The 72,089-nt window shown below is 42.2% G+C and overlaps 1 long non-coding RNA gene and 1 pseudogene across 1 annotated transcript; one reads left to right on the top strand and one right to left on the bottom strand.

The window, feature by feature from the left end:
- Positions 1-2,765: 2,765 nt before the first annotated feature.
- On the bottom strand, positions 2,766-5,481 carry LOC123459302. The gene is made up of 3 exons (XR_006636206.1): positions 5,411-5,481; positions 4,572-4,610; positions 2,766-2,853 (listed from the first exon to the last, which is right to left on the bottom strand). It is a non-coding gene; the product is annotated as an uncharacterized LOC123459302 (long non-coding RNA).
- A 32,319-nt stretch (positions 5,482-37,800) lies between these two features.
- On the top strand, positions 37,801-45,188 carry LOC123459407 (annotated as a pseudogene).
- The last annotated feature ends 26,901 nt before the right edge of the window (positions 45,189-72,089 follow it).

The following is a 72,089-nucleotide window of genomic DNA, read 5'->3' on the forward strand; positions in this document are numbered from 1 at the left end:
ATGTAAAGATGAAATCTGACATTGAGATCGCTGCCTTTTCAAACTAGGGAATGTCAAAGCTTGCCACAAAAGCCTCCAGCAAGCTGGAAAGAGCATGGAAGTTGCTCTCACAGCCTTCAGGAAAAGTCAACCTTGCTGGCACCTTGGTTTTGCACTGAGGCGAGAAGTTTCCATCGCTTGAGCCACTCAGTCTGGAGTAGTTCAACATGGCAAACTCGTCCAGCCTCCTGCTTACTGACTGCAGATTGAAAGACCCCTTACCAAGCCACGGAGAGCCTGGGCCCACTCTCACTGGGCACTGCCTTCTGAAGGACTCAGAGTTTAAAAGACTTGCCTCCAGTTTATTCCAAGGCATCCACAATTATATGCTGCCAGTGTCTGACACATTCTTCGTGGCATAGCAATTACATCTGACACTTCCCCTTACCTTTTGTTGCCTCCTGTGTTTGGAGTGACACTGGAACCTGGAGGGGGTGGTGGGAACCAGGACTGCCTGTTAAGAAATGACATCAGTTATAAACATGGTGTTTGAAAGTCTGATTCCCCCCACCCCCCAACACACACACATCCATGTCTGTCAGGCAAAGCTGAAAATAATTTGATGGTTTAAAAGGCAATGAAGTTACTGTTATAGAAGGCTTTGAAAATGAAATGAATACTTTTTCATAAATAAGATAGGAAGCAACCCTTCTATACCCCAGGCCATTTGCTCCCCCAAGAATATTTCTTTTTTCTCATTTCCTTTGGCTTCAAACAATGTGGAAATTTCCTGAAAAAGAAATTTGAAACTACTGGAAAGGAATAATACTTGTTAAATCTAGACGGCAGGAGAGCTGGTTTTAAGTCCCCAAGGTAGGTCTGTCTCTTGAGGTACACAGGGCTATTCTCAGGCCGGGTGGGAGTCAAGAGTTTTGCTCAGAGCAAGAGTTGATGCTCTGCTTGAGAGCCAGTCAGTGATGTAATGCAAGACGGCGAGAATCCTATTGTTGGTTTCAAGGACCCTGAATTGTGCCTAACTTGTCAGAGTAAGGATTCTTGCTCTGGGTTGAACATTGAACTGACTGACCTAAAATTTGTCTTACTGGCATAGGACCCCGTATTTAGAAGACCAGAGGATCACAGGGCTGTGAAATTTGGGTTCAAAAAAAAAAAAAAAGATGAAGCACATTTTCTGAAATCTTACAATATAATCAGAACTCTGACTACAGGGAACATGAAAACAATCAGTCAACTCTCTCTGGGGGGTGGACAGTGGCGCCATGACCAAGTCAGCCAGTCCATCAACAAACACTGAGCCTCTGCCTCACACTGAGCCTGTCTGTGGGGCAGGTGTCAACTCTCAAGCACTGGATGGGCATCCTTGTTTCCTGTTTTAATCATGATTTCCTGACACTGTGTTCTCTTTAAAATGCAACAGTCTCCCCTACCACAACTTCCTGCTCCTCTATGCCCAGAGGATAACGGAACCCAGCACCAGCAAGCCACAAAGGCAGGTTGGAGGCGGAGGGAAAGCAAAACTTACGTACACAGAGACAAGTGTCAACAGAGAGGGTCTTTGCCTTTGCTAGGAACAGGAAGCAATTAGAAGCTTGGAACTAACAGCAGAGGGAGAACGTATGGGTGCATAGCAACATGTGGCCAGATGCCAGCCATGGTTTCAAGTTAAAGCTTTTCCTGTAGTACGGCTTCATAAAATAGGTCACTTTCTCTGTTTCTCTGTCTCTCTCTCTCTGTCAAATAAATATATAAAAATAAAGTGTTTAAAAAAAAACATTAGGGGGGCTGGAGAGATGGCTTAGCGGTTAAGCGCTTGCCTGTGAAGCCAAAGAACCCCGGTTCGAGGCTCAGTTCCCCAGGTCCCACGTTAGCCAGATGCACAAGGGGGCACACACGTCTGGAGTTCGTTTGCAGAGGCTGGAAGCCCTGGCGCGCCCATTCTCTCTCTCTCCCTCTGTCTGTCTTTCTCTCTCTGTCTGTCGCTCTCAAATAAAAAAAAAAAAAAAAAAAAACATTAGGGGCTGGAGAGATGGCTTAGCAGTTAAGGCATTTGCCTGCAAAGCCTAAGGACACAGGTTTGATTCTCCAGGACCCACGTTAGCCAGATGCACAAAGGGGCTCACGCGTCTGGAGTTCATTTGCAGTGGCTGGAGGCCCTGGCACACCCATTCTCTCCCTCCCTCTGTACCTGCCTATTTTTGTATCCTTCTTTCTCTCTAATAAATAGAGATAATTTTTTTTAAAAAACATTACCAGCCAGGCGTGGTGGTGCACGCCTTTAATCCCAGCACCTGGGAGGCAGAGGTAGGAGGATCTCTGTGATTTCAAGGCCACCCTGAGACTACATAGTTAATTCCAGGTCAGCCTGGACCAAAGTGAGACCCTACCTTGAAAAAACAAAAAAAAAAAAGAGCACTACCTAGAAGAGTTGGAAGTATCAATGGTAGAATATTTGCCTAAAATGAATAAGGATCTTGGGTCCATACGTAGGATTACACAACCACAAAACCACACCACACCACCACAACAAAACGTTACCTGGAAGTTCGAGGCCCTGAAGGAACTGCAGCATTTGAAAAAGAGACTAGGGAAAGGGCTGAGGTTTGGGGGCAGCAGAACGCAGACACTAGATCTCCCCATTAGGAGACAAGGGAACAGGGAGGACACTCTGGACATACCCGGGGCGTCTTGGGTGATGATCTGACAATTAATAAAGGACACTCATGTGCCAGACATGAGCAAGAGGCAGACACCGGGAGCCCACCTTACCTCTTTTTCTTCACAGGGGCCATGGCGGAGGTGGAAGCTGTGGGGGTGGGGGTGGGGGTGTTTGCACTCATCAAGCCACCAGGCCGCCTATTTAACAATCAGAACAAGAAATCACGACATTATGTGTCTCCCCACCTTTGAAATATAGTCTTCTCATCATACTGAAGCCTACTGTCTATCTACGTAAAACATAGAAGTTGAGGACTGAAAAGTAATAAAAAATGGTTGGCCTTACTTGATCTGCCTGGCGTGCTACCAGAATTTCCAGTAACTAGTTAAAAACAGAAATGACAGAGTGAAGACGTCACTCATCAGATGATGCTCATTGAAAGTCAAGCCAAATAGCTGTGACGTTCTACAGAGCTGTGTTCTCTTAATGTCACAATTATGTTGTGACTATCAGAATTTTACAGCGATTTTTTTTTTTCATTGAAAGTATTAGGTTGAGAAAGATGTTAAAATGGGCACCATTTCAATTGCCCATTTGGCCTGCTTCAGACATTAAGAATTCTCTTCAGCATGAAAGTTATATGAAAGTACACATTTAAAAGCTAATTAAACCTGAAAGTCTTCCCGATTTGTGTTGTTTATAAACACCAGGAAAAAGGTACGTCATCTAATAGGTTACTAACAGAATCGTGGGTTCATGATTCAGGGCTCCCCGAGGGAAGTCATAGATACGACAACTACTAAGGAGGAAGATGAGGTGTAAAACAAGGAAGAGTTGAGTGTTGTGACAGCTGATCTCTGTTGTCATCTCAACTTGACACCGAATACCTCTCAAGCCAGGTCTGCGAAGGCAATTCCAGGAAGGGTTTACCAGAGGGAGGAAGACCTCCCCCAGAGCGCGTGGCTTTTCCAGTGGCACCTACACATAAAGAGGCTTCCAGAGAAAGCAATGCCTCTCATCTGGCTGTCCTCTGAAACCCGGTGGTACCTGTTCTCCCCTCTGCCAACATGGCCTGGAGCCTAGTGGCTCTCCAGGAATACTCCAGGCCTTCAGTGCTAGATGGGAATTCCGACCTCATGGACCGAGTAGCTACCAGATGTTAAGTCCAGCTTGCTGAAAGCCATTATTGAACTGCCCATCACGCGAGGCAATCTAATAAGCCCCCTTGATAGTATATGTTCATTTTCTTGGTTCTGAGCCTCTAGAGAACCTCAATTAATAAAAGGGAATAGGAGAAAAATAGCGTGGTAGGTTGGACGTGAAATGCCCTCATAGCCTCGTGTGTTTGTGATGAGCTTCATGCTCAATCCCCAGCTGGTAGCAACTTGGGAGCTGGAGCCTTGACAGAGGGAGCATGGTAGTTGGGGCAGGCCCTGGGGGTGGTATCACCCAGACCCGGCTGGCCAGGGATCACTCTTGCTGCTACTTTCCAGCTGCTATCGCAAGATGTGATGCCCACCCTCTGCTCTGCCATCATTTCCCTGGCATGATTAAGTTTCTCCTGGCGTCAGTAAGCTGAGATAGACCCTTTCCTCCCATCAGCGGCTTCTGGTCTTGTGTTTCGTCCCAACAATGAGAAGGTCACTGTTACAAACAAAGGGTGCATTTTTAAAACAGAAGGTAAAAGGGGGTGATCTGAATGTTGGTATATTTGGTTGAAGTGTTGGTTGGTAAGCTTTTTCAGTAAGTAAATATTTCAGTCTTTACATTCTGGTAACTCTCCTCTACTTATAACTGCCAAAGCCACAGGCCTATGTCTATGTTCCAATGACACTTTGGGCTAAAAGTTAAAAAAAAAAAAAGTTCTTTTTTTAAACATGTATATGAAATACACACCAATTTAAAAAGTACTTACGACTTGGTTTTTTCTGGTGATCTGAACGTGGACAAGGTTCTGATGAGAGAGAAAAAAGTGTACTTTGAGCAATTAATACTTCCTCCATTGGTACTTTTCCATGAATTTAGAGTTGTTAAAAAGTGTTAGATTTATTTGCTAGAAAGAAAAAGAAAGCACCAGTATTTCGACAATTTGAATAGTATGATTATATGATTTGATTTTTAAAATTCTTTTGTTTATTTTTATTTATTTATTTATTTATTTATTTGAAAGCAACAGACAAAGAGAGAAAGAGGCAGAGAGAGAGAGAGAATGGGCGCGCCAGGCCCTCCAGACACTACAAATGAACTCCAGATGCATGCTCTGCTTTTTGCATCCGGCTTACATGGGTCGTGGAGAATTGAGCCTTAAACCGGGGTCCTTAGGCTTCACAGGCAAGCACTTAACTGCTAAGCCATCTCTCCAGCTCTGATTTTATTATTTTTTTTAATCTCCTGTATTGGATGCCAAGAGGATTATTTTCAGAAAATGTAATATTGTTCAAGACTGTTTTTAATTCCTTGGCTTCAGTCATTTTTCTTCATAATAGGAGTATAAAATTTACCTCTGAATGTGTTTTATACTCTTAAACAGAACCCTAAACATGGTAAGAATGATGGCCTGAAGCAGCGGGTCTTCCTTTTATAGCCACAAGCGAGAGCAAAGCCTTTTACTCCAGAAACTTTATCCTAAAAATGTAAAAGATAATAATTTGCAGAAAGACAGTAAGCACGATTCAAGAACTGTTAAGTGTAAATAAGTGCCACTTAGAAAGAGATTACACTTGAGCCTTTCCCAGAGTTAGTAGTCACGGGTACCTATTGGTTAGTTGGTTATCCAAGGAGTTGGCCTTATACGTTTTAGCAGCACCGTTTCTGTCTGGGATCCTTCATAAAGAAACAACACAAACGTCTGGATTAATGTTTAGGTTACAAAAGTCCTTCCAAATCTCTTTCCTGCACGAATAACCTCACAGTATAACCACTGTCTTTAAAATAACTATTTTCAGGCATTAAAAACATCAGACATTTTAAAAACATCAAAGCCATGAAGGAGTCCATTTTGACAAAGTTTTGAATTTTAAAAGTGTGTTGACTTCTGCTATTCACCTACCTGATCCATGGAGCATTTAACTCATTCATTATTTCTCATATTTTCATTCTTCAGTAATACATCTAGTTATGACAATGCTTTCTGTGTTGCTAAGAGGCATCAGTGGAATACCTCAGTACTTCTTTTATTATTGTGACATTAACAATACTTTGTGTTTGCTAACCTCACTCTCTTTCCTCCTCAGCACACAGGAAGACCATATTTACTTTATTAATTGAAAAGAAGGGCAGGAGAGATGGCTTAGCGGTTAAGCGCTTGCCTGTGAAGCCTAAGGACCCCGATTCGAGGCTCAGTTCCCCAGGTCCCACGTTAGCCAGATGCACAAGGGGGCACACACGTCTGGAGTTTGTTTGCAGAGGCTGGAAGCCCTGGCGCGCCCATTCTCTCTCTCTCCCTCTATCTGTCTTTCTCTCTGTGTCTGTCGCTCTCAAATAAATAAATAAAAATTAAAAAAAGAAAAAAGAAAAGAAGCTGGGATTACTTGATTGAATTCTAAAGATTGTGGGCAAAAGTGGTAATTAGCACTTCCTGACCCACCGCCAAACCACTTGCATAGTTTTGTTGTTGTGGTTTGTACCCTTTTATCACCATCCATATGGTTTTTCTGTCCATGGGTTGGAAAGGGCATGACATCATAGAAGGAAGTTAAGTGCCCAAGTCACTGCCTGCATTCTAGCAAATCTCACCAGACATCCTACAGGTCAAACAGTGAGTTCTGTTGTGCTAGGGTTAGGGAACGTGAGAGTAGTGGATACTAAAACAATTATTCTACCTTGACAGAAGTAAGTTACTGAAACTTTGGTAACAGACCACAACAGGCTGTCAGATGGCTGAAACTCTGTAATCTTAGGTCTCTTTCAAGAGATTAGGGTAGGAAAAAGTGTGTTTCTCTTCCCTTTGAATCAAGAGTGACAAATGGAGAATAGCACCGTTCTGAGCCAACAGTGGAGCCTCCTGGCTTCAGTTCCTACTCCTCCCTTCCTTGCCCCACTCTTTGGAAGCATCCTACAGACCAGCAGAACAGAGAATGCATGACATTGGGCCCTGACTGTCTATAACCTTTACCATACAATTTAGAATAGAACTTGTAAGCATTCTTAAGGTGGATACTAACTTGATTGTTTTTTTTTTTAATTGATATAGGGTAAAATTTGACTTCACTGTCATAACCTAAAGAAAACTTCAATTTCTAGATATCATCTTGATTTGTGTAACTAAAATTGTGGGTTATAACCCTAACATTAAAACTTCCAGATGAATCCCAAACACAATTTCTGTTTCTGGTACACAACACCATAAGCTGATAGCTCTTATATGCAAGAAACGTCGGCTGATTAACTGCTTCCAACATGTAGAACTCCATATTTTGGATAGTACAGACTGTCCACAATAAATCCTTGACCTTTGTACAAAAACTCATGTGTAAGCTAGGCATCATGGCTCACACCTTTACTCCTAACACTTGGAAGGCAGAGGTAGGAGGATCGCTGTCAGTTTGAGGATAGCTTGAGACTACCAAGTGAATTCCAGGTCAGTCTGGGCTAGAGCAAAACCTCACCTCAAAAAAGAAAAAAGGAAACTCACGTCTAGAGTAATCATAGTATTCCTGCCCTTACAGGAGCCTCTGAAGGTCAAAGAAGTTTTAAATTCAGGAGCTTTTAGTAAATCAGTACCCCCACCATGACATCAGTTAATCAATACTCCCAAAACACAGAGGTCCCCCTGGAAATTCTATTCACTCAGATTTTGTAGGCGTTTCTGAGATCCTGATACAAGATTTAAAAATAAATAGCCTCACAAAATCACTATATCAGAAAAATACCCTTTAAAACAAATACAACCTTAATATTAAATGTCTCCAATTTGAGTTTTGCTGTTAAAATTAAACGAAGTTAAGAATTCCACAGTGTAAATCTAGGCAGACAAAAGTATATGTTGTAAAATAAAAGTAGCAAACCTAGTTTTTGATGATGCTTTCCTTAATTTTTTTTCTATTCTTTAAATAATAACTACAAGGTATGGTAATTATTTTCACTTTACAGATGAAGATAGAGGCTCTTAAAGAAGGCATGGGACTTTCCACAAATTAAATAGGAAGGAACCTACCTACCTGCCGAGTTTGCAATGGGGCCCTGTGTCATACATCTGTTGGTATATTATCAGTATTTGTTTACCATAGTCTCTCCGAGGTCATTCGGAGGACAGATCTACCAAAAGTACTAATTATAATATAAAGCAAGTATTTTAATATGAGTTTGTCTGGGAAATAATACCATTAGTAGCAAGTTAAAACAAAAATCAAGGAAAACGTTACACTTCCACAATGGAACACAAGGGGGCGCCATCACCTAGGCTTTCCAAATCAGCCAACTTCACTGATTTGGACTTTTATCATTCCAATCACAAACATCATTATTTACCTGACACTCCATGTTTCTACCCACAGTGCGTATTTCAAAAGGAAACTCTTAAAATATGCATTTTTATTCTAATGCATCAATGCGTCATTAGTAAATTGTACAAAGCGAGCACCCCAGATACATTTGATCCTTTTCTCCCAGAGGTGGGTCCACGAGTAATGTTCTGGGGTGGCCTTCATTACGGAAGTCTGACTCCTGCTTTAGGGTTTGCCGTGACTTACTGACCCTTGTGCCCTCCTCAAATCTACTTTCATACTTAGTGCCTGGGCAATGAGCTAGCAAGACTACTTGAAAGTATTCCACGGAACCTCTGTGTAGACGTCACACAGTCTAGTCCCATTTGCTAGAGCACGAGATGAAGCCCGTGGCCTCTGAGCTGAGTCTTGACTGAATAATTCGAATCTTTTTATGCGTTTGAAAGCAAGGCGACATCGGAATGATTAAATCCGAATTTGAGGATGAGGGGCAGGGAGACAAAGACATCAGCCAAGTTCCAAAGCCCTGCACACCTCACACAAGTTGCCTGGCGTGTCTACAGAGTCTAGCTTGATCCTTGGCATCCAGAGGTCGGATCTTGCCCTGACCCATTCGGCCGTATGTCCTTCCAAAGGCTTGGGCCTTCCACTGAGCAACCTTTCTGGAAGCTTTGTCCTTACACCCTAAAACTTGTCCCCAGGGAAGGGCTTTCCTTTTCAATTAACTATGTCACAATCAGGACACGCTGCAGGGGCCAGGTAGGTGACCAGAGTCATCTTTCTACCTCTTCTTAAAGCACTGTGCGTGTACATCTGCAAATCTGTCTCTGCAAGGCTGGTAAAGGAGAGAAAGGAGCCAACGCAGATGGTCTTCACTCGGGAGGCTGACTTGGAAGCGCACAGAGGGCCGAGAACTAAGTGCGTTTGCTATGTTAATCAACACTGGCCTGTTTCTGAGTCTATGCAATGCTAGAAAGTTCAGTATATCTGCCTAAAATCCAGAAGATGTCATTTTTTTTTTTTTTGTCTACAATAATGACACATTTTCATGACAAGGAGCAAATTCAAGTATGGCCATCACTGGGTAACGCTGTGCCCAAGTCTTGATCAAGACAGTATCTTTACCTTTTACTTATGCTTAGTAAGCACCTACCAAACCTAAGTGGGGGTGGGGGGAAATGTGACTTACGAACTTCAACCTACATAGAAGTGTCTCAATTTCCTGTATAGGGATGAATGGGCCTGTTCTATCTGTGCCAAGGGTACCTACCACAGGCGTGGTCTAACAATCTTGATCTTCGAGGCACACAGGAACTCAAGAGTGAGCCAGAAGCACATTTCTATCTTCCAAAGCAAATAATTAATGCCTTTATCCTAGCCTAGAGTGGTCAAAAACCACTTGGTTATTAAATATTGCCATCTCTTTCTGAGTAGTCTCTCCACCATCTGGAGGAAATGGATAGAAGAATTCAGTGTTGGAACGAGGACTGCTCACATGCACTGAAATCACTATATTCTTCATTTTTAAATTGAGCTAACGGATACCACACAGGCCTCACCACTAAATAAGGATCCTTCATATTAATCTACCATTTCTTAAAATCTAGAGCTTTAGCAAAGATGACCTATGTCATTATGATGATGTGAATTTTGAAGGAGGTAATTCAATCCATACAGGCTTCTCTCACTTGAGATAAAACAGCCCTAGAGGGAAGCTTGCTTTGGCAACATCCCAGCATGAAGAACTTCATAAGAAATAGGACTTAATGCAGTAACACGTGTTGGATGTTGTGTGTGCTCTCCACTGACAGCTCTCACCAGTACCTTACCTGTCCAAGGTGTCATCCGATCTGTATCGACTAATTGTGGCTTTGGGTTCATCTCTCTCCTTCATTTTCCTGAAGCAAAAATAATTACCAAAAGTTCAAATGACTTATAAAATAGCTTATACAACATATACATTTGGCACTTTTAAAAAATTTGGGTAGAAGAGGTACAGGCTACCAAGAAAGGACAAGTTTGGCATGTACGGATTTTTCGAGCTATTGACTTGGACAAATATAATACATAAAGTTAAGTTAAAACATGAAAAATGACTGACTAGTATGAGCTCCTGTCATATTTCATTTAGGTGCGTACGTGTTCGTATATGATGATAATGGTGATTGTGAACGGGCACACGCACACACGTGTGCATGCCATGGCACACGTGCGGAGGTCAGATGGTGACCTGGGGTTGTTGGTTCTCTCCTCCCAACTTGCTTGACACAGGGTCTCCTCTGTGATTTTGCCACTGGGAAGGCCAGGCCAGCTGGCCCTACAAGTTTCAGGATTCTCTTGTCTCCACCTGCCATTGTTGTAGACGAGCTTGGATTACAGACGCATGTGCATGTGCAGCCAGCATCACTTAGGTGCTGGGATTCACATTCCAGAGGGAATCATAGTAGTTAGCAGGCTTGTGGACCAAGCGCCTTAAGCCACTTTAGCCGTCTCTTCAGCCCGCTTTTGTTGTTTCTTTAGATTTCTACAAAATCGGAACTCACTTCCTATTGCCGTGTTTGATTTGGCATGGTCTTAGTAGTTCCTAAAACCGTACAATGGGCTAAATCTAAACTGCTTATGTTTCGTTCAGCACCGTGGACAGGGATGGAAGCTCTTGGCTGGCAGAAGGGGGAAGGAACAGCGAACAGGGAACAGAAGGAAACACGAAGAGCCACCAAGAGACTGAGAAACGAAAGTGGCAGGTTAAAGAAAGAATCGCTAGAGGAGGATTATAAGAAAGAGTCTGGGATGGAAGGAATGAGAAGAGAGAAAAACAGACACACAACAACAACAACAGACAAAGACTCTTAAGAGTAAAATCAGGCCAGGCGTGGTGGCGCATGCCTTTAATCCCAGCACTTGGGAGGCAGAGGTAGGTGGATCTCCGTGAGTTTGAGGCCACCCTGAGACTCCATAGTGAATTCCAAGTCAACCTGGAGTAGAGTGAGACCCTACCTCGAAAAACAAAACAAAACAAAAAACAGTAAAACCATAAAATAGTGAAAACATCTTGACCTAACTGACCAAACAGAAGAAAGCCTGTAGAATACTTGCTAGAGCCCTGTGATATAGGCCGAGCAAGATTTGGGAAGGATTATACCATGATTCGCTGTGCTCCTATGTTGCAACAATTAAAGCCAACACACCTAAGATTTTGAACCAGAATAAGTACTAAGACTGCATTCTTAAATTTTAAACATGAGGTAGTATATTTACTTTTGCTGCACAAATATTTCAAGATAATACAAAGTACTTTGCCAAAATTACTGAAGATGTTACCTATTTTGAGGGACAAATTAGATATATATGCAAAGGCAGAAAATATTCAAGTCACAAAAGGAAGCCATTCAAAATTCAGGAAGTCAAGAGCTTTTATTTTCACATGTAAGAATTGCAGAAGATTGAAAGATGAGGTGCAGTCTGACGTAGACTTTGGTGGATAGACATGAACATTTACAAACATAAGGAGAATGAAGTCTTAGGGACTGCAAGAGAGAAGTAAAGAAAGATTGTCTACTGGGTTGGAGGGATGGCTTAGCGGATAAGGTGCTTGTCTGCAAAGCCAAAGGACCCATGTTCAATTCCTGAGGACCCATGTAAGACAAATTCACAAGGTAGTATAGTACATAATACTGGAGTTTGTTTGCAGTGGCTGGAGGCCCTGGTATGCCCACTATCACTCTCTCTCTCTCTTTTTCTTTCCTTCTCTCTCTCTCTCTCTCACACACACACACACATACACACACACACAAATAAATATATAAAATTTTTAAAAAGTTGTCTACTATAGATTTCTATCTGAAATCATGCTATGGTTCTGCCTTGAGTATTGTGTGAATATGAAAGCAAAATTGGGGGTGAGGCTGGAGAGATGGCTTAGCAGTTAAGGTACTTGCCTGCAAAGCCAAAGGACCCCGGATTGATTCCCCAGGACCCACATAAGCCAGTTGCACAAGGTGGCACATGCACCTGAAGGATATTTGCAGTGGCTGGAGAGCCTAGTGCATTCTCTCTCTCTCTCTTTCTCCATACACACACACACACACACACACACACACACACACACACACACACACACATATATCCATTTTTCTATCTCTCTCAAATAAATAAATAAAAATATTTTTAAATACAATTGTGGCATCTGACCCCTTCCATAAAAATAGCTCCTGTACAGGTTAGGTTTTAGCTCAATCATACAGTGCTTTTCTACTGTGCAGAGCCCTGGATTCCCTTCTCAACATCACACACAGAAAGCCCCTCCACAGATCTTAAGCTAGATCTTAACTGGCTTTATTATTCTCAGAACTGCCACTACACAGAGCACACAGTGTTCATTAGTTTTCATTCTCCCCTCTCCTATATCTTCAGCTAGAATGCAGGCTGTCTGGCTACCGGCACTCTGTTCTGGACCCAGCCCTCAACTCAGTGTCTGGCTCCCAGGGATATTCCCAATACACAGTGTATGCCATCCAAGGAACTACGCAGTAAAATTTCCCAGTTTGTAGACAGTATGAAGATGTTGTCTAAGGGGGTGAGAGTATGCTAGTCCAGTTCCTGCTCCACCAGATCATTTCACACACTGTCGCTTCTGTAGGAAGTACCTCTTCCCCTGCCCCACGCCCACCAGCCAGCCTTGCCCACTTGGAAACTTCCCCCTTAGCCTTCAAACAGCAGTATCGCCCCAACGAACACTTCCTAGGTGGCGTCTCCAGTTGTACAGTCCAAGGTAGTCTGTCTCTCTTCTCCATTTGCACACTGCTCTCACACACACGTATCTATAGCAGCATTTCCCTTGGCAAAGTGTAGTATTGTTGCTAATAGATCTTTCCCCATGATGGAGAGCTCCCTAGTGCCCATGGTTGTACAATGCATCTCTGTGTTCCCAGCGAACAGCCACTGCTCCAAAGTGGCTGTGTGAGCATCCCTGCTCGAGGAAGAAAGCCTCCGGGTGTGGGCAGAAGAGTGACAAGTGGTATCATCTCAGCCAGTGCCCTCTACTTTAGAGATTTATTTTGTGATATGCTTTTGGTACTGGTATGCTGCTATTGACAGAATTCCAGCCACCAAGAGGAAGAGCTCAGGCCACCAAAATAACATAATATAAAATTAGTGTAGAAGACATTAAGCTCATATTACATTGAAACACAATTGTGGTGGCACACGCCTTTAATCCTAGCACTTGGGAGGCAGAGGTCGGAGGATCACTATGAGTCTGAGGCCAGCCTGGAATGACAGAGTGAGATCCAGATCACCCTGAGCTAGTGTGAGACCCTACCTTGAAAAGAAAACAAAATAATAATAATAATAATAAACCTTTTACTTAGGCTGGGGAGATTGCTCAGTGGTTAAAGGCGCTTGCTTGTAAAGCCTGTTAGTCGAGATTCAATTCCCCAGTACCTACATAAACTCAGATTCACAAAGTGATTCATGTATCTGGAGTTTACTTACAGCCACAAAGGGCCTGGTACACTCATACATTCTCTGTGCCTCCGTCTCTCTCTCTCTTCACAAATAAATGAAAACATTTTTTAAAACATGTTATTGAAAATTTGATCGATCATATTGATGAACCAATATTTCAACTTTAAAAAGTAGCATTGTTTAAAAAGTACTTTCAAAGATAGTAGTGGGGATGAGGATAAATTAGGAAAAAGTGTAATGACACACATATATATGAAAAGGTCACAGTAAAGCTCATTACTTTATATACCAATTTAAAAATTAATTTCTTAGCCTGGCACATGCCTTTATTCCCAGCACTCAGGAGGCAGAAGTAGGAGGACCACCATGAGTTTGAGGCCACCAGGAGACTGCATAGTGAATTACAGGTCAACCTGGACTAGAGTGAAACCCTACCTCAAAAAAACTTTTTTAAAATTTCTTAAATAATAATAAATTTAAAACCTAGTAAATCAAATGAGCTAAAAACTGGCATTAGGAACACAAAATGGCCATTCTGTTTAGCAAATAATGAATTTGGCATCTTTAGAACAGGGCAAAATTATTTAAAATGTTTACAGTGATTGACAGAAATTCCCAGATAAAAGTCTCAGAAGTAGAGATATATATTAAAGGTGTCTGCTTAACTTCTTTACTCATTTATTTATAAAAGAGATAAAGAGGGAAACAGAGAGAGAGAGAGAGAGAGAGAGAGAGAGAGAATGGGCATGCTGGGCACCTCCAGCCACTGCAAATGAACTCCAGACACATGCACCACCTTGTGCATCTGGTTTTACGTGAGTACTGGGGAATTGAACCCTGGTCCTTGGGCTTTTCAAGCAAGTGCCTTCACTGCTGAACCATCTCTCTAACCTCACTTTCAAGATCCACATTCTTTTACTAAGTAGGCTCACTTTTAAACAAATAAAAGCTTCTGGACGAGATGAAACTTGATTCTGATAAGCATTTGGTTCTTCCGATGGGTGTGGCTGCTAGTGAGCCTGTGAGTACAAAGTGTGTAAGGAGAATACAACCTATTTGATCATTCTGAGATTATTTTGCATCACCATAATTTCTAGTTTTGTTCAAATTTTCCTACTGATTTGTTTATGTCAGTCTATTTAATACCAAGGATGTTAGTTGTTGTTTTGTTTTTCTTTTTTTAACCACAAACTCGGGAGCTCCTAAAAGTAATGTAGTATCCCATATAGCAAGTGAACTCTAGAGTTATTATTTCGATATTTTACAGCTCGCTCCTATAAGGCTCCAAGATGTCTTCTCTGCTCATGTTCCTTAGAGAGCTCTTTCTCTGCCTAGCGGGATGAGTGGAGGTTGATTATGTGTTGTCTCCTCTGAGCTGTGGCTTTAGAAGCATCTGAACTTTCCCCTACAGCAGCCCTGTTACTATCCCAGGGTCTCCTCTGTATACACGGAAAATGAGAGAAAGCCTGAGGCTAGCCACAGAGAGCCAGATGGCTGGAATACTTCTCCTCTCAGAACCACCATTTTTGTGTTTCTGCTAATAATATGACACGTCTGAAACACCCACCTGTCCAACGCATCGTGGGAGTTATGCCGGTTGAGCACCACTCTGCCGTAATTTTCATCTCTGGGGAGAAAGACCAAAATCGAGTCACGGTGTTTGCAGAGCATTGTAGGGAAATGGGACCAGGAGGTGTGGGGCAGGGGAGTTTACAACTTTTGGAAAGGCTCATTTGCATCCCTGCAGGCATAAGAACACCACTACGAATCTGTGTTAACCAGTCACTACTTGCAGAAGCACACAGTGGAATGAGACAAGCTTGCCAGCACAGACGAACATTCACCCGTGTGATTTCCACATGGCAACAATGAGCGAGTGTTCTGTGCTGCTCTGCTTAGCTGTTGCCGGTTTGTTTTCATTAGCTAGAGTATGGGACCGTGAGATCATCTGCTTTGGAAGTCTCAGTCCTTTCTTACAGGAAGACAAAGGGCAGGTTTCCTACAAATAGTCCCTAAATTTAATCAAGACAAATATGCCTGGATATTTGTGATAGATTTGACCATGTGCATTGGATAAAAAAAATATAGGAAAAGAAATACCAATATTTTTATGAGAGACAGAGAGCAAGGGAGAAAGAGAGGGAGGGAGGAAGAGAGAGACAGAAAATTGGTGGTGCACCAAGGCCTCCAGCTACTGCAGTCGAACTCCAGACATGTGTGCCACGTTGTGCACATGGGCAACCTTGGGCAGGTGTCACATGTACGTCTGGCTTACCGTGGAATCCGGGGAGTCAAACACAGGTGCTTAGGCTTCACAGGCAAGTGTCTTAACCATTAAGCTATCTCTCCAGCCCAAATGCCAATATTTTTGATGGAAGAGAGTGATCATTCACAGGAGATATAGCCCATTTTTGAACAATGAGAATACATGTGCTTAAAATAAGCCTATGGATTAGGCAAGGAAGTCACTATTTATCCAATTTACAGAAAAGGAAATCTTTTGATCTGGGATTATCAAGAGTGGTGGTTTGAATCAAATGTCCCCCCCCCCCGCTCCCCATAAACTCGTGTGTTTTGAATGCTTGGTCCCCATCTGGTGGCAGTTTGGGAGGTGGAGCCCTGCTGGAGATGATGTGTTTCTGGGGCATAGGATTAGGGTGTCATAGCGAGCTTCCCTTTGCCAGAACTTGACTCACTCTCTTGCTACTGTTTTCCACCTGCTGTGGCAGAGATGATGTCCACACTGTGCTCATGCCAAGCCTTCCTCTGCCAGCATGAAACATCTTATCAAAACTTGTAAACTGGGGCTGGAGAGATGGCTTAGCAGTTAAGCACTTGCCTGTGAAGCCTAAGGACCCAGGTTCGAGGCCCGATTCCCCAGGAACCACGTTAGCCAGATGCACAAGGGAACACATGCATCTGGAGTTCGTTTGCAGTGGCTGGAAGCCCTGGTGCACCCATTCTCTCTCTGTGTCTCTCTCTGCCTCTTTCTCTCTGTCTGTCACTCTCAAATAAATAAAAAATAGAGCAAAAAAATTAAAGAAAAAACTTTTAATCTGAAATAAAAACTTTCCTCCCATCAGCTGCTTTCTGTTTGGTGCATTGTCTCCATTACCAGAAGGTAACTACAACATCAAGTGATTAAGGAGGAACTAGGACCCAGATCATTGTATTTTAAACCTCTGCTCTCCTACCTAGTCAACCCTGTGACATAAGTCCCCAAAGCTATGTCTTTCTTATTTTGAACCAGTGGACTTGAAATGATAGGCAATTTTAAGAAATGTTAAAACACCTAGTACAGCCTTGGACCTGAGCCACTGCAGAGTAATTGCCTGGACTCTTCCTCTCAAACTGGCCAAACCTGAAACACTACATTTTTTTTTTTTTTACTGGTTTGGCTCCACTAACATTACTCAACACTTTGAAACCTTGTTTAATGAAGCTATAAAAGAACTGGAATAGATGATTAAAAAGAAAGGCAAGCATTGAAACCGAAGCAATCCTAGCAAGCATGCGCTCTCCAAGACCCCCAAGAGAAAGCTTCCCATCTTCCTTGGTAGCCTTGCCTACAGCTTATGGGAGTGGGACAGGCACCAGGCATGTTTTTATCTGACAACAAATTATAAGACAGCCAAGAACCAGTGGAAACTGGAGAAGAATCCAAGCCAACACCGTCACTCAGCAGCTCCCATGCTATCCAAGCTGGCTTCCCTGGCTGTCTTGTGGAGGCTGGCACAGAACCAGTTTTCCTACCAACTCTGGCTTATCTGAAGCATCTCTACCTTCGCCATTCTGTGTAGATATCTGAAATCCAAAATTTTATTATGTACATTTGACATCAAAAGAAGAGAAATGCCATACTATGCTTGGGCAGAAGTGCTAAGGGCTGTTTTATAGGGGAGAAAAGATGTCCAATAGTGGTTGATCCTCTATACATTGCTATGTCCATAAAATGAATAAGATTCAATGATGGAAATTAATAGATGCTTCAATGTGTTATTGATAAGTATGCTTCTTAAATAAATATATAGTTTATAGAAGGTTTAGAGTAAGTAGCCCATAGTGCTGGCTTCTTAGCCTAGGGTCATTGATATTATGGGCCTAACAATGTTGTGTTGTGGAAGATATCTTGCACAATGCAGCATGTTTGCTCACATTTTGGGCCTCTATTTACTAAATGTCAGGAATACTTCTCAATTTTGGCAACCAAAATTATCCGCCAACATTACCAAATGTCACCTGGAGGTTAACTTGTCCCTGCCTGTAAAACAATGGTATAGTGGAAAGACTATGTGGTCTTATTAAGATCTTAGCTCTACTACTCAGTAGCTGGGCTTCTCTCCAGCCACTGCAAACAAACTCCAGATGTGTGCATCATCACCTTCTGCATCTGGCTAACATGGGTCCTGGGGAATGGAGCCTTGAACCAGGGTCCTTAGGCTTCACAGGCAAGTGCTTAACCGCTAAGCCATCTCTCCAGCCCATAATGATGCTTTATAAACTAAGTATCTAACATCAAGCTTGACACATAAGGAAATCAGAAAATTTATACATATGTATACATAATCTATGATGTACAACTAAATGGTAATAAAGTTCTATGTGGGATAGAACAGCATTTATCATGTATTGTTGAAAATAAAGCTATAAGCCTGTGGTATAGTTTTCATATCTTTAGGCAAATAGTTAGCAGAAGCAATGTTCAAAGAAAATGAAATGTTACTGGGTTTTAAGTGATTTCACTTACAAACTAATGTGTCATTTTCCAGGCTCTAATATGCAGAGGTAGATGGCTTGGGACTCAAATGAGTGGAGAATTTCTTCATTTTACTTGTGCATGTAGAAATGTTTAATTCATTATTATTGCATTTGTACATTTGGAATTAAATCATTATAAGTTTGTTTCAAGTAGCATGATCAATTCAAGCCAAGAATGCCTGTGTCATAGAATAGATTAATGACTGTGTTTTGTGAAACTGAAAAGTTGTTTTCTTTTTGGGTTACCAAGGAAGCACAGTATCAGTAGTAGGTAACAGTCATGCTATCTCTCAGTAACAAGTTACATTCTCTCATGTATATATATATTTAAACAGGACAATTTTATGGAAAATCTGGTATCATTAATTTAAACTTACTAAATCTTACCAAAAATTAGACCACACTATGAAGAAAATATCTGCTTTTCAGATGGGCATGTCTCCCAAACAGAGACATCCCTCCCCATCCATCCACCGAAACATCCATCCATCTTCCTCTCTCCACACTTACTTTTCCTCCTCAGGACGTTTCTTTATCCAGCTGTTATCCTGTAAGAAAGCCCTTCTTTTGTTCATCTCTTGAAAACCCTGTTGTCTCTGTGCAGCTGTGTGGGTAGAGGTCTTCATGTCTATCAACAACAACAAAAACAAAAAAACTGTAAAACTTGGAGATTTTGTATGGCAAAGTTGAGCGTGAGATGTTAACCAGAAAGTGTTGAAAGGTCCATCTCATTGGCCAGGCTCATCTACACTGGAAAGTTGAGCAGTGTTTCAAAGCAGGACGCTCCAGCAAGAAAGAACAGATCCCGTCACCAAAGATAATATATACCACTGTCAGCTGCCAAGTGAAACTGTCAGTGCAGCTCAGGAGGCCTCATCTGGGTCCAGGGAATGTGGAATCACCAGCCTGGGACAGACCCAGCAGGGATCCGGTGAGCTGGCCATTCTGCTCAATAACAAACGTGCCTTAAGGGCACTCACCCTTTTCTTTTTGGTGCTTAGTAAACAGGAATGAATAAGTCTGGCACATTTGATTACAAGTAACTTAATTTATTGATCTCATAGGCACCAGAGCACAGAAAGTGAAGCCGTTAAGAAGGGACATTGCTATTGATCTTTTAAAACATCTTTAAACAACAATTATGTAACTGAAAGCTATAGAATTCTACTTTTTCTTAAGCCTAACTTAAGCAAGACTACTGAAAGAAGGTTATTGTTTTTAAGCAATCAACATCTATATTGAAAATTATTATCTGTCAGTAACTTTCCAAGATTTAGAGTATCTTTAAAGTATATTTAAAGTACAGGAAACATTGTCAACATTACCACTTTCAGCAGGAGACTTTTTTGTCGAGGGAAAATTAGACATGCTGCCTTCTGGTGAAGATCTAAAAGAAAAATGGGGGAGGGAGACAATATGGCAATGACATCCAGACAGTTTCATTGCTGAGAAATGTTTTCCAGCGACATTAAAAGCCACGTGATATGGTATAACAGATACTATATAAAGTGTCCTTAAGAACCTGTGAGCATTTCTATTCCGATGAATTGATTTTACAGACAAAGGAAAGGAGTCCCAGAGTGTTTAGCATCCATGGGGTTACTTAACAAGCAAATAAGTCAGGTTATAGATGCATTCATTTATTCAGCTAGCAACTATACATGGGGTGCTTGCATTGTGCCTGGCCCTGAGCCGGGAGTGGAGGCCAGCAAGAGGAGTTAGCCTAGTGTTTGTTCAATGGAGAGAAAACGACATTGTGCTGGGACTCAGCACAGGGGGAAAGATCCTAGGATGGGCACTCAGCCCCGACTCTGGGAAATCCAGAGTAAACTCGGGTAACTGATAAGTCAGGACGAAGGGAAGCAGTCAGGTCCACAGAAATCACAGATCTGGGGAAACCCTGTAAATTTCGGTTAATAACTCCAGAGGGAAGCCCAAAGCTCCTTATCCATGATCAGCTGCCACTATCAAGGTGCACAGGGGTTAATATAACCCTCCATGCCAGTTCTCTTGGGACTGACCCCATTCTCCAAAGTGGGGGTTTCTAGCACATTAACACTCATAGCTTCTTACACACACATTAAAAATTATGGAAAAAAAAAAAAAGACAGGCATGGTGCCACTCACCTTTAATCCCAGCACTTGGGAAGCAGACGTAGGTGGATTGCTGTGAGTACAAGGCCACCCTGAGACTACATAGTGAATTCTAAGTCAGCCTGGGCTAGAGTGAGACCCTACCTTGAAAAAAAAAATTATGGACATCGAGGCTGGTAAAATGGCTTAGCAGTTAAGGTGTTTGCCTGCAAAACCTAAGGACCCCAGTTCGATTCCCCAGGACCCACATAAGCCAGATACACAAGGGGTTGCACATGTCAGGAGTTCATTTGCAATAGCTAGAGGCCCTGGTGCACCCATTCATTCTCTCTATATATCTGCCTGTCTTTCTTTCCCTCTCTCTCTCTCTCTCTCTCTCTCTCTCTCTCTCTCTCTCAAATAAATAAATAAAACATTAATATTTTTTTAAAATTACAGACATGGAAGTATAAATAAAATTAGGTTTAGCTGTGTTATTTGTGATCATTCTTGTATTTTCTTTCTGTGGCTAGAAGCAATTAAAAGGAGAACACTTTAGTGAACCTTGGAATTATTGTGGGCCTTGGGCCTGTGCCTCGTTAGCCTTGGGTATCCCGGAAGACAGGACTTGCGGTTTTGAAACCAGAAAAATCTTGGGCAAATGGGGATGAAGGATCACTCCTGGTGGGGCACTGTATCCTGGGTCGTGTCTATCCTACCAGAGGGTGTGAAGAACATGTAAGCCAGATCCAACCTCAAGTGAGAAGCAAGTTTCGGGTCCAGTTTTATCAATTTTCATTCAAGTTCAAGTACCACTCAACTTCCCCATACATGGGGCTAATGAAACCTGCCATCTGCTTGACGAAGTTATTGAGATGATCCGATAAATAATATACACAGAGATTACTTTGCCAAACAAAAATGCTATTTAACACCATACTGACAACTATGTATATGTATGACTTGGAGGTTCTAAATACCACCACTTCCCTCCTCTATACAAAAGCAACACTGGCAGCACCTGAACCCTGGAACTAACTAGCCCGAGATTTAGGGAAAAACTGCCAGTCACTTGTCTCAAAGCAGATCCACGGCTGTGGGGACAATCTCAGCTTTGGAGTTCAGGGTGGGATCTGACTGAACCCCAAACAGCACTAAGCACAACATTGCTCAGCTCCTTCTGCCACCCTTCTCTTCCTTTGTTCTCCCAAGGACATACCGGCCATGACAGGCACCAACTCTCCTCTCAGGCGCCTCTTCTATAGAACCAGATCTAAGACAAAGATAGTAAACTGGGCGTGGTGGCGCACGCCTTTAATCCCACCACTCAGGAGGCAGAAATAGGAGGATTTTCAAGAGTTCAAGGCCACCCTAAGACTACATAGTGAATTCCAGGTCAGCCTGAGCTAGACTGAGACCTTATTTCACTAAACAAACAAAAGGAAAAAAAAAATAGTAACCATGACAATTGCCCTTCCCAGAGTGTCAAGTCTAATGGAATTAGAAAATAGACTGAGAGTAGGAAAGGGAGAGAACAGATTTGAACTTGGGCAGGTGGACATAGGAGGGTCAGCCCTGTGGGGTGGTTTGAATTAGGTGTGCTACGAAAACTCGTGTGTTGGAATGCTGAGTTTCCAGCTGATGGCAATTGAGGAGGTGAAGCCTTGTTGCAGGAGGTGTGTCACTGGGGGTGGGCCTTGACATCGATTAACCCACCTTTTGCAGGTGTTAGTTGGTACAGTCCTGCTGCTTTATCCACCTGATGTTGGCCAGGAGTGATACCTCTGCTCATGCCACATTTCCCCCTGGCTTCATGGAGTTTCCCCTCAAGTTTGAAAGCCAAACTAAATCCTTTCCTCCCACAAGCTGCTTTTGGCTGAGAACTTTGTGCCAGCAACAAGGAGGTAACTTGGCTGTGTTTCTAGGTTGATTTAAAAAAACAAAATTGGCAAGAAAGGTAAAGAAAGACCCAAGACAAACATATCTCAACTACTTGTCAATTTTGCCTGAATCTCATCCTGTTTCTTGAGATTCTTGGCTCACCCATTTCTTGTTTCCAAATAAGCTCTTAGACTTTTTTTATTTATTTATTTATTTTTTACACTCTTAGCTGATGCATTTTCATCTGATTCTGACATAGTCACATATTGAGTGCGAATTTGCTGATACACTTGCTGAAAACTTAATTGTGAGCTAAGGGACAGGGCAGTTGGAGAAAAGGCAATCTATAATTCTCTGCTGATTTGTGTTTCCTAAAGATCTCAGTTTCCAGATGGCAAGTCTTTCTTTGCTACTCCAAAGTCTGGAACAATGTAAGTACTGCCTATTGGCTGAATGTCCCCCCAAATTCACATGTTAAAGTCTGAACTCCCAAATACCTCAGACTGTAACTGTAATGTCTTTGAATTGGGTAATTGAAAATTAGGCTCTCCTATGGCTGGAGAGATGGCTTAGCAGTTCAGGTGCTTGCCTGTGAAGCTTAACCCATGTTCGACTCTCCAGATCTCACCTTAGCCAGATGCACAAAGGTAAGGCAAGAGCAAGGTCGCACATGCCCACTAGGTGGTGGAAGTGTCTGGAGTTTGCCTGCAGTGGCTGAGGCCCTGGCACACCAATTCTCTCTCACTTTCAAATGAAATAAAATGAAAAGAATTAAGCTCTTCTAGTGATAAGGACACAGCAAGGACTAGCCACTCACAAGCCAAGGAGAAAAGACTCAGGTGAAGCTGTGCATCTCAGCATCCCTGCAGAACTGTGACACAATAAATTTCTGTTGCTTAGCTCACACAGCCGGTATGTGGTGCTTTGTTGCCACAGCCCTAGCACCTCAGTCCTTGTGGAAGAAGTGTTCAAAACTGTTCCAAAGTAATGAAGTCACTCAAAGAGCTGTGGATCCCACTGTCCCTGTCCTGCGTCTTTTGTTTCTTCAACTTTTCTAGGGCACAGAGCAGTTCCCAATAGAGTAAGCATGGTTTAGCTGAGCCCTGCTTTGAACAGGGTACCTCACAGCCATTATCTCTCACTCTGTCGTACACAATGTCAGGTGGCTGTTATTACCTCCAACTCCAAGATAAGACCAGTGAAACTCAGGGACAATATAACTTGTCCAAGGTGCTAAGAGGCTGAGCCAGGCTTCTCAACCAAAGCCAACTCTTTCCTCAGCAACCATCAGACTAGACAGGTGCCCTGTCGTTAGAGTAAAAAAGATGCTACTCATCAGGGGCTGCCTGACCCATGAAATGTCACTCTTTGAACTCTACACAACCCATGTACTCTATGCACAATAATTGGCACTGGGACAGGCTTTCATGGAATCATGATAGCAGACAATCCTTCATAGTATCACCATCTTTATATTTTTGGAATATTCCCTTTTGTTATAAAACACATATCCACCACATAAAAATGTGTGCATGAATAGTCAGTTCAGCATTATTCATAATAGAAAAAAAAAAGCAGAAACAACCCAAATGCTCACCAAGCAATGAGTGGTAACACTATTTGGTATCGCTGCCCAATGGAAGAACACTCAAGAGCAAACAGAAACGCAGTGCTAAGTCATGCTACAATGTGGATGAAGCTTGAACATGAAATTAAATGGCAGAAGTCAGACACAGCAGATGACATATTGTATGATTTCATCATTTGAAACATACCTCATAGTCCTATCCTTGGAAAACAAAATGATTTGTGTTTTTTTTTCGGGAGGGAGTTTGGGGAGGTAGTAACGACTACTCGTGGGAATGAGGTTTCCTTGGGGAGTAAAAAAATGTTCTAGTGTTAGTGGTGATAATTGTACAATCTTGTGACATCAAATTTTATTCCACAAATTACCTCACATCCATGAGGAAGTATAAGCATGCATCTACTGGAAACACACATACTGTATTGAGAAACATCCTGTCTTTAAAGGTTTGTTCTTGCTTATGTTTTTTGCTGGGGAGATGGTCCATTGGTTAAAGGTGCTTGTTGGCAAAGCCTGCGTTCTAGGCTGTACACCCATGTCAAGCCAGGTGATCATTCGCTTGGAATAGCAAGAGACTCTGGCATGCCACTCACCTACATACACAAATAAGTAAATAAATAATGTCTTTTAAAGTTTCTGCCAGGCCTGGGAGATACTCAGTGGTTAAATGTGCTTGTTTGCAAAGCCAGATGACCCAGGTTCAATTCCCCAGTACCCATGTAAAGGTTCACAATGTGGTGAATTAGCCTGGAGCTGGTTTGCAGTAGCAAGTGGCACACTAATACTCTCCCCCCATCTCTGTCTCTGTCTCTCTCTCTCAAGTAAATAATAAACACTTAAAAAAAATTACATAAGACATAAAGGTTTTCAACATAAAGTTTTTAAAAAGAGTTTCTTTCTTCTACTCAGACCCCATTTTCCATTTTGGTTTAAAACAGAGTCACCCTTTGGTACAGGAAAGTACAAACAAGAATTGAAAAGAACATATTGAACCCATTCAAGATCACATTCCTGTGCATTCACTGTTTGATAGAGCAGGTTATGTGATAGTAAGAGAATAAAATTGTAAGATGTTTTTACTGCTGAAGCTAACTTCCTGTTGCTGGCACAAAGCACCTGACCAAAAGAAACTTGTGGGAGAAAAGGCTTTATATTGGCTTACAGACTCGAGAGAAAACTCCAGGACAGCAGGAAGAAACATGGCATTGGCAGAGACTAGAAATCACCTTATGGGCATCAGGTGGACAACAGCAGCAGGAAAGTGTGCCTAAACCTTGCAGGGGGAAGCTAGGTAGAATGCTCATAATCTGTCTCCAATGACTCACCTCCTCCAGCAAGTCTCCAATTCCAAAATCACCATCAGCTGGGGATCAAGCATTCAGATCACATGAGCTTATGGGACACACCTAGTTCAAACCACCACACTCCACTAGCGCCCATAAACTCATGACCATCCATGATGTAAAATGTGATGTAAGCAGTGCAATTTTAGAAGTGCCCATTGTTTTTATCAATCCCAATACTGCTCAAACATACCCAAAGTCCAAGGTCTCATAACTGTCAGCTATAAAGCCAAAAAAAAAAAACCATAATGTCACAGAATAAACATTCACACTGCAAAAGAAGGCATTTAGCATAGCAAAGAAAGACTGAACAAATAAGAGATTAAAAACAACAAGGTAAACATCAAATTCGGTAGCTCTACATCTGACAACTCTAACCAGTGACAAGTCTCTTTGAGTTTCCAGTTCTACTCCACCAGCTCTGCTGCTCCAAGCCCAGGGAAAATGCCATCCCAAGCCAGCAGCTCTACTTGGCAGCTGTCCAACAACCCTGGCATGTCAAAAAGCTCTGAAGGTCCTCCACTGGAACCCATAATTCATTTTCATGGCTCTATTGGGTCACCATGCAGGGACTTCCAACAACCCTGCCACACATAGCCCAAGGCCATTTCCAAAAAAATAAAACTGTGCTGCAGATCCAATAATCCTCTCTTCCCTGCATCTGTTATACCCCATAGTACCAGGTGAGCTACCAGATTTGTTAATTCAGGTGGGGGATAGAGTTGACTTCGAAGAGCAGGAAAACTTCAGCATTAAGTCTCCTTACTGTCCAAAGAGTCCACATTCCTTATTCTGCCCTAATGTAGAACAGCTGTTCCAATATCAAATGATAGTAATCTCTCATACAATTATGGCTAAACTGAGATGATGCCTTTAGCCTGAAGTTTTCATTTCTTTCTGTTCCAATTCCATCTACTCACACCACTACATTTTTACACAATGCAACCCCTCACAAGCAAGCCTCTCACACAGACTGCTTCTAGACCCGCCCCTACAGAGTTCTTTTTTCCCTTCATAAGCCAAACCTCATGTTCCATAGTTCTTACTGCATTCTGGTCCTTCAACTCTGACCATAATGGTCCAGGAAACTCTGCCTTCAGCACTTCAAGGCACCTCTTAGGCCAGTGTTTTAAATCCTTCTACATTCCTCCCTCAAATCAGCCCCAAATGGCCAAAAGTCACACAGTCAGGTTCTAGCAGCAATGACCCCATGTTTCAGTACCAAATTTCTTCCCATTGCTGTCACAAAGCATCTGACCAAATGTAGCTTGTGGGAGAAAAGGGTTTATTTTGGCTTACAGCCCCAAGATGGCAGGGGGAGACACAGCACAAGCAGATGCTGGAAACCACCTCCTGGCCAACATCAGATGGACAACAGCAGCAAGAGAGTGTGCCCAGCAATGGTAAGGGGGATCTGGTTATAATACCCACAAGCCTACCCATAAAACACACATCCTCCAGCAAGGCTCCAATTCCCACATTGCCAGCAGCTGGGAACCAAGTATTCAGAGCACATGAGTTTATGAGGGGCACCCAATACAAACCACACAGGAGACATCTAAGATCTAAGGTGTATTATAAAACATCTGCAGTCAATGTTCCTACCAAAAAGGGCCACTTGTTTAATCCTCATCATGTTCTGCTTACCGTGCCGTGTGCTCTATGCACATGATCTTATTTAATCCTTCCAAATGAGTACTATTATCTCTGATTATAGGAGTACAAAACGTAACCTGCACAAATTACACCGTAAGTGGAAGAACCAGGAACTGTAATTAAGTCTATGTGACTATAATGCCAGGGTTCTTTATAGTAAGTTATCCTATAGGGAACTCAAAGTTCCAGGTCATATGGCCAATACCAGGCCTGCAGAAAAAATGCTCTGGTATGCCAGGAGATGAGCAGTGAGAGAGGAATGGCTGGGGGGAGCAGCAGCAGTGAATGGCAGCTCCCACATCCTCCAGCAACTTATTCTGGAGCCTCCCATGTACCATCACCATACTGAAGCCAGGAGTGGCCTGACACTATTCCTGACCACACTCCCTCCCTGGTCCATCTCACTACAGGACAGCTGGACAGTAACTCATTCATTTGTTCCTAGACTCTTGCTTCCCATTGACACAAGCTAGATGATAAAGGAAATAAACATTGTCTGCTGCTTTTGGGTGATAATAATTAATTATGGATGCTGGACTTTTTTCTTCTCAATTATAAAAATGAGTGATATTGCAGAAATTAAATTTTCCTTATCAACTTTACATGCTGCCCAAAACAGTGGTGGCACCTGCCTGATGGTGTAAGGCGGGCATGGTCTTCTGTGTGGACTTCTCTAGCTCTCTTTTGGTGTCTCTCCTAGTCTCCTGCAGAACTCCCCTCATCTCGACCTGCTCCTTTCCCCCTCACAACTCACTGGACACATGTACCTATCTTCTGTATCAGTCCATTTAGTGTCCCCTTAGCCACTTCTAGAAGCCCCAGTCTAAATCCTCTGCGCTTCCAGGCTTTGTCTTCCACTCCCACTTCCCAGATATGTTACTGCAAAGGAACTTGGTCCATCAGTCCAGGATAGAAAGCAGTATCTTCTTAAATACACAGATATTTCTTACACTGTTGTTATGAAAGGATGAGCAGCAATTGTCTGTGTGAAGACTACGACTATTAAAAATGTCCTTTGGGATTATACTAAGTGAGGTAACCCAGGCCCAGAAAGCCAAGCGCCACATGTTCTCCCTCATATGTGGATCCTAGCTACAGATGACTGGGCTTCTGCATGAGAAGGAAAATACTTAGTAGCAGAGGCCAGTAAGTTAAAAAGGAGACATAAAGGGAAGAGAAAGGAAGGGAGGAGGGCACTTAATAGGTTGGTATTGTATATATGTAAGTACAATGATTGAGATGGGAGGTAATATGATGGAGAATGGAATTTCAAAGGGGAAAGTGCAGGGGGGGGGCATTACCATGGGATATTTTTTATAATCATGGAAAATGTTAATAAAAATTGTGAAAAGAAAAAAAAATGTCCTTTGGGGGCTGGAGAGATGGCTTAGTGGTTAAGGTGCTTGCCTGTGAGGCCTAAGGATTCATGTTCAACTCTCCAGGTCCCATGTAAACCAAACACACAGTGACATAAGTGCACAATGTCACATAGGTACGCAAGGGGCGCACATGTCTGGAGTTTGATTGCAGTGGGCTGGAGGCCCTGGTGCATCAATCAATTCTCTCTCTCTCTCTCATAAAAAGGCCAATCTGTTGGGCTTGCCTCAAAAAAAAAAAATGTCCTTTTGGGGCTTGAGAGATTGCTTAGTGGTTCAGGTGCTTGTCTGCAAAGCCTAAGGACCCAGGTTCAATTCCCCAGACCCAAGTAAGCCAGACACATATGATGGTGCATGCATCTGGAATTCATCTGCAGTGGTTAGAGGCCCTGGTATGCCCATTCTCTCTGTGTCTGTACCTCCCTCTTTCTACTTTCAAATAAATAATAAATTTTTTAATGTCCTTTGTAGAGTAGGTTATAGATTACTAGTCTCTCAAACTGATAGTGTTAAAAATTAAATGCATAGCTGAAAATGGTGGTGCAAACCTTTTAATCCCAGCACTTGGGATGCAGAGGCAACTCACTGTGAGTTCAAGTCCAGCCTGAGACTACAGAGTGAGTGTCAGGTCAGCCTGAGCTAGACTGAGACCCTTCCTTGAAAAAAAGATGCCTCAAAATCTTATGTTTATGGAATTCTTCAAAGAAATGACTTATTTTGTGGACCGCATGAAATTAAATTAAATCTATTTAACCTCCAACTGGGTCAAGACCAAGGGACCTTGTTCACCAGGCTTACTTCTAGTTGTCATCCTCCAGTCTCATTCCAGCACAGTTTCTAGCCTCTCATGAGAAAGAGAAAACTCTCCTCTTGGCTTCTCAAAAAGTTATTGGCTGGTCCTATGTGTAACAATGACAATATCAGCCAGGGCTTCCTGGTTTGGGAGACAGGCTCTTACCTTGTGGCCCAGGCTAGACTTCAATTCCTGGTCCTCTGCCTCAACCTCCCAGGGCTGCAGGGGCACATTCAGTGGGAGACACTACGAAGTTCTAGGCCTTCTGTTGTTGTTGTTGTTGTCGAGGTAGGGTCTCACTCTAGCCCAGGCTGACCTGGAATTCACTATGTAGTCTCAGGCTGGCCTCAAACTCATGGCGATCCTCCTACCTCTGCCTCACAAGTGCTGGGATTAAAGATGTGTGCCACCACGCCCGGCTCACACAGTATGTTTTTTAAATATTTATTTATTTATTTGCACATTTGTGTGTATACAGGTATGTGAATGCCAGGGTCTCTTGTCCCTGCAAGCAAATGCCAGACACTTGTGCCACTTTTTGTGTCCATCTTTACATGGGTGGCTGGGGACTTGAGCTCCGGCCAGCAAGCTTTGCAAGCAAGAGACTTTAACTCCTGAGCTATGTCCCCAGACCCTTCACACAATATTTTTAGATGTCGATAGTTGCTATCCTCCCTCCATAACTACATGAAACTTCATGATGAGTGGCTGCTGTGATTACAGTAATGTCAGTCATTCATTCAGTCATTTTATAGAAAACTAGGACAGGAGTTAGAGATGTAGGCATTAGAAAAAATAAATTATTTTTTTCTGGGTAGGAGACTCAGAGTGCATAGTTTGCCAATGAACTGCACAGTGGAGATTCTAGCTCAAATCAGCCTGACACCAAAGTACCCATCTCGGAAGGCTGAAAAACCAAGGGGTGCCATGGTGGACAGTTATTGGACTAAAAGAAGTGGGGAAAAGAATAACAACAGCCCCTGTGTAGTTTCAGTCAGAGAAGATTGTGGTTGTTGTTGTTGTTTTAAACATTATACCAAAGTGTCATGAGCTGAGTATAAATAACCACTGGATGATTTAACTGCTCCAGAATCTTCCAATGTATCAAATTCTTAATGTGCTTAGTTAAATTGCCAACTTTATGAAATGCAATGTGAACAGTTGTCTGGTACAAATTTCTACAGGGTGTAAAGTAGAAGAAGAAATAAAATACAATAAACGTCTAAAAAATGGTATTGATGGCCCAAGTGGAATTCATGGTTATCTATAAAAATGTATTTTCTTCAGAAACCAGCAACACAGGTAAGATCCCTAGGAACCAAAAGAGGACAGATGCTATAGAGTATTTTTAATATGGGAGTGAGGGGGATCACTACACACCTGTGAACAGAAACACTGTCTCCAAGACCATAAAACAAAACATCAAGAACTAAGAAGTATCACCTGAAAGAGCTTGAATTATTATGTAAGGAGAAAATAGAGATTTTATAGTATCAGTGTGAAATAAATCTAGTCGACATAAAGCAACCATCAGAAGCCTGAGTACACTGAATGAAGAAAATCCAAAAGTATTTGGCTGGTAAAGAACAGATTTTCTTAGCCTGCTGCGATGCTCAGAAATGAACTGATTCTTTCCTCTTGGCAGCATCCCAGGCTCAGGTTAGCACTGGGAATCTTGCTTACTGGTGGGAAAAAAAAATCCAAAGTGCAGTGTCCATGAGATCATCTTGTTAGCCAGATGTCCAAGTGCTACCAATTTTCTATCTTTATGAAACCTCCGCTATAAAATTGCCTCTCTCTTGATGCCTGGTTTAACTAGGTGCTGATATTTTAATAGTCTATGCTCTTTTCTACAGAATAATGTCAAATCTCAGCATGAATAAGGTCCTGCTTTCTGGGACAATTATTTATCTCATTTGACAAAAAGACACTAGTTGAATATTCATTAATCAAAATTCAGTCCAATAATCTATGACCTAGACCCCATCATGGACTGTGGATGTCTCGTTTCAGTTGATTCTGTGTCAAGCGTGCGTGGCATCTGGTCCCCCAGATTGTTTTGTATACATACAGATGTCTTCTAAACTTTTTCACACAGCAGCCCTAGCAATGAAATGAAGGAGAACAGGATTATGGGGATAGTTTCCTTCAGACCTTCTGACTAAAATCAGTTATCTGTGCATAGATGCACTCTGCTTATGCTATAACTTTTATAAACCTAGTAGAACCTTGGCATAGTCTCCTGGATGTATATATCCCAATTTTAAAAGTACTGTATGTAGAGTTCACGTCTCCTCCAGGATATTGCAAATAAAGGAGACTCACCACTATTTTAGAATCAAGGAGCTTGGATGTCAAGATAAATAATAATTTATTTAGACTCCAGAGCTCCCAGATGTGCAATTACAATGAAGATTCAGGACTACGAATTATTTTTATAGACGTGAGCTAGTTGGCATATAACAGGTAGCTATAAAATTCATTCTTCCAATTAACGATAGCAATAAAAGGATGATTAATGTCTTTAAAGAATTTAGCAACTGACATAAAATGAAAGTCTAATAAATGAAATGGTCATTTGGCAAAGCACACACTCGAGGAAGAGCCTCTCCTAAACCCTAAAATCACATAGGTTTGTAGCCTGGCAAATGAGGGTCTCTGGGCAGTTGTGGGCATGCGCAAGGCTATTAATCCATAAAACTGCACTTCAGAGTTTTTAGGAAGAGAAAACAGAACCTCAACAAATGGCTAACAAGCAAGATGATTCCAGAAGAGAAGCCAGATGAGACCAAGTAAGATTTCGCTTAGACTGTTGGGCTAAGGATTTTCTACCCTTGCTCTTAAGGAATATTCGAAGTTAGCGCCTGTACCATATTAGATGTTATCAGGAAAATCAAGTTTTATCAAGTGAACAGCTTGGTGGAGTACACACAGTTCACTCCACAGTATGCATTAGCTCAGTGGTTTCAAGCCATACCTCTGTTTTGTTTACAAGTTCCCATGGATGGGAATCTCTCGGGTACGACAATCAAAATTCTTACAGTTAACGAAGGTAGCAGGTAAACAGAACCGACAGAGTGGAATCTGAGCTGTGGATGTCTCTGACAGTGTGAGCCACTCCCTATACATGTATCACAGATCATCCCCCTGTTAAAGGTTCATTGGCTTCTAAGATTAGGCCCCCAAATATAATAAATATAAAGACTAAGTACAAAACCCACAAATCAGAAATGTCTCCCATTGTGTCATTAACACACACACTATAATAACATTTCCACATATTCTGGGCAAGGACAGTCTCATTCACACATCATTTGTAGTCCTTTTATGAAGATGAAGCATGGCTCATTTATTGCTACTACATATTTTATGTGAAAGAAATTTGAAAAATAATTGAGAAAATCCAATAAGACCAAGGAAGGAGGCTCTAACTTCACACTCTGCCTCTGCTGCTCTGGGCCTGGTGAATTGCTTAACATTTGCATTTTATTATCCTTATGTAGAAAATAACAAGTCAGACTGGATAAGATTATCATCTATTCCAGTTGAAAAAAATGCATCAATTATATTTAAGATTTACATGCAGTTAGAATAATTTTTCTTAAAAAGTTCCAAAACCAGATTTTCAGGACGAGGATAGAAATAGAAGTTGACAATGGTCTCTGCATACCCCAATCAACTCTCAGAGTGAGCCCATTGTGAAGTTATGCACATCTACACAAATTCCTGTGGAGAACCACACACCTCCGTATCACCCCACCCATCCTTTATTCCTTGATACACTCCTGTAAGAAAGGGTAATTTTCTTAATGGGGGGTATATGGTAGAAGGATTATGGGTTTAGCATACCACAGGCCAGCATCTTGCAATATCTTTAGCACTTGGTGGAAAATAATATGACATCATCCATAAAATAATACTTTAAAATTTCACTACAGGCAGGGCGTGGTGGTGCACTCTTTTAATCCTAGCACTTCGGAGGCAGAGGTAAGTGGATCACCCTAAGAACACACAGTGAATTCCAGGTCAGCCTGGGCTAGAGTGAAACCCTACCTCGAAAAGCTAAAAAATAAAATAAAATAAAATTTCAATACTAGGAAGATGTCTCAGTAGATAAAGCACTTGCCATGTAAGTATGAGTACTTGAATTTGAATCCCCAGAACACACTAAAAGCCGGATGATGTGTGTGTCTGCAATCCCAGTGCCTACAGCAAGATGAGAGGAGAGACAGGCGAATCCCAGAGCTTGTGCAGTGGTGAACGAGTGATCCTGTTTCAGACAAGGTGGGAAGTGAGGACCAACTTCAGAGGGTGTCCTCTGACCTCCACCCATACATAGTGGCACATACCTGCACTCCCCACACATATGCAGGTATGTGCACACGCACACATGCATGCGTGCACACACAAGTGTCATACATGCACATATATGGCTATGGTTTTAAAATGTTTTCACAATCACTTAGACACCAGACAAGTGAGTGCTGATTCCTTGATTCAAAGGCTTCCCTCTCCACAGTCGGAGGAGAGAATTCCCCGATTCACATCTCCCACAGGATAACTCCAAAGCCTTGTCCTTTTCTGGAATGCCGATAATGTGTATAATGGCCAAGTGACAAGCCACACAAACTAAAACACAACCAGGAAGAGCAGACTGTTGGCATGCCGAAGACTCATCAGAGGCTGTCTAAATTCAACTGGAAACAGGTCAAAGATAACGCTGACAGTCCTGGCTTGAATCATTTGGGAGAAACACAGAGAAGAGTATACTCATAAAGTTTTGACATTTGCCAATATACTCAACTTACGTTTCCTGCTCAGAAAGTCAGGGCTCTTGGACGGCCAGCCTGCAAGATTCCTCCGGTGGATCCAGCTAAAAGAGATGGGCACCTGGAGCTTCCTGTCTGCGGTTCCCACCTCCACCTGACCGTGTTCATGAAGAGCTCAGAGGCTCCTCGCTCAGCACTGAGTCACCAGGAAGGAGGTGGGACGTGTAAAATTGGGTGTCACCTTGTACAAATACTAATTCAGTGAAAACAGTCTCGCTCAGGGGCCTGCCGTGTCTGGTAAGTTCTTCATATAACTCACGGCCTTGTTATGCCAAAAAGTGCTCTTGTTATCACCCTCTTAACTGGCATGCACATTACACACGCCTACTGGCAGCCTGGCATGGGATCCAACCTCTCCTCTCAAAAGCTAAACACAACCTGGAGGTGGAGGAATCCTTTTCTCTCAGCAGGACTTGGAATGTAGACACAGGGCTCCATTAGGAAAGGAAAGTTCTCTAGCACACAAGAACTCTGGAACCAAAAAAAATACAGCAAGGATCTTATAGAAACCTCATACAGGAATTATCCACATGGAACACTTTATAGAACTATCAGAGGAAAACAATACCCCAGCTATAAAAAGTCTCATCCTCATGTCATCATATGTAAATAATGTGACAAGGACAGTTGAAACTTCTGTTACAACTGATGGTGCTGTAGACTCCAGAAGAGCCATCCTGGGTGGGGGCTCTGTTTGCAAGTGCTGAAATGCACCTTTCATAATGGCCAAGGAGGGTTGAAAGAAGCTTAACAAATCTAGAACATCGCTAAATGGGGAGCCAGATCATCACCATTTCCTGGGTCATCATAGTTGATCGGTCATACCAACAATTAACCTCCTTAAGACTGCCTCCGAAAACCAGTCCTGCTGAACTATGTTGTGACAATGACCATAACAAGAAGTAGGAAAGTCCAGCTAGGAGCGCAAGATACTTGGAGTATGGGCTGCAACTGGGAGATGACTTCCCAAATGTTCCCTTATCCCAGGCTGAGGAATAGGGAAAATCTAAGGAAATCAATTTTCAAGATGAAATATATATATATCAAGATGAAATATATATGACTACATAAGATACTTTTAAACTAAACTTTACATTTCTGTGATGTTCATAAATATCAATCTGATTAACTTGAATATTAATACTGCAAATCAGAAAAGTTGAAAAGCAAGAATGTGACTTGACTCGATTTAAAAAAAATAAACTAGGGCGGTAGATATGGCTTTTGGTCAAAACGCTTGTCTGTGAAGCCTAAGGAAGTGAGTTTGACTTCCTGATCCCACTTAAACCAAATGCACATGGTGATGCATGCATCTGGAGTTGTTTGCAGTGGCAGGAGGTCCTCATGCACCCATTCATTTTCATTCTCTCTCTCTCTCTCTCTCTCTCTCTCTCTCTCTCTCTCTCTCTCAATAAATAAATAAATATAAAATATTGTAAAAATAAAAAATAAACTGAAGTTTAGTCCTGCATTTTAACTTGATTACAATTGTAGGACTAAACAGTTTAAAAGCTATCTTGTAATAGACAAGTAGTAAATTATATTATAAGATGCTTAACTATGTTTTGTCCTTTATAAAACATATAACAAGAAAAATATGTCTCTACTTCATGGTGAAGTTAAAAAGTATGGCTATGCGAGCTACATTAAAGGTGTTTGGGCTTATAAGCAATGCCTTCTGCATATAATTAAGGGTTTTTCTTCCTTTACAATACAGGACACTGTGACCACTCAGCCAGTGTCTTTTCATTTTACAATATCTGATTCAACAACAACAACAAAAAAAGATCTCATTTTAAGCACTGGAGTAAAATTTAGACTTCCTCATACTACAAAAAAGCAGTCTTCAAAACAACTGCCTAAGAATCACTAATTTCAAATGTGAAGTGGTCAAATCAAAAAGCGTTTGGGTATAAAGATGGCCATATAGGCGTGGTAGCCTAAGTTTCACTCCAGCCTGAACTGGGACACTCTGAACATGCTTTGAATAACTTAGCTTGACCACACCCATTTCACTATAGAATCAATTCCAGTCTCCTAAGAAAGTCAGCTCAGAAACTGGGATGGAAAAAGGTCATACGTCAGGTGTCTGGACTAGTTGATAGGTAGTATCCATCTTGAGAAATAGGATGGGGCTCCTCAAATCTGGACTCACAGGAGGACACCAGAACAACGTCCATCACAGGCTTTGGATCTGAATCACTCATAAAATTAGGCATTATAGGGCTACAGGGATGGCTTAGCGGTTAAGGTGTTTGCCTGCAAAGCCAAAGGACACAGGTTCAGTTCCCCAGGTCCCACATTAGCCAGGTGCACAAGGGGGCACATGCATCTGGAATTCATTTGCAGTGGCTGGAGGCCCTGGTGCATCCATTCTCTTCCCCCTTCCTCTTTCTCTGCCAAAAAAATAAATAGATAGATAGATAAATAAAAATATTTTACAATTTTTTTTAAAGTTAGACATTATAATTATAATTGCTTTGTCTATATGTATCCAATGGAACAACTAGCTAAAAAGAGCATTTATTTTACACAATAATGAGAGAAAACACCACTTAGGTGCTGAATATTGTTCTAGGAAGTTTTCATGTAATTATTTAGTAATTGTTACTAAGTGATTGTTACCTCATCACCTCACAGATGTTCCCAAAGTGATACTGAAAGTCCAAACAATGAAGAACTCAAATCAGCATCTTATAGGTTTCTGATTGAGTATTCTGGGACTTGGAAGGATTGAGAAAAAAAAAAAAAAATAGAAGGCTCCACATTTTCCTTCCAGCCAGAAGAAATAAATGTTATATGCCTGTTAAAACAAGAGGCATCATTAGTGTGGCAATTACAGAAACAACTCCTCTTTTCCTGGGAGTAGATAGATGTCACAATTAAACAATTGCTGCCGGCATCACTGAGAGAGCTAGTGCATTCCTGAATGTACCTTTGATGCATACTTGTAGTGTGACTTGGATGAGGGCGGGGCCCACGTGTATGTGTGAGTGCAGATGTGTAAAGGACAGAGGTCAACTTGGAGTATCTTCCTCAATCATTCTCCATCTCTCTCTCTCTGTGTGTGTGTGTGTGTGTGTGTGTGTGTGTGTATGATCACGTGTTCGACAGCACTCACATGGAGGTCAGAAGACCACTTTCAGGCGTCAGTCTTTGCTTTCCACCATCAGGCAGGGTCCGTTGTTCAAAAGCTTCTGACAATGCTTTCTCTCTGCTTCCCATCTCACTGCTGGCATGCTGGGATTCTGGTTTAATATTTGTTTATTTATTATTTATGAGAGAGAGAGAGAGCACACCAGGGCCTCCAGCCACTGCCAACAAACTCCAGAAGCGTGCACCACCATGTGAGCATCTGGCTCACATGGCTTCTGGGGAAGAGAACCTGGGTCCTCAGACTTCACAGGCAAGTGCCTTAACCACCAAGCCATCTCTCCAGCCCAGCTTCTGTCTTTTTATGTGGAGTCTGGGAGTCTGATCTCAGGTGCTCATGCTTCCATGACAAGCACTTTGTCCTCCAGAGCCATCACCCCAGCCCTGCTTCAGGCACTTTGTAGCACCAGCATGATGTAGGCCAACAGAGAAGACAGCACAGACCTATGCCACCCTGGGTTCAATTTCCTGTAGAAACTCGGTAATCACTATGGGCAAATCACAACAAGTTGTGCCCACGTCCTTTTGGGGGCAATGTGACTCATGATATCCACATATTTCCTACACAGATCCTGATGGGATTTATTTTTAACTAAGACCCCAAACCTGTCTTGTAAGCATCAGGGAGGACTGGAAGAACTCAGACTTGAGTTCCTGCTGCTTGAAAGTTCAAAACAAGTAATAGATTTCGCTTTTTGTTGTGAGTATAGTTCTGGCTTGTGCAATCTGAGAGAGGGTTGGTCCAGTCGATGACAGAAGGAGGAGAAGATACTATTGGGCAGGCGAGATGTGCAGCCAGGCTCTCGTCAACAGTTCTGAAGTTGACAAATCCTGCTTGAGAGTTTTATTTCCTCCCTCTGTTTTCTGTGTCCGCCCAGACCAGGTACTCGGAGGTGCTGTTGCTCCGCGTGTGCGCTTGCTCACACGCGTTCTAGTCCCCTGACGTTTCTGTAGGCAGTCGTGAGCTGTGCCGCAAATGCAATGCAACCCTCCTGGTTGTAGGCTGGTTTAGACAATCACAACAGAATTACTCTTTCTCCTGCTTGGAAAAAAAAATATATCGAATGGTAAATTAATTTTTACAATTCCAAACTGACTTTTAAGCCAGGGTTGTGACTCATAATTTCATTACTTTCAATTTTCAGTTCATGGTAAACTCTTCCACTTTACACCATTTTCGCCTTTGCCAAATATCAAATGGTCCTACAGGATAAGCTCCCTGCGATCAGGACCATTATATTTACCACATTTATGTTTCTTGAATCATAAGCACACTTTGTATTTGTTGGCTGAATGAAGGAACAATTACCATGAACAGTAAGTGGTAATCATTGCTACCCAACAAAGGGTATTCTTTGTAAATAGAAGTCTAGTAGCATAGGTTTGGTTGTTTTTTGTTTTTGTTTTTTTTTTCAAGGTAAGGTTTCCCTCTAGCCCATGCTGACCTGGAATTCACAATATAGTCTCAGGCTGGCCTCAAAATCATGGTGATTCTATTTCTGCCTCCCAAGTGCTGGGATTAAAGGTGTGAGCCACCATGCCTGACCTATTTCTTTTTAAACAAACCAGTTTCCTTATTATGCTTTTCTATCTATTCTATGGATGCTATAAAACTGGTTCTTCAGTTCACCTGTAAACTTCACTACTCTCTTCCAACCAAGAAAGACTTCGTTGCATTTTCTAGAGATTGCTCAAGTACTAATTGTCATAGCTGGATTTGTTGTCCCAGGATGAACTCTCCATCCTCATCGCCTCCTCCTCCTCAAAGACTCTCTCTACTCTTACCACATCCAATTACTTGGTCAATAATCCATCACTGTCAGCTGCCCCTCCCATTTCAGCAGAACCTCTCCTTCCACTTGGTCCCCTCTGCCTACCTCCTTCAGATTCTCCTGAGAGAGCACGACTTCTGTCACAAGCTAACTGGCCTCCTCCCAATGTAAACCCAGCCCCTACTGAGTCTGTTGGGCTCTTTGGCTGGGCTTTTTCAAATCAGAAGAGTTAGAGATAAGCTTTGGAAATCTCAGCTCATGGGAACACATCATCAGCAGTTGTTAAGGGGAGACCTACAGAATCCAAAAGTGATGATGCTTAGAAATGGAGATGGCTCAGCTGGCAACGTACTTTTCACAAGCATGAGGACAAGATTTTGGGTCCCTGAGACCCACCTGAATACTGGACAGGCACTGGTGGCACATCTGTAATCCCAGCACTCCAGAGTGAAGATGTGGGCACGGCAAGCTGGCTCACTAAACTAGTCAAACAGATGAACTCAAGTAGGTTCAAAGAGAGGGCCTGACTCAGTAAGTAAGGTGCAGAACAATCAAGGGAGACATTGGACATTGATCCTTGACCTCCATGCAAACATGAATACTCATACATGCATACCACATGCACACACACACAAATAAGCATTATAGCTAAAGGCTGTCTCACCGGAAAGGATCAGAGAAGCTAAGCATGTACTAAAATTATCTTCTCAGGATTGATTTATGAATGGAACACCCACCACTAGTCTGGTGCTCACATAGACATACTCTGCTATGCAACCAGGCCTCTGGAAGCCTTACCAGATACAAAGAATCAGTTTCATCCATTAATAATGCTGACTAGCTGGTACAAGCCATCTCAAAAAAAAAAGAAAAAAGCAATCTTATCAGTCAGAATGTTTCAGATTAGTGCTATGCAGGCTCAGCTCTTTTTCTGTCTTATTCTGAATTTTAATTAACATATATGTGTTGCACAAAATAATAGATTTTCATTGTGATATTTTTATATATGCATTCTCATTACCCTGTCTTATTGGTAGAGCAATCTATGCTGATTTCAGATCTGTTGCAATGAACCTTCTCAGCCCTGGAGGTTTAATATAAAGATCCATGAGATATTTTTTTAAAAAAGGATGTAGTTTCAGCCTTTATTACATGTTAAGCATGATTTCCTACTGATTTCTTTGTAAAACCCACACTAGTTACCCATCAGAAAGCTGGGGACCCAAAAGCAACTCCGTGAGCCCCCCATGCCCAATGACTCAGTTCTCTAACTTTGATATTATACCTGCTGCTTATTTCTATCAGGCTTATTTCTTATCATCATCTCTGTGTGTCTCAGCTCAGCTCCATAGTTTATGACTAAGCTTTCTATTTAGTCGCTTTCTGCTTAGTCCCTAGTCTGTAGAACCTCTGGAAGAATCCAAAAGTGATGATACTTGGAAATGGAGATGGCTCAGCTGGTAAGGCACTTTTTGCAAGCATGAGGACAAGGGTTTGGATCCCTGGGACCCACCTGAATACTGGACAGGCATTGGTGGCACATCTGTAATCCCAGCACTCCAGAGTGGAGACGTGGGATATATAACCCACGGCAAGCTGGCTCACTAAACTATTTGGAAGGTGTGTCACTGGATGGTGGGCCTTGAGGCCTAGTTATCCAGTCCTGCTCAGCTATGGATATATGAAGATGAGAGTCAACTGTCTGCTTTTACGTGCTTTCCCTGCCAAGAAGAACTTTCCCCTCAAAGCTATCAGCTGAAATAAACTGTTTCCTGCCACCGACTGCTTCTGGTCAGGTGTTTTGCCTCAGCAACAACAAGGTAGCTTCTACTGTGCTTCTTGGGAGGGTGTGGGGTCTTTAAAAGGTGGGGCCGGCCTAGCAGGAGAATGCCACTAGGGTGGGCTCTTAAGGGCTATAGAGAAGCCCCTAGGCCTGACCCCTATCTTGTCACATGTCCCTGCCCCTGTGAAAGGCACCATGCCTTTCCTCCCATGACTAACCGAAACTTCTGAAACCAGGAGCCAAAACAAGCATTTTCTGCTTTATGCTGTTTTGGTTAGACATCGTGATCACAGCAATTCAAAAGAAGCCCAAACAGAAAAAACAACCACTTGCAGCTCTTCATGTTTTATAACAGTGCTTAACTGTACTCCATGCCAACCTACCGGAGAACAGGTTAATAGCAGAGACAGGGCAACTAGGACTTAAGGGCCCCTCGGATGCCAGTTAGCCTCTGGAAATGACTTCTTGAGTTAATGTATACTCGCTATTAACTGCTCTGTTTCCTCGTCTGCAAAAGGGCTACTGACTGAAGTGCTACCTCCCTTTCAGGGTCATTGTGGGGATGAACTGCGTTCCTGTAGAAAACCCGTTTTTGAACGTGCTGCCTCTTAGTAAATTATCAATGTCTTTTGCTGATTCACACACGGCGTACATCGGAACACAAGCACACGCGCTTCGTGTCCAACAGTCAGAGTCTAATTGCTCGTGCGTGGGATAGGTTGTCTATGGCTTGATGCGGGTTTAAAGGGTACATGAGAATCATCTCAATAGTCAACTTAGGGTGCAAAAGGCTAATTGTGATCTTTTGGCTGAGAATGGATTGCGGGGCTGGAGAGCTGGCTCTGAGATTAAAGGCACTTGCTTTCCTGACTGGGGTTCAATTCCCCACTATTCACGTAAAGCCAGATGCACAAAGTGGCACATACATTTGGAATGTGTCGGCAGTGGCAAGAGGCCCTGGAACACCCATTCTCATTCATTCTCTCTCTCTCTCTCTCTCTCTCTCTCTGTCACACACACACACACACACACACACACACACACACACACACACACACACTCATTGACAGCCTGCTCTATATCTGTCTTCACTATCAATGTACGCAACTTGAAGGTAGAAGTCTGGGCTTATTCATCCTTAATGGCCCCAACCTAACCATTTTCCAGAAATTGTTTTCTTGGCAGGACATATTAGCATCACCCTGTCATATGTGAGGAAACAGAGCAGAAGCCACCCACAGGAAACGGAAGACACCACACTCTCCTGCTGCTTTCATAGGGTCTTGGGCCTCAACTGCCTACAGAATTGTGGCTCCCACAGCCTGCCCCGCGCGCTTGTGTCCCTTCCTATTGCTACTTACTTTGCACATGTTGACTGACTCTAACCTGTGACCTGGCTCCCTGCTCACACATGATATCTGAAATGGTCCCTGTTGCAGTCAGGTTCGAATTGCTGGTAGAAATCACTCAACCAAGAGCAGCTTCTGGGAAAAGAGGTTTATTTTGGCTCACAGGCTCGAGGGGAAGCTCCACGAAGGCAGGGGAAAACGATGGCATGAGCAGAGGGTGGACATCACCCCTGGGCCAACATAAGGCGGACAATAGGAACAGGAGAGTGTGCCAAATACTGGCAAGGGGCCACTGGCTATAACACCCATAAGCTCGCCCCCAACAATACACTCCCTCCAGGAGGCATTAATCCCCAATCCTCCATCAGCTGGGGACCTAGCATTCAGAACACCTGAGTTTATGGGGGACAGTTGAATCAAACCACCACAGTCCCACTTACCAGACCTGCTGCTTCTCTGGCCTACTTCCACCTCCTTTCACACTTCCCACAATTCATCCTCAATGTCCTTTGTTTTATATAATGAAAGGATACATTTGGTTGAACTTTATTATTCCTAGATACTTCTGGAATTTTTTATTTCCAAGAAATAAAAGCCCAAACAAAATCTGTACTGATTATTTTAATTTCTCTATGATTTCTCAATGATATCTGTAGAAAACTGTGATTTTTAGCTATTTTGGAATTGGCACCTCTTCCTATTATTTCAATTTTACATTTCCCCTACCAACACCACATTTCTCTCCTAACCAAGTAATTGTAATTAAAATCATTAATAATGGTTGGATGCAATGATTTTGTAGTGTGTGTTTTGTGTTCATGTACATGTGTGTATGTAAGAGTAAAGAAGATAGGGAGAAACCTTGCTCTTTAGAATATTAATGTAATTTTTATTTTATGTATCCTAAGCTCTTTTTAGATTTTGATATATTTTCAATTATTTTACTATCGGTTTCTATTTTGTTTTTCATTTCTCTACTTAATATTATAGTCATTTAGGAAGGATAACTGCATATGTTTATGCATTTATATAACTGGTAGAGACTAACTAAATTCCCAAACAGACTAATAAAATGTGAGAACCTTAAGTGAGTTTATCTACATGCATATGATGCTCAACAACATCCTGAAATGTGAAATCCATTATCTGTTTAAATATACCATTTATCCTAAAAAAATACATTGGATAGAGTAATTCCTCCACATTAGAGTAAATGTCCCCTCAAAATTTTGGAAGCATTCAAATCCAAGATTAATGATTCAAATATGACACACTTTGCTTTTCAACACAAATGAGACAATGGTTGATAAGAAAACATCAATGAAAACATCAGGACACTTTTCACCTTTCATGTAAGTCACGCAACTCGAAATCAACCCATTTATTTATTTATTTATTTATTTATTTATTTATTTATTTATTTTTGGTTTTTCAAGGTAAGGTCCCACTTTTAGCTCAGGCTGACCTGGAATTCTCTGTGTAGTCTCTGGGTGGCCTCGAACTCACAGTGAACCCTTTTATCTTTTTCATCCAGATATCAGCAAACTTTTCCTTAAAGAGATAAATGGGATATTTGTTCTTTAGGCTTTGTGGCCCACGTGCAAAAATGTCAACTCTGCCATCCCAGCAGAACGCAGCACGGACCATCTAGTGAAGTCAGGGCAGTGAGAGCGGCTGCCATGACCAGGGCTGGCAATACGTGGCCAGCTCCCAGTCTGCGTTAACCAACCCCGCCGGGAAAACTTGACTCTTCCTTTTCTCTCCCTCCTTGGTTAGGAGGAATGTCAGATGTGGAAGGGAACAAAAACAAATGTTTAGCAAAAAATTATTTTCTAAATCACAATGCTGAGCTCCTGAGGGGTCTAGGTGACCTGCACAAGACTCATTAACTTAGCTTGTGTGGAAGTGAGATGACAGCTCACTCGCCAACATGGGCTTTATCCTGCCAATGTATTCCTTACCTGACTCATCCGCACAACTTCCTTCTTTCTTTCTTTCCTTCTTTTCTTCCTTCCTTCTTTTTTTTTTTTGACCCAAACTTGCTATTTTCCTGTCTCAGGCTCCTAAGTGCTAAGATTACAGGCTCAGCCCATCTCACCACAGTTTCACCAAGTGCCATCATCATTGTCAATTCATAGAGAAATACACTGGGATTCAGGGAGGTTAAGCAACACAGAGAGGGTTGATCTGTAAGCAAAGGGCACAGGGAAGGGCTCTCTCTCCTCAGTATTTCTAATCCTATTCCTGCCACTGCTCTAACACGTCCGCCATGCCACTTTCCGGAATGCGTAATCCCATGATGAGAAACAGCCTTTTCGGTTAAGCACACTCTTCTCTGTGCTGGGATCCCACCTGGAATTCTCACCAGCATATGGATATTTTTCCCCCACACAGGTAACCGCACTGCCTGACTTGTCAATCCAGTCTAACTATAATTCCGCAACATAGAAACAGGGAGTGGATCCTGACTTTACACGCCCACGGCCAGCCCCATGTACAAAGGCTGGGAAACGGGTATGTTTGATCTCTGCTTAGGTAAGAATGCAAACCTGAAGAGACTCACAGCCACGACCACGACCACAAGGCCTGAGAGAAGTCATGTGTGTGTGTGATTCTTATAGAAGTTGGACTTCCCTTCACGCCCCAGTGTTGCACGACCTGAGCACACACCCACTTTATTCACTCTTTTCCCATCATCCCTGATCGACAAATAGGTGTAGACACAAAGGGAGGAACAAAGACACATTCAACCCATGGTTCTTTCCTCACAGATGTACTTCCCTCCAACAAGTGTGAGAACTAAGGCCTCCATTATTAAAAGAAAGAGCCATCACAGGGTAAATGACAGATCATAAGCTGAAAATAAAAAGTTTAAGGAGAGGCTCGCAATGCTTTCCCACAAAGCTCTGTGGGTGGTGGCCATGAGCCAAAGCTGGAATGAACCACGCTTCCAAAGGGACAGTGGAGCTGGGCCAGAGCCGTGGCTATTACAGTGGTAGCAATTGGACTGACCATAACTGCGGCAGGATTTGCAAGTTGTTGGTTTACACCTCAGGAAGCATTTAGAGCCTCACATAAACCAAATTTTTCAAAGTCTGCCAAAAATCTGCCTTCAGTGGAAGATATTGCAGAGGTAACACAACAAAACGGGAAGCAGCATTAATACTAGGTATAAGGTGGATCTCCATATAAAGCAGCCAAAATCAATGAACTTAAAGATTTACTAGAAGGTCTAGCTAAAAAAAAAAAAAAAAATGAAGTAAACGTATGATGGATTTTAAATTCACATTACGTTGTGTACATGAGCACCAACTGTTTTGTAATAAAATGCCTCAAGCGACAATTTATAAAAATGGTTTAGCATAAATTAAAAGGAAAAGTTTAAGTTAATGGACTCATATTGCAAACTCAAACACAATTCCCGCATTCTGTGCAGGAGTCTATCACTCATCTATTTCCTTACGGGGACCTTTGTGTTATGCACACTCAGTCTGCTTTTCATCTCAGACTAGTCTAGAAGTAGGCAGATACAAAATGTGTTATCCTCAGATTACTTAAACCTAAAAGCATGTATTCTGTATCTGCCTTTCCTTTCCCAGCCACACTCCATCTTACACCTAGAAATAAAATTGATTAATTAGATGAAATGAAAGCAATAAGAGAAAACTTCTGTCTTAAGGCAAAAGTAATTCCCACTAGGTCCCGAAGAAGCCACTTATTAAGGTCTATTGTCCTTTGCTCTTCCTTCTGAATCTTTATGACTCCCGACATTAAAAATTAATAAATTAAGGCTGAAGAGATAGCTTAGCAGATAAGGCACTTGCATACAAAGCCAAAGGACCCAGGTTTAATTCCCCAGGTCCCAAGTAAGCCAGACACACAAGGTGGTGCATGTGTTTAGAGTTCGTTTGAAACAGCTGGAGGCTCTGGCGAATTCATTCTCTCTCTCTCTCTCTCCCTCTCCATCTCCCTCAAATAAATAAAATAAAATAAATTAATTTAATAAAAAGTAATCTAGTCAAATTGAGGCTAATCATAGTGAAATAAGACAAGACTTGATAGTGATGAAACAAAGTCATGAAATCAAGAGAGAAGGTCTGTGCACACTTCTCCCCTTGACTCCTCATCAGAGCCCTCAGAGGAAAGTGTGTTCTTGCAAGTGCTGCCTGTGTTAACTTGGAGAGCAGAGAGAAAGAGTACCCACATATTTCACATGACTGTGGTTTTCCAGTAGAGCAGAGACAAATCAAGAACTGCAACAAATTGAGTCAATTACGACAAGTGAAATAAATCAGGCACAGAAAGAAAAGTATTGCATGTTCTCACTTATGTGTAAAAGCTAAAATGTCCTTCTCAGGAACTGAGACCTCATGTTCCTAGGGTCTGGAAAAGGGAGAGGTTGTGATAGCATTAGGACAGAATGGCTAAGAAGCAAATCACTCTGTGTGCCTACAAACATACATTTATGATATGTGAGTTAGAAATAAAAAATGGCACCATAAAATCAGTAAACATAGATGAGGACTATTAGATACAAGAAGGAAAAATTAACAACCAAAAAGTCCCATCAGGAGACCCTTGTTAAGCACTCTGGATACCTGCAGGCAAATTCCTCACCCCAGTAAACAAGCCCTGCTGCCCGTCACTTCACTGGACAGCTTCCTGGGTCTCCCCAGAAAGGTATGCCTACCCACCCTCCACAGCCAAACCTGACCCGGCCCAGCCAAACACTCACAAAGCAAAGACATTCTCTGGGGAGTGCAAAGGAATTTGTCAAGAGTGTCTTCCCTATGAGGTGTGGCTTCAAGAACAAGTTTCTGGGCCAGAGGTGCAGGATCAGGACTAAGAGTTTCTCAAAAAGAAATCACTCTTCCATTGTATTTATCTAGAAATCCAGATGCCTGCACACTTCCTCTGCTACTGCTACCTGTAAGATAGATAGGAAGAAAGGAAGGAAGGAAGGAAGGAAGGAAGGAAGGAAGGAAGGGGGGAGGGGGGAGAAGAAACCTTACCCTGGCAATGTTTCTTGAACTAAGCGAAAGAGCCAAGTCAAGGGCACACCTAGCCCCTGACACTTTGCAGGCCCGTGCTGTGTGCGGCCTCTTTTCTCCAGTGCTTCCCTGCATGGACCACAAAAGTAGTTGTTGACATCCACAGTATAGGCCAGAGCTCAGGAAGGAAGACTCAATTTTTCTCTTTTTTTTTTTTTATTTTTATTTATTTTTTTTTATTTTTTTAAATTTTTTTAAATTTTTTTATTTATTTATTTGAGAGCGACAGACACAGTTTATTTGAGAGCGACAGACACAGAGAGAAAGAGAGAAAGACAGATAGAGGGAGAGAGAGAGAATGGGCACGCCAGGGCTTCCAGCCTCTGCAAACGAACTCCAGACGCGTGCGCCCCCTTGTGCATCTGGCTAACGTGGGACCTGGGGAACTGAGCCTCGAACCGGGGTCCTTAGGCTTCACAGGCAAGCGCTTAACCGCTAAGCCATCTCTCCAGCCCTCAATTTTTCTCTTTTAAAAATATTTTATTTATTTGAGAGAGAAAGGGAGAGAGAAACAGAGAGAAAGAATGAGGGCGGACAGGAAGAGAGAGAGAGAGAACATGTCAGGGCTTCCAGCTGCTGCAAACGAACTTCAGACACATGCACCACCTTGGGCATCTGGCTTACATGGGTCCTGGGGAATAGAACCTGGGTCCTTAGGCTTTTCAGGCAAGCGTCTTAACCACTAAGCAATCTCTCCATCCCTGTCACTTTGTCTTACATGCCAGGAGTCAGTGGTAGGTTTTCCAGCATCTCTTTCCAGCCCAGCGATGTAAAAACAAGATACCACAGCCCTTTCCCTAGGCTGAAACATCTATAGGAAAAGACAAGGGCTATTGGTTCCAGCCTCAACTTTTATCACCAGAATACCTGCCACATCCAACCTGAGCTTGCTACCTTTCCAGGTTTGACCTAAGGTCTGTTCATTGCTCTGGCCACTGCTCTGCTGGCCTTGCTGTAGGAGCTGAGGGTCCTCATGCTATGTGAGTGAATCATGGGTGATGCAGAGGTGAGCTGCACTGTCATCCTGGGCCTTGCTGACTCTCAATAGGAGTCAACTGTTGTGGTCCAGTGAATCATTTGTGAACTAAACATGACCCTCTTAGAAGCCAGAATGCAGAGGGTGGAGTGTTTAAGGATTTTTTTCTCTCTTTCTTTCTTTCTTTTCTTTTGTTGTTGTTATTTTGGGTTTTTAATAAGGAAGACTGACTTGTTCACAGGGAGGAGCGAATAAAATAAGTTGGCCAGTTCCTGAACACAAGAAAGACTAGCTGAAAAAATTAAAAGAAAAAACAAACAGGAAGGAAATAGAGAAAGCAGACATATCAAGTAACCATGGGACATTAGTTCTGGTGAAATGGAGTTCTTAGAGTTCAGGAAAAGTTCATGAACTCCATCCAAACCCTTGGAGTTTTTGTTTTGTTTTTTGTTTTTTATTTTATTATTATTATCATCATTATTATTATTATTATTGTTATTATTATTATTTTGGTTTTTCAAGGCAGGGTCTCATTCTAGCCCAGGTTGACCTGGAATTCACTATGTAGTCTCAGGGCGGCCTCGAACTCACAACAATCCTACCTCTGCCTCCCAAGTGCTGGGATTAAAGGCGTGCACCACCGCACCTGGCTTCAAACATTTGGAGTTTTAAAGAAAGAATTGAAATACACAGACTCAAAGGGACAGCTTACAAATCATTACATTAATTCAGGGGAGGGGGCTGGTTATACTCACGTGGCCTGGGAGTCTATGTAGGAAGATGATGGTGGCAATGGAAGCAGTAAGAAAGCAAAGAAAAAATCAACTCTCCCCCATGCTGCAGCCACAGGGGAGGCGGGATCTCACAGGCACTGGGGCCCCTAGGTTCAGGGGAGGAAAGATGAGTAGCCAGGATGAAGTAGAGACCCCAACTGTAAGCTTCCATTTATAATCTATTGTAGTGGGCTGCACGCTCAGGCTCAGGTGAGTTCTAAGAAAGAGCTGATCTCTGCACTCAAGAAAAGACCAGCACATCCGAGCAGGGGCCCTGTTAAAGGATGAGTGAGACTAGACTGAATCTTCCTTGAGCTGGTTCTTCACTGACTGCCTAAAAATGCCGCCTGGGGCTGGAGAGATGGCTTAGTGGTTAAGCACTTGCCTGTGAAGCCTAAGGACCCCGGTTCGAGGCTCGGTTCCCCAGGTCCCACGTTAGCCAGATGCACAAGGGGGCGCACGCGTCTGGAGTTCCTTTGCAGAGGCTGGAAGCCCTGGCGCCCATTCTCTCTCTCTCTCCCTCTATCTGTCTTTCTCTCTGTGTCTGTCACTCTCAAATAAATAAATAAAAAATTTAAAAAAAAAAACAATAAAAATGCCCCCTGGCTAATTCCCCCTCCTTGGGACTACACTCACGTTTTGTGGAGGGCAGATTATGTCTGTAATCACTTCTGCTTGTACGGTAAAGCAGATTTGTGAATCATGCCTGGCACCCTGACCCTCTGTCCAGGCCCACTGCAGTGCATAGGAGGAGCCTCTGCCCGGCCTCTTCATTTCACTCTCTACTGACGGCACTTCCCAAGTGGAGGCTCGGGAAGAAAGTTTTCATAAGCAAAGATCAGCAACACACCATGGGACCCGCACAAGTGGAAAGAAGTCCAGGCACTGGGCCCGGATACTTTTTTTTTTTAAATTTTATTTATTTATTTATTTATTTGAGAGCAACAGACACAGAGAGAAAGACAGATAGAGGGATAGAGAGAGAATGGGCGCGCCAGGGCTTCCAGCCTCTGCAAACGAACTCCAGACGCCTGCGCCCTCTTGTGCATCTGGCTAACGTGGGACCTGGGGAACCGAGCCTCGAACCAGGATCCTTAGGCTTCACAGGCAAGCGCTTAACCACTAAGCCATCTCTCCAGCCCCCCCACCCCAATACTCTTGAAGGAGAAATGTAGACTCCAAACCATTCCTCTCTCCCTCCCTCTTCTCCCTCCCTCTCTCTCTCTCTCTCTCTCTCTCTCTCTCTCTCTCTCTCTCTCTCTCTCTCTTTCTCTGTTTCTTGGCTATCATGAAGTGAACAGTCCTCCCCCACCATGGGCTCCTACATGAGGCACTGCGCTGGGGTAGTCATGAAGCAGCAGCATCAAGCAACTATGGAATGAAGCCCCTTGAAGCTGTGAGGAAGTGATGAGTCTGAAAAGTCTACTGAATGGCGAGGAAGGAGGAGATAGCAGGTAGAAAGTGTACACGTTGCAGACAGCACCGGAAAGACAAGAGAATGATAAGATAATAATAAGAAAATATGTCTTGGTCTACCTGGACACAAAGTAAGCACATTTAAAAAAATAAAATAAAAGTATATTTCTGTGCTGAAGAGTTGGCATAGCTGTTAAGGCACTTGCCAGTGAAGGCTAAGGACCCAGGTTCAATTCCTCCAGGACCCACATAAAACCAGATACACAAACTGGTACATGCACCTGGAGTTCATTTGCAGTGGCTAGAGGCCCTGGCGCACCCATTCTCTCTCCCTAAAAAAATGTATATTTCTGACAGCATAAAAAAGTTCAGGGGGCTGGAGAGATGGCTTAGCGGTTAAGCGCTCGCCTGTGAAGCCTATGGACCCCGGTTCGAGGCTTGGTTCCCCAGGTCCCACGTTAGCCAGATGCACAAGGGGGCGCACCCGTCTGGAGTTCGTTTGCAGAGGCTGGAAGCCCTGGCGCGCCCATTCTCTCTCTCTCCCTCTATCTGTCTTTCTCTCTGTGTCTGTCGCTCTCAAATAAATAAATTAAAAATAAAATTTAAAAAAAAAATAATAAAAAAATTAAAAAAAAAAAAGTTCAGGGATCAAGCCACCTACATGTATATTTTCCTATACTCATATCTGAGATGTACACTTTTGTGTGTTTTGAATTGTGTAGATGACATAAGCATCACCCACTACACACATTCCTTTAAATGCCTGACAGTGGAGTCTAGGTTGTATTCTGCTGGGGAGAGACTCACACAGCCTTGGAAGGTGAGAGAAGCAGAAACCATGGATGTTTCCCTAAGCCTCAGGAAACAAGTTGCTCTTGTGGGCAGACAGTAAATGTAAGGTGTTTCTAGAAGCTTCCCAGAAGCCTCCTGTGAATTATTTCATTTCATTTGTGAACAGGCAGCTGAATCATTGTCAGCCATTTACTGAAACTCCCTAGTTTCTGGAAGCTTTTAGCTGCTATATGTAACCTATATTTCCCCAGCCTTCCTGGTTCCCTGCCACAAGTCTCAGGTTGTTTTAGAAAATAGAATGTACAGAAAAGAAATGTCAAAATGATGAGATGAATACTTTGGGGTTTTTTTTTTGGTTGGTTTTGTTTTTGTTGTTATTTCTTTGAGATAGGGTCCCACTGTAGGCCAGGCTGACCTGGAATTCACTATTGTAGTCTTGGATGGGCCACATGCCCATCCAACCTATGTACCAAGAAATGATATAAAGGTTTTAAAAACAAATATATGGGGGGCTGGGGAGATGGCTTAGTGGTTAAGTGCTTGCCTGTGAAGCCTAAGGACCCCAGTTTGAGGCTCGATTCCCCAGGACTCACGTTAGCCAGATGCACAAGGGGGCACATGTGTCTGGGGTTCATTTGCAGTGGCTGAGGCCCTGGCATGCCCATTCTCTCTCTCTCTCTTTCTGCCTCTTTCTCTGTCTGTCACTTTCAAATAAATAAATAAACATAAAACAAAATATTTTTTAAAAAAGAAATATACTGGGCTGGAGAGATTGCTTAATGGTTAAGGTGCTTGCCTGCAAGGCCTAAGGACCCACCTTCAATTCCCCAGTACCCACGTGAGCCAGATGCACAAGGTAGCACATGTGTCTGGAATTCATTTGCAGTGCCTGGAGACCCTGGTATACACATTGTCTTTCTATCTGCTCTCTCTCTCTCTCTCTCTCTCTCTCTCTCTCTCTCTCAAATTAAATAAATTAAATATGTTTTATAAAGAAGTAAATATATAAAGAAAATACACAAAACTAAATTGCATTTCTCTATTTGAGCCATAACAAAAAATGAAATAAATGTGATGCTCCAAGAGATGAATCTAACAAAAGACAGGCAAGAGCTCCATGCAGAAAATTATTTAACTTTATTGGATGAATTGAAGAAGTGAGATATAAAATATTTTATGGGTTAAAAAAAAATCAAATGGTAATAACATTGTGGCACACGGACAGGTTGCTAGATACCCATCACAATCTATTTTCCCGTTCTTCGGCGGTTGTAGAGTTGTGAATGGGCCAATGGCTACCAGCTAGAACTACACCCTTCTAAGTGGGCGCGCAGGTGTAATTAACTTCCCTCCCACAGCAGGTAGAGTGAGACACTACTGCCTGACTTTATCAGGCACTTTCCCATCCCACTGGCCACAGCCAGAGTATTGCGGCAGGACCACACAGGAAGTTTCTGGGTTGTTGGAGGCCTTCTCTGTGATCTAGATGGTGATTATAGAAATACATGCATATAAAATCTGACTGAGTTGAGCAATTAAATTCTGACCATTTTACTATGTTTATGCTTTACCTCAATTAGAGCCTTTTTCAAGCAAATGACCAAGCTAGCTGGGGAGGCCCAAGTTCTGGTAAAATCATTTAGGTAGGTGGTGCCACATTTGAGCCAAGAGATACCACTACCCTGAAGGAGAGTGCTGGCGGAGGGAATGAAGGATGAGGGCTGAAGAGGTAGTTTACTGGTTAAGGCACTTTCCTGTGAATCCAAAGGAGCCAGGTTCAATTTTCCAGGTCCCATGTAAGCCACATGCACATGGTGGCACATGCATCTGGAGTTCGTTTGCAGTGGCTGGAGGCCCTGACGTGCCCATTCTCTTTCTCTGTCTCTGTCTCTGTCTATCTCTCTCTCTCTCTCTCTCTCTCTCTATCTATGTATCTAATAAATAAATAAATAAATCTTTAAACAAACATAGCAGAGCATGGAACACATGAGAAGCATTACAAAATTTCTAAGTAGCTTTTTGGCATTGTTACAGAGAAAAAAAAAAAAAGAAATGGATAAACATTCGATTCTAAATTCTCCTCATTTCATTACCAGGCAGTTAAAAAAGTTTCGTATAACTGCTAAAAATGTGAATGTCAGTACAACACTTTCCTCCTTTTCGGCGATTATTGCATACTAGCATTTTTATATTGATGGTCACCTTCACGCTTGTCATTATTAAGAGCTAAATAGCATGCCTGTGCACCCACGATATCCATAAGAATGCCTGGTGCAAAGAGATCTTGCTGCTTTTAGCAGAAATGGTTCCTAGGGAGATGGTGTGAGTCAGGACTCAACCTGGACCCCTAGGTCCATCACTCCTTCCACTGGGAGGAGCAGTACCCAAAGCCAAGCAGAACCCTGAGGGGGTAAAGTTACAAGGGCCTGTAGACTGAGGTCACAGCTACCCCAGTACTGTCCTCAGGGGAAAGGAGGCTGGAATACTCAGGAGCTGCATTGAGAATTTTGCTGAGGAGCTTGAAGGAGATGAGTTTTGATTTCATGTGTGGGACGGAGGTCTCTATGGAACCGCTGTTTGAATTTGATGTAAGAACATCCCTATAAACTCACTGTTAAGCTGAAAAGGCACTTGTACACCTGCTTTTTTTTCCCCCAGCACACTTGGCAGATCTGTCCAAACCTGTAACCCACACTCCACATGTGGCCAGGGAGAGCAATGATGACAGCCTAACATAAAACCGTAAACTTAAAACAATATGAGAATTCTTGGTAACTTGAATGTGCAGTTCTCAAGGACGGTCTTTGTAGGCGGCAGTGTTGAGTCGCTGTGGCAAACGGCTGGACTTAGCTGATAGACGACTCGGTGTCTCCCTTTCGTGATGGGAGCTTCAATTCACGACTGCTACCCACCATTGGGACCATTGCGTATCCTTATAACTAGCCCAGGACGGCATCAGTGTTCAAAATTCAAAGCATGCTTTCTACTGAAGGACTTTTTTTTTTTTTTAATCACTTTTAGGCCACCACAAAAATTGAAGAACCACTAATTGGAACCATTCTCAAGTTAGGACCCCATCTGGATAGAAAAAGTGACCCATTTGTCAGAGCCACAGGAATGGGTCCCTTGAGCATTGATTATTTTGTTGTTGTCGTTGTTGCTGCTGTGGCAAACTAAAAACGCTGTCTTCCTCAGCCGAGTCCAGGGAGCATTGCTATTGCCCAAAGTACCACCAGGAAAGCACAGCCTCCTGGTCACAGGCAGCCTCCAAGCAAAATCCAGGAATCTCTTCGGCACTGTGGCTGCCACGGGCTAATGGTTAGTTCTAAGTGGATTGGCTACCCCATAGGACTGCATGGGAAAGAGAACTCCAAGACTGCCCATTAAAAGGCAAATGAAGTATTTTCATCTATCATCTGTAAAAATCTCCACACCTGTCATAACTCCTAAAACCAATCAATCAGCCAAAATAATCACAAGAGAAAAGCCTTTGTCAATACCTAGGTCAACTCCACAGGTGATACACACATTAAGTAATGTTGTGCTGGGTGTGTTTTTAAATATCCCCAGTATTATAAGGATTGCTTCCCTAACTTGGTTTTTCTGGAATCACAACTTGCTAACTTGTTTTAGTTAACAGACTTTATTTTTAGTGCAGTGTTAGGTTTACATAGAGTTTCCAATCCTCATCAATTACCAACTTCTTGTTTGAACATGCTTTATTGGTTACAGTCGAGAAGCCAATATGGACACATTATTATTAAAAAATATAGTTGATGTTAGTGTTGGTGTTTTGCGTTGTATGATTCTGTAGCTTTTAACATGCATAATATCAAGTATACACCATTCTAATATCATACAGAATACTTTCATTGCTCTAAACATCCCTGTGTACAACTTAGTCATTTCTCTCCTCTCCCTCCCTGTGACCTGGAAACTATTGATGTATTTTACTATCTCTATAGTTTTGCCTTCTCCCAAAGGTTATATTGTTGGAATCACTCAATATATAGCCTTTCTAGACTGCCTTCTTTCACTCAATAATATGCATTTATGGTTCAACTTGCTATTTTTGACATGTGGTAAAAGAAAAATATAAAGATAACATAATCAATTTTACTAATTTTAATAAACCAATGCACTTTCTTTACAAAGAACTATCATGCACACACACCTCAGAAGTTTACACTCAGCAATATAAATGCCACAAATGTAAGAAACATTGAACTTTGGATAAGCTATCACCAGTCATTCTTATTCTCAATTAGTAGTCTTAGCAATGGAATGGATAGGATACACAGCTGACTTTGAAACCTGTTCTCCCACTAAAACAGCATTCATGGAGCACAAATGTGAAGGAGGTAGATGGAGAATTAGACATAAATGCCGAAGTCCTTTTGGTAGAGTTACTCATCATAGTGGTATGGGTGAAGAGATTATGAAATAATTATTATAGGATTGAGAAGTGGTTAATAGGTTTATATTTTTGAAAGCCAGAGTTTCACTAAAAAAGAAGGCTCATAAAACTATATGACTGTGGTGTAAAAAAAAAAAAAAAAAAGACTCCCATGGGACTTGACTGGAACTAGAGGTCCTGATGTGGACTCCTAATTTCTAAACAATGTTGGTATGCGTGTGTCACCTCTGCTGTTTGTAAAGGTATATATATATATATATATATATATATATATATATATATATACACACACACACACACACACATGTGTATTTTCATGTGTTTTCTAGCTCTGTTCATGGGAAGGACCAAGAAACAGACACCCAATAGTTAGTAAATGTGGAGGGAGGAATTGTGCTTAAAATCACCATTTTACAATATTGTGTTAAAGACAGGGTCAATCAAGAAAGATCGATGGACGCCAAATCTAGAGGGAAATTTTGTAGAAGACTCAACTTGGCCTGGACTTAAAGTGTCTTACCACCTGTTGTTAATTAGTTTCAAGTTAAAAACAAAGCAATTATGCAGCAGGTTTCGGGTGGGGTGGGGACTAGGCAACACTTTCAGGGGGTCACTAAAATTTAACACACAGGCAAGGAGCACATGGCCTTTTTGTGAGTCTTCAGGGAATGCCATGAGAACACCTGGGCAGTGTTTGTTTGCGAATGTACCCACCCTGACTCAAATCAGGAGCAAACGCAAGACCGACGGGCCATAGTCTAGTACCAAAGAGGAAGTTTACAGACTTCAAAAAAGGTTATTGGCATAAAAGACAGGTAAAGTTGTAGAAATGGTCCAAAGTAAGGGAAATTAAAGACGTGATAAATAAAGTCATTGTCTGACCACAGATCAGATCCTAAATTGGAGGGAGAAATACAGCACAAAAATGGCATTACTGGGCAATTACATAAGGATAATAGCTTTGATTAAATTAGTGTCACTGTCAGCATTACTGAGCTGCTGACTGAATTCTGGTGGTGAAAGAGAATGTTGAGAGGACAAGGGACACAGGGGCAAAGAATTATGATGTCCATCAATATCATAATGGTAAATGTGTAGTCAAGGTAGCAAATTATAAGATGTATGGGGTAAAATGATAGCAACAGATGAATCGGATGAAAAGGTTTAGGATGTGTTCCTAGAACTATTCATAGATATATATTTATTTACAATGTTTATATGTGAAATTCTTGCACAATAAATTTTTTAAAATTTTTTTGTTCATTTTTATTTATTTATTTGAGTGTGACAGAGAGAGAAAGAGACAGAGAGAGAGAGAGAGAGAGAGAGAGAGAATGGGCATGCCAGGGCTTCCAGCCACAGCTGACAAACTCCAGACGGGTGTGCCCCCTTGTGCATCTGGCTAATGTGGGTCCTGGGGAATTGAGCCTCGAACTGGAGTCCTTAGGCTTCACAGGCAAGCACTTAACCACTAAGCCATCTCTCCAGCCCGCACAATAATTTTTTTTTTTATTGCTGGAGAGATGGCTTAGCCGTCAAGGCACTTGTCTGAGAGGCCTAAGGACCCAGGTTTGATTCTTCAGTTCCCATGTAACCCAGATGCCCAGATGCACAAGGTGGCACATGCATCTGGAGTTTGTTTGCAGTGGCTAGAGGGTGTGCCTATTCTCTCCCTCTCTCTTTCTCAAATAAATAAATTATTTTTAATTGTATTAAAGGTAGTAAGAAACATCTTTCCATGTATTCCTTATCTCCTCTAACCTGGACAATTTGTCCTATGTAGCCTTTAAAATCACCTGTCAAGACATGACCCTCTCTGTGATACTGTCCTCCAGTATTTTCCTTCCAAAAGGAACCACACCTCTAGAATCATCTGAAATTGCATTTGGACTCTCGTGACAGGGTGAGAATATCAGGAACTTAAGACAGAAATGCATTTCTTCCTGCAAATTAAGAGAGCATCAGTCAGGATCTTGGTGGGTTATCAGTGCCCCAGTTCACTCTGTGTTCGTGCCCTGATATTCTGTACACAACTTCCATCCTCCAAGTCACAGAACTTCCACATTTTATTCTGTCGAGGCTGCTGCTGGAGCTCCATCCATCACATGCACAGTCAAGCCCAGCTATTTATTCCTTGTGCTAAGAAGACATCCCAGAAGTCTAACCCAAAACCTTCCACTTCTCCTTAGCTAGATGTAGTTTGATGGCTACATCAAGACAGGAGGGTGGAAAATGGACCGGGACATTTTATCACTTGCTATACATGTGGTTTAAATTTCTTCTAAAAGGAAAAGAGAACTAGGCCAGGTGACACAAGCCTAAACTCCCAGCTACTCAATAGGCTGAGGCAGGAGGAACACAGATTCAAATCCAGCCTGGAAAATTTAGCAAGAATGTGTCTCAAAGTAAAAAGTTAAAAAGGGGCCAGGCATGGAGGCACAGGCCTTTAACCCTAGCACTCAACAGGCAAAGGTAGGAAGATCACCATGCGTTCAAGGCCTTCCTGAGATTACATGGTGAATTCCAGGTCAGCCAGGACTGGAGTGATACCCTACCTCAAAAAAAACAAAAAAAAAAGTTTAAAAGGGCTCAATGGTAGAGCACTTGCCTGGCGTGTGTAAGGCCCTAGGTTCAGTTCCCATACCATTAAAAAAGAAGTGAGAGGGACTGGAGAGATGGCTTACCAGTTAAAGCACTTGCCTGTGAAGCCTAAGGACCCACGCTCAATCTTTCTCCAGATCCCACATAAGCCAGATGCACAAGATGAGGCAAGTGCAAGTTCACATACCCACTAGGTGGCACAAGCATCTAGGGTTTGATTTCAGTGGCTGAGGCCCTGGCACACCAGTTCTCCCTTTCTCTCTCTCTCTCTCTTTCTCTCTCTAAAACAAAATAAAATAAAATTTTACAAAGGTAGAGAGTGAGGACATATGAATGCCAGGTTGGGAATTAGCAAACCCTCAGCAAACCTTGTGATGTTTGCTGTTATTTTATTCATATCCCATTACTGTATCATGTTTTACTTATTTTTATGATAATATTATAAACTGTAATGAGATTTTTGGATATGAAATATGTATTCACTTCTGAGCCCTTAAAACTGGCTCGGGGACAGTTGCATGGTAATTATTCATGAAGGCTGAAGAAATTAAGCACCATCAATATCCAATGACAGACAGCCACTTGAGATGGTACAGATACCACGTCTTTTTCCACACAGGCACCCTTCAATTATGGAAAGACCTTGAGAACTGATTGATCAAAATTTAATGAGCTTATAAAATTCAACTTTAATTTTGGTACGGATGAAATTCATTGGTGGCTACAGGTCGTAAAATATGAACGAAATTATTAAACTGAAATCTTCAACAGCAAAAATTATTTCCCTTTAGCCTTAATGACTTGCCTTTTCAACTCTGAATGCTGAGAATTCCTTCATTTCAATATTAAACATTTGAAAACAGGTATATGCCTGACCTCATTTAGCCACTCAATAAGGAAGTAAGTTCAGAAATCACTTCAGTGCTGACAGTGAGCAACGTAATAGACACAGGCAGCAATGGGTGTCAGACTTCTAAGGAATGTTTCATCTTTTCCAGCATGTGTCACCTTGCAGAGCCTAGTTGTTCTTCAGAAAAGAGCCGACTGGCCAAACACAAGGTGGAAAAGAGTTTTCATGCACAGGAAGAAAAATCCATACCATGCTGATAGCAGAGCTCTAACAACGTACCAATTTGTAGCCACTGCAGGCACAATGGCATAGAACAAAGAAAAGATGATCTCATGGAGTCTTCCGTTTTAGAGCAGGGCCCTTGAGGAGAACCTCAAGGCTGGCTAGTCTAGCTGACTTGGTGGCTCTACATTCAAAAAACATAATAATAATAAGGTGGGATACAAGTGTAGTGACTCACGCCTTTAATCCCAGCACTCAGGAGGATGACATGGGAGGATTGCCATGAGTTCTAGGTTAGCCTGGGCTAGGGTGAGTCCCTGCCTGAAAAGAAAACGAAACAAAAAGTCACTGAGGATACCCAGTGTCAACTTCTGTCTTCCACATGGATGCATGAGCAACCACTTACACACAAGCGCCCACATACATATGCTATAAAAAAACTCAAGAATTAGTCCTTCTCAAACATTTCTCTCTTAAGATTTAGGTTTCAAACCAAATGATAGTTGAAGATCCTAAATCACAACCTCTCATATTTGTGAATGCTATTAAAAAGTGAAGCTCTGCTAATGACTAGTAAAAGCAGGATAATGTCTTTGTAAAATATGATGTTAGTTGATATGTTATGTTTACATTCTATATAAATAAATTATCAAAATTGTAAAATGCTCAGATTGTTCAATATTTGCCTCAGTATAACATGCTAGTTCTGAACTCAGCCATTTAGATATATTCCTTTACTTGGTGGAAACGAAAAAACAACTTTTGGGCTGGGGAAACAGCCGAGTGGTTAAGGCATTTGCCTATGAAGCCTAAGGACCCTGGTTTGATTCCCCAGGAGCCACATAAGCCAGATGCACAAGGAGGCACATGCATCTGGAGATTGTTTGCAGTGGCTAGAGGCCCTGGCATGCCCATTCTCTCTATATATTTGCCTCTCTCTCTCTCTCTCTCTCTCTCTCTCTCTCTCTCTCTCTCTCTCTCTCTCTTTCTCATAAACAAAGAAAATATTTTTAAAAGAAAAAGCAACTTTTTTTCTAATGTGACCAGAGAGTTTGGCACTGTGGGAAGTTTCAGCACAGCAGCCTGGGATACTGGAGAAAATATTACCCAAAATAAAGGGTAGGGCTTCAGAAAGAGTAAACAAAAGCCCTGCCAAGAAAGATAAATACAAAATACACACCCTCCTTTGAAGGTCACTGCCAAGTGTCTTTAAAATAATGCCAAAGGAAACATTTCATCCTAGCTTACTTCATCTCAATCTCGCCCCGTTAAAATCTAAATGAAATAGCCACGATGTCATTTGCAGCCCAACAATTCTGAGTTTTAAAAGGACATTCGGGAACTGAACGTCTGAAATCAGAGTGGCACTGTTTGTGCCACTGATTATATCTGATGGAGGAGAGGCAAAGAGATGGCATACGAGGTTTCCCTCCATGTATCTGAGGCCACAAAAAATTGGGGTCCCAATGCAACTGCAGGTTTCCCAGATGGCTTATTCGGTACCCTTTTTCTTCGAGACAACAGAAGCAGCCCTAGATTCTCTGCTTAAGAGATGTGCTGTCGTAGGAAGTCATCCAACTCGAAAGGTGAGATCATCAAACCCTAGAAATTCCATAAGAATGCTGTCTGGTTACACATATCCCCACTTTCTGCCAAAGGTAAGTCTTAGGGTTGGCATCAAAGTTCCAGAGCTCTAGCCCACAGTGACCCCAGAGCACATGGACACATGGAGCCTCCTTCAGAGCATGATCAGGAGGCCATTGCTGTGGTTTGTCCCAATGATGTCCTTATGATCTGTACTACAACTAAGCTAGAAAACTCAGGACCAGGCATAGGCTATGGAACATTGTGTGATCATGTGTTTAGTGTCTAGGAATCCAAGTGTTCCCAGGAAGAGATAATCAGTGGGGTTGGTGAGTTAGGGAAAGTGCGGGGGTTGGGGGAGTCAACCCTGAAAGGAACAGGAATGCTGAGCTTCTTAAAAAAAGACAAGAAAAAATTTTTTCAACTTTATTTTTTCTATGTTTGACATTTGACATTTTCCTACATGACACATAATGTATTTGATCTTATCTCCCTAGCAATTACCAATTACTCTCTCTTATTCCTCCTCCCATTAAAGCCCTTCTCCTCCATGAATCCCATCTTGTTTTCATGCCTTATTTTTTTTAAAACCCATTGAGTTAAATTGGGGTTGCTTGTATGATGAGGGACAGGAAGTAATTTACTGCCGAATAGCAACTTACCATGAGCTTACAATGAGCTACACCGCTGATGAACCTGACTCCCTCTCCCTCAGCAACCATTAGGTAGTCTGGGAGTTGTGGGGTCTCCTGTATCCTTCCTGCATCAGTCTAAGTGGAACGAAGGCCCACGCCATTGGAGGGTATTCATGTCTGGTACTGGAAACCTAGCCAAAAGCCTGTGGCTAAAGACATAGATTCTAGGGGAAACCTACTACTGTTATGCAAAATGGACAGCAGGTCAAATTTCCTTCTAAATATCTATACTTGTTCCCATAGATTAGGGATGAGTGCTGCTTGAAAACTCAATCACAAAATCTTCCTACTACAATGGGCAATGGTTAAGCTAATTTCTTGATTTATTTATTTATTTTATTTTATTTATTTGAGAGAGAGAGAGAGATACAAAAATAGGCAGGTAAAGAGATTGAGAGAGAGAATGGATGCTCCAGGGCCTCCAACCACTGCAAATGAACTCCAGACGCATACACCCCCTTGTGCATCTGGCTTACATGGGCCCTGGGGAGTCAAACCTGGGTCCTTGGGGGCTTTACGGGCAAGTGCCTTAACTACCAATCCATCTCTCCAGCCCTTATATTTTATTTTTTTTTAAACTTTTAGTTATTTATTTGCATGCAGAGAGAGAGAGAGAGAAAAGAGACAGATATATGGCCACAGTGGGTCCTCCAGCCACTGCAAACAAACTTCAGACACACTTGCCCCTTTGTGCATCTGGCTTTACATGAGTACTAGGGAATCAAACCTGGGTCATTAGATTTTGCAGGCAAGTGCTTTAACCATTGAGCCAGCTCGCTAGCCCCCCACCCTTTTTATTTTTATTTGTGTATGTGCATGTGCAATCACATGCATGCATAATACATGTGTATGGTGGTGGTAGTGTGTATGGCATGTGCACATGTATGTGCCCTTTCCATTCCCCATACACTTGCCTGCACTGGGAGCTCCTCACCTGTGGAGGCCACAGTGGAAGGACCAGCAAAGTGCTCCATCACACTGCTCTTTGATCAGGTTTTTTTTTTTTTTAATTTTATTTATTTGAGAGTGACAGACAGAGAGAGAAAGAGGCAGATAGAGAGAGAGAATGGGCGCGCCAAGGCCTCCAGCCACTGCAAACGAACTCCAGACGCATGCACCCCCTTGTGCATCTGGCTAACATGGATCCTGGGGAATCAAGCCTTGAACCAGGGTCCTTAGGCTTCATAGGCAAGCACTTAACCGCTAAGCCATCTCTCCAGCCCCAGGTTTTGTTTTTGAGCAGGGTTCTCCAGTCACTGCTTCCCTGTAGGACTGAGGTCGCTGGAGCATGTGGCCACGCCCATCTATTGCATATGGGATATGGAGATTTGAACTCAGGCCACCTCAGGCCCTCCTGTTTGTGCAGGAAGCTCACTTAACTGGTGAACCATCTCTGAGTTGCACTTATCTCCATGGAAAATATCCATGCACTTTTCACTTAGGACACTAGAGGGAAACAAAGTAGGAAAAATAATGAAGACCAACTTAGGAGCAGATAAAACAATGCTTTCTTTCCAACCTATTGTACTACCTTGTTGGAAAGTATGTAAATAGAAGCCAGCTTGCAAAATATGCAAAGCTGCATTTGATTTCTCAATGTATCAAGACCACTTTTTGTGAGCAAATCTACAACTACAAGCTCAGAAGAGCCATCCATTAACTCTGGCTGTGTCAGAAAAACAGTAAAGCAGAAAATCTGGTATGAGAAGGGCCTGGGTTACTCAAGGAAAAGGGTTATTCAAATTATCTTTAAGAAATTACTCTCTTGAGTGCACACGGGCATAACTATTTCTGACTTCGTTTTATTTTGTTAGCTCATCAGTGGGGTCGTCACTGTTTTCAGAAATAAAAGAAAAAGAGGTATTGTGATTTAGTGCACACTTCATTGTCATTCTTCTGTAAACAAAAATATATTTTCATTTTTCTTTCTTCCTGATGATAACAAGCTATTTGGAGTTCCCACTTGAGAATAGCCACACAAACAGCCCTAGAAAATGTCACTGTTTTATACCTGAGAAACTGATTTCCTCTAGTTTTCACAGAGGTAACAGGAAGAGATAGAAATTAATAACTTTCCCCTCTCTCTGCACCCAAAATTTGTTGGCTTAACTACTCTTCTAGTTCAAGAGCATTTATAGCACAGACGAGTAGAAAGTCTGGGTTAGGGCCTTGGGAACATAAGCAGTGATGGCCTATTATCTTTTCTCACTAGAGCCAAGAACAAGGAAAACATTCAGTTTTTACCAAATTGATTCAAACAGTGAGATCCATCACTCCAAGTTAAGTAGCTCTGAAAGGCGAATGAAGCACCCCAAGCCAAAGCTTTGGTCATCTCAATGTTTCTCTGGGCATCTTGTCCTAAGCACAATCTGATTCATCAAGAACTCACGGATGCCACCAACCTACCGCTCTGCACTGATCTCTGCCATGCAGGTTAGTCTTGTCCCTCTCCAGTTTATCAAGTGAAGGTTTGACACCCAAACCTTTTGGGTGTCACCAAGTTAGAACAGGTACAATAGTACCCAACCGGTTGTACCAGAAGTAAGATGCTTCACAACAGGCCTAAAGTGAGATTTTTGCAGATTCAAATGGGGTTTAGGTGGAGTAATATTACGTTAATATTCCAGCACTCCCCTCCTTTGACTTCCTTGTTGAACCTGTTATACTTCCTAAACTTTTTAATCACTAAATTGAAAACACCATAAAAACAGGGATTGTTGCAGTGCATCAAGTTTATTGCTTTCCTATTTTGCTTTGGTACATATGTGATTTTTTTTTTTAAATCTGATCTGTGATTGCCTGTTTAATTTTAAACACCCCATGAAATTGTAGTTACATTCAAATCTTCCTCTTTTTTAACGTGGCCTTTCAAGGCATATAATGCATTAGACAGTACAGTAAGTATGCAAATGAAATTGACCTTGATTCTTGTCAACAGCCATATGAGATGAGTTCTACACCTATCCCCAGTCTAAAGGCGAGAACTGCGTGTTGTGATGTAGCAACTTTCCCAGGGCAACAGCGGGTGAAGCTGCAGACCCCTGTGCTCCTTTCCTTGGCACCTGTCCTGCTAGACCGTCTTCTGAAAGCAAAGAATTTCTCATTTTAATTTTGAATTGTATTTTGTAAGGTCAAAGTTCCTTTCTGTAATGCATTTTCAAAACCAATAAGACAGTTCCAGCTTGGTATAGAAAATGATGCTCTGATAATTACACTATATGTGGGCCAAGGAGATGGCTCAGCAGTCAAAGCTGCTTGTATGCAGTCTGTAGGCCCAGATGCGATTTACCAGCACCCATGCTAAGCCAGATGCACAAAGTTGTGTATGCATCTACAGTTCATTTACAGTGGCAAGGGGCTCTGGTGCTCCCTTCCGCTCTCTCTATCATCTATCTATTATCTATCTATCTGATCACAAATAAATAAGTAATTTTTAAAAAATAAAGTAAAATTATACTGTATCTGACTTCAATTCCTTTCATCATGGGCTGAGCTTCTGTAACTAGTAGGTAAGTATATTGGGTCATTGTTTGCATCATGCAGCTGAGACGTAGCACGCGTCACAAAACCTCTCCTTTTCCTTTTGGACCATTAGGCATTATGAAGGTGTAACCTATCATTACAGGTCTTCTAGACAGGTCTGGAATCGGGAAAGGCAGGGCCAGAGGACTCACCCCAAGGCAGTCCAGAAAGAGCAGACGATGCTCAGAAGCCCAGAACATCTTAAACATAGGAATAAACAGTTTGGGGAAGATGGACTTCAAGCTCAGAAATGTAAGATCAGGTCAAGCAAGTGAATGTGAAAGCTATATGTGGGGCTGGGGAGATGGCTGCACAAGCCAGAGTATCTGAGTTTAGATCCCCAGAATCCAGGCCAAGCCAGATGCAGTGGGCATCTGTAATCCCAACGTGCCACAATCAGGATAGGAGGTGGAGACAGGAGAATCCCCCAGAAGCTCATATTCTAGTTAGCCTGAAGAATTGGTGATTAAAGAAAGACCTTGCCTCCAGCAAGGTGGAAGACAAGACCGACACTTGAGGTTGTCCTCTGACCTCCATGCATGGACACAAAGCTGGATTTGGGTGCAATTACAGACAGTGATGGGACTTCAGGAAAGGGATTAGGGCACATGTCTCCTGGATGCCTGATGAGAATTTGGGTCCTGATAAACATATTCTGTGAACTTCAAAGGAAACCCTTACTTTACAGAAACAAGAAGGAATCAACTAAATCAATTAAAATCAATTTAAGGGGCTGGAGAGATGGCTTAGTGGTTAAGCGCTTGCCTGTGAAGCCTAAGGACCCCGGTTCAAGGCTCAATTCCCCAGGACGCACGTTAGCCAGATGCACAAAGGGGTGCACGTGTCTGGAATTCGTTTGCAGTGGCTGGAGGCCCTGGCACTCCCATTCTCTCTCTATTTGTCTCTTTCCCTCTCTCGCTGTCACTCTCAAATAAATAAATAAAAATGAACAAAAAATATTTTTAAAAAAATCAATTAAAGCACCTTACAGAGAATCTCACTGTTGTCCTGATGCTGAGCCTTCAAGCTCTGCACATCTAGTTCCCTAGAATTCTCCCACCTTACAAGAGAGTTAATCCTCCAGCCAGACATGCGCCTCACCCTGAAAAGAACCCACTAATGGAATTTAACGATTAGATATTTAGGTAACCAAGTGGGTCGCTAAAATTGTACCTTCCTGGCCTACATTTCTAAGTTGCTGATGAAGGCAAACAGACTCCTTTGGTGTTATGGTGAGGCACATTTTTCAGATGGTTCCAAAGTTTCTGAGCAAGCTGGGCGTGGTGGCGCACACCTTTAATCCCAGCACTCGGGAGGCAGAGGTAGGAGGATTGCCATGAGTTCGAGGCAACCCTGAGACTACACAGTGAATTCCTAGTCAGCCTGAGCTAGAGTGAGACCCCAGCTCAAAACATCAAACAACAACAAAAAAAGTTTCTGAGCAGATGGCTGCATGGGGTAAGAGTTCAAGCCTCTGTTTCTTTTAAAGAGAGGCATAGCCTTGTGATGCTCTGGCGAATGTTTGGTTCAATCACAGGAAGTGTTTTTAAATGGTGCAACATGCTCTTGTAATTTTTCTAATTTGAAATGTCTGCCATGGGCATCTGGGGAAGAGAGACTCTGACTAGGGAACCCTAAGGTAGAAGCTTAGATTACCTCAAAATGCAGAAATGCCTGCCTGCTAGAGGCATCGAGTACCTATAGCAAGGAGACAAAAATGAGCTTCTTTTTTGGTTATTTTTGTTTTACTGATTGACACACTAAACTCTTTACTTTTTTTTTCTTTGCAAACCATGTGTCATTATATATCCCAGGCTGGCTTCAATATCTTGTTTTTTGTTTTGTTTTTGTTGTTTTGTCTCAGCTTCCTTAGTGCTAGGATTGCAAACATGTGCCAACACTCCTACCAATGAAATCCAACTCTAAATGATTCACTGAGCCATCACTTTGGAAAGAAATAAAACATCAAAGCTACTTCATTAAAGCTAAGCCTTCATAGAGGCTCTTTAATGTATTGATTTATGGGGGCTAGAGAGATGGCTTAGCAGTTAAGGTGCTTGCCTGGGAAGCCTAAGGATCCACATATGATTTCCCAGGACCCACATAAGCCAAATGCACATGGTGGTGCATGCATCTGAAGTTTGTTTGCAGTGGCTAGAGTACCCATTATCTCTCTCTTTCTCTAGTAAATAAATAAAAATAAAATACTTTAAGTATTTATGTATGTATTTGCGTGTGTGTACATGTGCGCATGCACACATTGGTCTCTTGCCACTGCAAACAAATGCCACAGCTTTTTGTGTCTGGCTTTATGTAAATGCTGTGCAATTGAACCTGGGCCAGCAAGCTCTGAGAGTAATTGCCTGCCTTTAACTGCTGAGGCATCATCCGAGCTAGCCCTCACAGTGGTTCTTGATATACAAAGTGAGTCTTGAGGAAATCCATTTTCCCATAATCAGTTTGGGCTACTTAACATTTACTGACACACAAGTTGAACAGTAACATTAACATACTCATAATTTAAAGCCTGCTTGTGGGGCTGGAGAGATAGCTTAGTGGTTAAGGTGCTTGCCCACAAAGAACCCATTTTGACTCTCTAGATCCCATGTAAGCCAGATTCACAAAGATGAGGCAAGCGCAAGGTCACACATGCCCACTAGGTGGTGCAAGCACCTGGAGTTCTTTCAGTAGCTGAGGCCCTAGCACACCAATTCTCTCTCTCTCTCTCCCTCTCTCTCTCTCTAAAATAAAAATAATAGGTAATGAAAAAAATATTGATGCCTTTTTTGCTTAGAAGCAAAAGTTGTGTGAAACCAATGAAATTAAAGGGGGAAAAATAAGGAACTAAGAAACCAGACAACTATATCACTGACAAAGGAAAATGATCATGAACCACAAGATGAGAAAGAAAGTGACACCAGACCGTCATCATCAGCCACATGGCAAAGTAACAATGGTTGAATGAATCTCCCCCAGACTGTACCAAGAGGAAAAGTAACCATTGACGACTGCCTCCACTTCTGCTGGTGGCCTCTTTATACTATTTTATATTGTGTCCATCTGCTAGTATCTTCATTGCTGCCTTTGGCTGCCTACACACACACACACACACACACACACACACACACTCCTTGCTAAGACAATACCTTCTCCAGATCTTTCATCTCACGAACATGATGGGAGCTGACACAGTCTTTGTAAACCAGCTCACCCAACCCCATGAAGTATGTGATTGTAAAACACCCTTATTATGACCATTGAAAAGATGAGCATGAGGGACGGGCAGCTAAGGCACTTGCCTGCAAAACCTGAAGACCCGAGTTTGATTCCACAGAACCTACATAAACCCAGATACACAAAGTGGTGCATGCATCTGGAAATTGTTTACAGCAGCTAGAAGCCTTGGTGTGCCCATTCATAGTCTCTCTCTCTCCCAAAAGAAATAAAATATTTTTAATTTTTTTAAAAAAGATGAGCACAGGGTTCATCCATCTCACCAACCATGGAGCTAGAATTCGATAGCAGACATGCTGGTTCAAAACATATCATCACTCAAATACATTCTCTTCTTCCCTCAAGAATGTTCGAAGATAAAAATGGTTGGTACTACTTGACAAAAAGTCATGTCTGCCACAAAGCATAACTCCTAACCCAAGCTAATCTGTCTTTTCAAGGAGAGTAGACAATAGAGATCTGGCTAGTGGTGGAACATTAGAGGAAAAGGACATTCTGTTAGCTTCATTCTCACCCTTTTGTGAGCAGGAGCCCAAGCTGGTCTCTCATCAAATCCTATGCATAGCTTTCCTTACATGACTGTTTTAATATAATCTGACCATTAGAAATTAAGCCACTTTTTGAAATCTGAGACTACTAAGAATGAGATCTGCTTCACCTGAGTCCAGTATATTTGGACTTCTCAATGGAGTTCATTTTCCCTTCCATGAAGTCCCAGTCTTGTTCAAGGAAAACTGTCGGAGTGTCATTATTTCCCTGCTGTTCTTCGGCAATACTGACTCTTCATTGTCACTGTCGCTCTGCCATTGACTTTTTTGCTCCTTCTGTATAAACTAATCTTTTGACCATGGCAAAAATAAGAGGCAAAGAGCTTTTTATATCCTATGTAGGCTGCTGGGAAGAATCAATGCTCTTAATTAGCAGTGGTCTCTGTAAACTACACATCTGATCAGCCAGGCAAGATGTGCCTACTGGTACAATTGTAGCGAGATTGCTATGGGGGTAACCAACAGCCCTATCATTGGATTTGAGGTCAGCTCCACAGGAGGTAACTTATGACTGGTACTGAAATCTTAAGCAAAAGTACATGGCTGAGAAAGCCATATGCCACCAAAGGGAAACTCCTACCGTTATTTAGCTGAAAGGATATACCGTGTCCAACAAGTTGCCCTCTAAATATTTATGTTTATTGCCACAGACCAATGTCGTCTCCCACCTTTGGTCAGTGTAGCTTCATTTTGCAGTTGGTGGTAACTACTGGAGTGGCTCAGAATTTGTCAAAGTACCAAGAAGAGATGACTATACCAGAGGCATGTCTTCCACACCCTCCAAAGCTCAGGGAACACTGTAGAAAAGTTGCAGAAATAACGTAGCGGGGGAAGGAGTGCTATGGAATGCTGTCTTCTGAATATGAAGTGGCCATTGCATTGATGAATTTACAGTGTCGGTTGTTGCCTAGAGAAGATCTGCATAATATTGGACTTCACTTTAAAAGCTTATTTTTTTCCCCTCATCACTGGGAGCCGCAACTGGCTCCCAACGAGCTCTGGAGGCTGTGTGCTGACCATGTCCCTACTGACTCCGGAATTGTCGGTTACCCTATCTTCACCCAGCTTGTTCAAGTTAAGCTTTATCCCATGACTTCATCAGAGAGTTGGTGAAGCAAACACTGCACTGAGTTCTGCTCTTGAGGGATTCCCAAGGTGACCTATCTGCATTTTCAGACCCCCACCCAGCAGTCAACTTCCCTAGAGACAGGAGCTTTTCGAAATCAAGCCATCTGGACTTTCAGTTAAGATGGCGGCATAGGAACCACACCAAAGCAGCCTAGGGGAGAAAAGGCCAAAGAAAACCCAGCAAAATACACACTTTTACTGAAAAGTGAGATGTATAAGGAACTAAAATGGCAGCAGAGAAGTAGGAGAGATCCAGAGCATCCAGGGTCCACACAGGCAGGCTGAAGCAGCTCCAGCAACGATGGCTCCAGCAGTGGAAGCAGCAGTGGAAGCCGCGGCTTTGGCTCTGGCAGCAACAGCAGCTCCAGCAGCAGCGGACCCAGCAGTGGGAGTGCCCATCTGCAGGGCCACAGTTACCAGGCTCGGTTTGCCCACAGGAAAAGCCAATGCCCAGCTCCAGAAAACAGAACAGTGGTCCAGTGACCCAGCCAGCCTACTTGACTAAGACCAAAATCATCCAAAAAGGTAACTGGGATTGCACCAGGGAAGGGTCTTACTTGGTCACAAGCTGACTTGGAACCCTCAACAGACCAGAAATCTTAACCTCTTTATTGATAGAGGATCTGGTTGTTATAATACCTACTCTTGCATACATACTCAGTGCTGTCTTTCATTGAATGTGTACATTGTTTAGTTATATTTGAGAATCTATCTGTATTTTGTTCCACTCAGCCTACTTGAATACTCCCATAGCAGGCAAACTCAACCCCTAGGAACACATTTCTAGATACTCTGAGAGTGTTAAAAGCCACACCTAACATCTTTGTCTCCTACACTGAAGATATATAACATCAGATCAATTGATACAGCTAAGAATACCCAGCCAACTAGAAAATCCAAGCATTAACTTAATCCAAGATGCAAAAATATACACATTATAACATAAGAAACACCAAAAATCAAGACAATATAAATCCACCAAAAAGTATTAATGCATCAGAAATGACCTCCAGTGAGAACAAGTTAGAGGAAATGCCTGAGAAAGATTTCAAAAGAATGATTGTAAATATGTTCAAAGAAGTCAAAGAAGAAATCAAAGGAATCAAAGAGGAAATCAAAGGAATCAAAGAAGACACAGGACACCAATTTAATGAAATAAAGAAGTCAATACAAGACATAAGTAAGGAAATAGAAATAATAAGGAAAAACCAGTCAAAATTACTAGCAATGAAGAGCATAGTTAATGAAATAAAAACTCTGTAGAAAATCTCGCCAGTAGAATGGATGAAGGAGAAGACAGAATATCCAAGCTAGAAGACCAGGTGGCAGATCTAATACAGTCCAACAAAGAGAAAGATAAACTAATACAAAAGTATGAATGGGAATTTCAAGATATTCGGGACACTATGAAAAGATCAAACATAAGAATTCAGGCATAGGGCTGGAGAGATGGCGTAGCAGTTAAGCGCTTGCCTGTGAAGCCTAGGGACCCCGGTTCTAGACTCGATTCCCCAGGACCCACGTTAGCCAGATGCACAAGGGGGCTCACACATCTGGAGTTCGCTTGCAGTGTCTGGAAGCCCTGGCACACTCATTCTTTCTCTATCTGTGTCTCTCTCTCCCTCTCTCTCTCTCTGTCACTCTCAAATAAATAAATAAAAATGAACAAACAATATTTTAAAAAAAAATTCAGGGCATAGTAGGAGGAGAAGAATCTCACTCCAAAGGCATAGTAGGCATCCTCAACAAAATCATAGAAGAAAACTTCCCACAAATCGGGAAAGAGGTGCCAATGCAGATACAGGAAACCTTTAGAACACCATCCAGACAAAACCTGGAAAGAACCTCTCCTTGCCATATTATAATCAAACTACCAAAAACACAATCCAAAGAAAAAATATTGAAAGCAGTTAGAGAGAAAAATCAAGTTACCTACAAAGGCAAGCCCATCAGGATTACAGCAGATTATTCAACACAAACTTTAAAAGAAAGCCAGAAGGGCTTGGAGTGATGTATTCCAAATTCTGAAAGATAACAACTGTCAACCAAGGTTACTTTATCCTGCAAAGCTATCCATTCAAATAGACAGAGAAATAAGGACATTCCATGACAAAAGCAGGTTAAAGGAGTATTTGAAGACAAAACCAGCTCTACATAAAATACTTGAAAGAATCCTCCATGCTGAGGAAAAGGAAAAGCACTCATATAAGGAACTGGAAAAAGCAAGCAATACTCAAATACTAATTAACACACAAAAGAGCAAATGTAGAACTGGAACCACAATAAAAAAAATGCAAACATAAATACACACCTTTCAATAATATCTCTTAATATCAATGGCCTTAATGCCCCAACCAAAAGAC

The sequence above is a fragment of the Jaculus jaculus genome, chromosome 3, assembly GCF_020740685.1.
Source record: "Jaculus jaculus isolate mJacJac1 chromosome 3, mJacJac1.mat.Y.cur, whole genome shotgun sequence".
In the NCBI taxonomy this organism is placed as follows: domain Eukaryota; kingdom Metazoa; phylum Chordata; class Mammalia; order Rodentia; family Dipodidae; genus Jaculus; species Jaculus jaculus.